Below are 72,089 nucleotides of genomic sequence, written 5' to 3'. Positions count from 1 at the left end.
GCTACGACAGTGTGAGTGGAGCAGAGCAAAGAAGACGATGGTACTCACAATGGAGCAGCATGTGTTCATTGCGGGAAAAGTTACGTGACAATAAGGTGATGGAAATTGTGGTCAGTTGTTTCTTGAAAATTTAATGATGTCGAAATGTCGGAAAAGAGTGCCATGCAACGCTTCGTCCATAAATGACGTCAGACACGATCTACTTTGAACAAGTCAGAAAACATTCCGAATCTTCCCCGTACGCCAGAATATGTGGCATCAGTTCATTAAAAAATGCTTCAGAGTCTTACCAAATCAACCCGACGCCTGTCGTAAGAGATCGGCTTGTCACCTTCAATATCACTCATACACAAGATGAATACAAACCGGAATCATCATCATATGGGAAACACTACGACACACGTAAATGTGAACAGTATATCAAATGAGTCAAATTTGTATCGAAAGGCACTCTTCACCCCGAGCAAGAGGAACAGGGAATAGACAGATACGTATAGCCTGAACCAATACACACCGAAACAATCGGGCCACAAACGAATACAAAACTCACAACTACCGGACCCAGACTTATATAAGTAGACAAACTAGATGAGGAAAAATCTGAGGGAGACACATCTGACATTTGCAACGGTGTCAATATGCGTCTAGAAACAACCACCACTCCAAACATCAACAAAGACAATATGACACCTACAGTCAATCCCCCACAAATCACCACCATAGACAACACCACACCAGCAAGCACCACCAACATCAATGAAAAACGTGTGAAGGCAAAAAGCATTGAAGAAGGCTGTGACAAAAAAATGAAGTGTAACCGTGTTACATCCTAAACAGATCGTAAAATTTCTCCCAATCAGCGGCCAACCCCAAGCTACAATCCATCTAATACCACCGCAGAAACCACAACAGAAACCAGCGCCAACAGCAAGCCAGCTACACCCAATTATGATAATTTAGAATTTAACTGACTTTTAAGTAGACTAGAGAAAAAAGAGATACTGTAGACAGCGCAGCGGAAGATAGATTGTGCCATCCAAGGGGAAATTATCTCTGTTTTCCAGTAACTGAGCAGACAGGCAGAATAATCCTAAGGACAGAAAATGTTCCTCCATCAGTAGAGCCGCTGCTGGACCTCATGTTCCAGGTCTGCCTGCGCAGGTCAGAATCATTCGACAAAATATACACAGATCATGTAAGAGCACATGGACGAACATATTTCGATTACTCACAGACTGGTAGTAAATGTCAAATTTTTCCTCAGCACAACAGTTCACGAGAAAATACATGAATCAGAAATCATTGAGTTTGCAGTTACTTATTCTGAAAAAAATTGGAAAGTAACGTTAAATGAAATTACTGGTTAAACAAACGAGTAGCTTAACTTTAAACCTTGTTATGTAAAAAAAATAACTTTCGGTAATCTCAGGGTAGGGTTATGCAAAATTTAGAAAAAGGCAAGCAATTGATTATTGAAAGATCGAAGTAAATTTACTTTAAGCAAATGAGCAATTGATTTTACTTTTAAAACAACAACAATAAAATACATACAGCCTGCAGAAGTCACCCATTGAGCTAAACACAGAATAAATGAAATTGCGCACTCTTAATTTGTGCCGTATCTTTAGTTATTAGTTTCCCAGTTAAATTTTACTTTACCTTAAGCAGCATCTATCACGCAATACAAGAATGAACAGTTACTGAGGCAGAAAATTTAGACTGAAACTGGTCATTGGCAAATGCACAAAACTGGCAGTAAATAATTAATCAGTTTTCATATTTTTACGACACCCGGCGATAGCATCGAAAGGAAAAGGGGCCCTGCGCGGTAATAATGTCTCAAGACAAAAAAATGGCTCTGAGCACTATGGGACTTAACATCTATGGTCATCAGTCCCCTAGAACTTAGAACTACTTAAACCTAACTAACCTAAGGACATCACACACATCCATGCCCGAGGCAGGATTCGAACCTGCGACCGTAGCAGTCTGTTTCAAGACAATTACAACCCAGGTGCCCTACAAGTTTTAACTATTGCAGGCTATTATTCAGCTTAGCCATACTCTGTGAAGGAAATGTTCCTAGGGAGTGCCTACGTAAGTTTATAATCTTTCACAGAACAGTCTTACGACTGTCTTGCGGACGACAAAGAATGTAGCCGACGACGATGCTGAGCTACCGTTCTTGTTGCGGCTGCTGTTCAGTGAAAAGAACCCCGAGTCGTCTCCATAGCCACGGATAAGTGTGGGACAGGGAATAGTTGGAATTGCAGCTTCCTCCGCCTGTCCACTCCTGTCGTGTGCTTAGTATTCGCGGGTTAACGAATCAGGCGCTTTTACATTGGCGCGAACATAGCTTCTCACCGCGTCTGCAGGAGCGACCAACAAACACTTCCGCACCCTTGACCCCTGCATGACTCAAACTGCTCTCCCTCCTCTCCGCTCGCAACGCGACGGAGACTCTCCATACGCAAAGATAAACAACGACACAGCTACTGTTCACTGTACATTAATCTGCTTAATAAGCAGAACAGCTGAAAATTCTCACAAGAATTCAAAGTGAGATCTTCCTGAAATAATTGTAGTTTACCTCATACTAAGCATGTAGTTTTGTGTCTGGTGTGCTGACGTTCTCGAAAGCAAATGGAAATCGGCAAATGTAACTAAAGAGAAAATAAACAGCTCACTACAAAATTTGTTGTTTGGTTGTCAGATACAATCTGTGGCTTCGTGTGCCGTTAGGTGCAATGCACACACGATAAAATTTTCAAAACTTTACTAAGAATTATGGAAAAAGGTTTTATTTTAAAGAAAGTCATTACTAAAAAATTACATTCTGAATGTGATTGAAAAAAAGTCTTACAACATAAGAAGACACTAAAAATTGCTAAATTCTCTCAATAAAAAAATTACAGACATTCCAACCAATTGCGTTGTTTGTGACATAATGAATACCTTGGTGCGTATTTTGTATTATGTGTGGTTTTATGACTGATGGACCACATATCCATCTACTTTTACACAACCTGATGATGCCACAAAAGGGTGAAACGTGTCGTTGACATTAAATAAGCTCGCAACCAACTGTTTTTGTTCTGAAAACAAAGAGATCAAATTAACACCGATCATGAATGTTGTTAGTTATCTGAGAAACAAAGATTACATTCAATTAAAAGTTGTGGCAAACGAACATTTCATTCTTGCGCATGCATTGGTTACCTTGAAAATTTTCTCCAAAAAGTCTTCTCTATCAGTGGAATCAATAACATATGTTCACAAATAAGATTTCATCTCCATAATAAGGTATTCCAGATAATTTCTCTCAGATTCACAAATAACAAACCTCCTTATCTAAAAACACAACTGCTCGCTTCTTTGCCACAAATAACGAGTGCCGCAGCGCTGCACAACTGACGGGCGATCAAGGGCGTCGCAGATAAACAACGAGTCAAAGATCTTATTCAGTACTATTTTGATGAGTAAATTACGGTGTTACTGTAAATTCTATACAGATAGACGTAAACTGAGATGACAAAAGTCGTGGGATACCTTCTCATATGGTATAGGAGCTCTCCTTGCCCGGCGTACTGCAGCAACACACGTTGCATGTATTTTAACTAAAGTTCAGTCTTGATCACAACACTTATGTGTCAATAACATAGATGACCGGTTTCGGTTACATTTATATAACCATCTTCAGACCCATGGCTCCCTTGGAGGATGTTAGGCGGAGCACTCTTCAGCCGCTACTTCGTAGCTCCGCCTACCATCCTCCAAGGGAGCCATGGGTCTGAAGATGGTTATATAAATGTAACCGAAACCGGTCACCTATGTTATTGACACATAAGTGTTGTGATCAACACTGAACTTTAGTTAAAATACACTCCTGGAAATTGAAATAAGAACACCGTGAATTCATTGTCCCAGGAAGGGGAAACTTTATTGACACATTCCTGGGGTCAGATACATCACATGATCACACTGACAGGACCACAGGCACATAGACACAGGCAACAGAGCATGCACAATGTCGGCACTAGTACAGTGTATATCCACCTTTCGCAGCAATGCAGGCTGCTATTCTCCCATGGAGACGATCGTAGAGATGCTGGATGTAGTCCTGTGGAACGGCTTGCCATGCCATTTCCACCTGGCGCCTCAGTTGGACCAGCGTTCGTGCTGGACGTGCAGACCGCGTGAGACGACGCTTCATCCAGTCCCAAACATGCTCAATGGGGGACAGATCCGGAGATCTTGCTGGCCAGGGTAGTTGACTTGCACCTTCTAGAGCACGTTGGGTGGCACGGGATACATGCGGACGTGCATTGTCCTGTTGGAACAGCAAGTTCCCTTGCCGGTCTAGGAATGGTAGAACGATGGGTTCGATGACGGTTTGGATGTACCGTGCACTATTCAGTGTCCCCTCGACGATCACCAGTGGCGTACGGCCAGTGTAGGAGATCGCTCCCCACACCATGATGCCGGGTGTTGGCCCTATGTGCCTCGGTCGTATGCAGTCCTGATTGTGGCGCTCACCTGCACGGCGCCAAACACGCATACGACCATCATTGGCACCAAGGCAGAAGCGACTCTCATCGCTGAAGACGACACGTCTCCATTCGTCCCTCCATTCACGCCTGTCGCGACACCACTGGAGGCGGGCTGCACGATGTTGGGGCGTGAGCGGAAGACGGCCTAACGGTGTGCGGGACCGTAGCCCAGCTTCATGGAGACGGTTGCGAATGGTCCTCGCCGATACCCCAGGAGCAACAGTGTCCCTAATTTGCTGGGAAGTGGCGGTGCGGTCCCCTACGGCACTGCGTAGGATCCTACGGTCTTGGCGTGCATCCGTGCGTCGCTGCGGTCCGGTCCCAGGTCGACGGGCACGTGCACCTTCCGCCGACCACTGGCGACAACATCGATGTACTGTGGAGACCTCACGCCCCACGTGTTGCGCAATTCGGCGGTACGTCCACCCGGCCTCCCGCATGCCCACTACACGCCCTCGCTCAAAGTCCGTCAACTGCACATACGGTTCACGTCCACGCTGTCGCGGCATGCTACCAGTGTTAAAGACTGCGATGGAGCTCCGTATGCCACGGCAAACTGGCTGACACTGACGGCGGCGGTGCACAAATGCTGCGCAGATAGCGCCATTCGTCGGCCAACACCGCGGTTCTTGGTGTGTCCGCTGTGCCGTGCGTGTGATCATTGCTTGTACAGCCCTCTCGCAGTGTCCGGAGCAAGTATGGTGGGTCTGACACACCGGTGTCAATGTGTTCTTTTTCCCATTTCCAGGAGTGTATAATAATCTATTGATCACTGTATTCCAAAAATGTTTACCAAAATTGTATACCTTGCACGGACTCAGCAAGTCGTTGGAAGTTCCCTGCACAAATATTGAGCCATGCGGCCTTTATAGCTATCCATAATTGCGAAAATGCTGCTGGTGCAGGATCTTGGGCCCGAACTGACTTCTCGATTATTTCCCATGACTGTTAGGTGGTATTCGAGTCGGGCGATCTTGATGGCCAATTATTCGCTAGAGTTATCCAGAATGTTGTTCAAACCAATCGCGAACACTTTTGTCCCGGTGACATGGCGTATTGTTATCCACAACAATTTCACCGTTTTTGGGAACATTAAGTCCATTAACGGGTGCAAATGATCAGTCCATTTCTTGTAAACACAGCCCACAGCATTATGGCTCCACCACCAGATTGCACATTGCCTTGTAGCCAACTTCGATTCATGTCTTCGTGTGGTCTGCGTCACACTCGAACCCTACCATCAGCTCTTACCAAATGAAATCGGGACTCCTCTGACCAGGCCACAGTTTTTTGTCCCCTCAGTGTACGTGTATCAGTAGAGAATTATGAAGGCAGCATGAATATCCTAGATTTGTCACGTAATATTCTGAAGTACGAGCAAACACAATCTGTGTATTCAGGTGTATTTGTAATGCTTCAGAAGTTTTAACATGTTACCTTGCCAGATGTAGTGTTCATTCGTGAACTTTATTAATAACTTGATTAATAATGAGTCGATATTTCAATGAGAAGTCGCAAAGTGGCCGTAATAATTCTCTGTGTCTTCTGCAATCCAATGTATTTAAGTAAACTTGAATGATAGTATGATTTAAATAACTAACTTACATACAGTAATTGTGACGTCACGAAGAGTACAAAATGGGGAAAAGTACGGAGTGCAGGATCTACCGTCAGTAATCTTTTCTACTGCTAGTGTTACGAGGGTGTAATTGCTGAGATGCTGTGAGGTCCAGGAGCAAGGCACAACTGAAAAACTTTAAAAATTATATTGAGTCTGAATAATTTCTTGAGTACGGGTTACGGACTTAAGTTGTCATGTAACCTATAACAGGTGGCTTTGCTCTCGGTGACTGTATTTGCGGGACTACCCGATCTTTGTTTACGGGATACGACAGTGTGATTATTTGCTGCAGTTGATATTTATGTTGGTGTGTAATAAACGTATCCCATGTTTTTTATTAATTATCCAGTATAACGAACTAAAAGTGGGAAATGCCCGTTCGAATTTAGAACTTTTCTAGTAATTTTTCGTGACTTACAATGCAGATAAATGAAATTCACTCACACGCCTTTCTGTTTCCAACCACCTACTCGCACGACATAACTGCATGCCTTACAGTTTGTAAATTAATCAATATTTAATTGCTTTTATTTGATTTTGTAGACCTACGTGAGGCCACAATTCTCATATGGTCAAACTTTAAGTTAAGCGTAGTATGTACTTACTGATATTTTTGTTATGGGAATAAGGCCGTGGTCCAATGTATAATACCCTGTCTGTGGCTTCGTCTTCCAGTGCTGAAGACATTATCAGAGACTTTAACGACTCAGAGAGCAGGTAACAAGCTAATCAACGTGAATTGTTTCCCAGTATCTTGATTAATCTTCACCCCTACACTTGCTGCAACTAGGACTCTTTACATATTCATTCATCAGTCTTAATATTTCTGCTTCTGAATGTAAACTAACTTCCTCTTCGGCTAATAGTCCGCATTTATAACGCTACGTATCGAAGGTTCTCTGTACAAGAAAACACTAGAACATTCGCAGCTTTTCTCGAACTTAAGCCAGATAGATCGCGGTTCGAGATAACTAGAATGGCCGCGATTTTTCTCCTAGGTATGTGTTAGCTATCCATGTGCCAGACGTATAAAATACGATGACGCGGACGGGCGTGCTACATAGGAAAGTACAACAACTCGATGACTCGATTCAGTCGAGTCCACTGACAAAAGAAACGAACTAATAGCGTGCGGGCTGCTTGGTGGGGGCGGTGCGGGTGGCAATGCGTGCGGCCCGAAAGGGGGGGGGGGCTTACGGGAGGGGTAAGGGCGTGCCCTCCGAGCCCCCCCGTATGTATCCGCCACTGACTCGGTGAGACATGAGAAATCATCAAATCGTCGAAGCACATCCGACGATGTCGTTGAGTGAATGACAACGTTTCGTGAACACGCCTGCGAAACTTTCCAGAATGAGATTTTCACTCTGCAGTGGAGTGTGCGCTGATATGAAACTTTCCTGGCAGATTAAAACTGTGTGCCGGACCGAGACTCTAACTCGGGACCTTTGCCTTTCGTGGGCTAATCAAGCACGACTCACGCCCAGTCCTCACAGCTTTACTTCTGCCAGTACCTCGTCTCCTACCTTCCAAACTTTACAGAAGCTCTCCTGCCAACCCTGCAGAACTAGCACTCCTGAAAGAAAGGATAATGCGGAGACATGGCTTGGCCACGGCCTGGGGGATGTTTCCAGACGTCGATTCGTCGTGCGTCTCGCGAACCTCAAATCCTACATACAACTGTTTGGCAAAGAGCAAGAACTTACGCCGCAACTGATCAAGTTACACCTGCAATGCTACAGCGGGTTTGGGAAGAAATTGGCTTCCGATGGAATGTGTGCAGGATAACCAACGGAAGCCACGTGCAACATCTTTTGTTTAAGGTGAAATAACTTGATGAGTTTCCTAACAAAATAACACTACACCCATCTCTATATCTTTTTCGAATAAATTTGTATGAATTTTTAAAGTTGTGAAGTCCTTTTTGAAACACACTATATATAATGAGTGCGTTATGTTTGTGTTGTTGTGTGTGCGTGTGTGTGTGTGTGTGTGTTCTGTCGGACACTTCCAACGGAACAGACATCACACTTATTTACCAAGTTTACTGGATATAAGTCTAGATATTTCTGTCTGTAACAGAGAGCGTTGTACTGAACAACACTGCATCATTATTTACGTCATTCGCAGAAATAATTGTGCCATGACAAGTCTTACGTTTTTAGATCGGTTAGTATCTCTATTACACGTGGACACAAAACGGTTAGCCTATACTGGCAGGCGTAGCCCACTTACATTTTAGTGGTGCAGTTACGACCGTGCAGAAAACGTCAGGTCGTAAAATTTGTGACGTGCTTCTGAGGAGACAGTTCAACGCAGAGAAGAAACAACCAGCATGGTGAAGTGTGTACATGTCAAGGGACAACATACAAAAATATCTGCGCTTATACGTATTATACCATGTATCACAGCCGTTTTCGACTTGTTACCAAGTCATCATCAGATTACCCGTTTGAAAAGTAAAGCCCGCATCTCGTGGTCGTGCGGTAGCGTTCTCGCTTCCCACGCCCGGGTTCCCGGGTTCGATTCCCGGCGGGGTCAGGGATTTTCCCTGCCTCGTGATGGCTGGGTGTTGTGTGCTGTTCTTAGGTTAGTTAGGTTTAAGTAGTTCTAAGTTCTAGGGGACTGATGACCATAGATGTTAAGTCCCATAGTGCTCAGAGCCATTTTTGAAAAGTAAGGAAAAGAAGCTTTTGCCGTTAGAGAAGCACTAGGAAACTTAATTACTAATTGAACTAATTTCTGTACACAACTATAAGCACTTGGAATGTTTTACATAGTATGTATAAAGGTGCAGATGGCAAAACATATCTGCGCTCTGGTTGTTGGAACTGGCAGTTAACTGTGTAATAGCCTACAGCTGCTAAATTATGTTAATGATATTAAATAATGTAATTAAATAAGACAACAATGTTCTGTACACTTACATCACTTGCTATTGACAATAGTGATAACTGATTTATCTTCACCCTCTTCAAGTTTTCGTTCAGTACTGTTATGTTTAGTCTCAGCTATGTTTTTCGGACAGTTTTGGTTGAAATAACCGTGATACTCAGCAGCATTGTGAATGGGATTTGGCCGATATGCACCCTGTACATGGGTTCACTCATTGCAGTGGAGGAGAGACTGAACGACATTGTGCTCAGCTATTAACAAAGAAATTCGCCAAACAACCGTGCAATTGAGAAGCTATTCTATTTTATTTTCGCTACAAGTTTCGGCAATTCATAATGCCGTCTTCAGGCCCCTGCATAGTAAGAAGAGTATACATGCAGTGTATATCAGGTTGTACCACAGCAAGCTTTACAGAAAGTGATATAAAAATACTTAAAACTACAAAATGCAAGTAGCGGCGTTATGACAAAACCCTGTGCACATACAGCACAACAGAATAAAGTATGTTTACATACTTGTTAGTCATGAAACTCTTTTAACATCACAGGTTTATAAGAGACCATGGCAAAACTTAAAAAGACAAAAACTGACAATATACAGTCAGAAGCTTCGCCGAACAAAGCTTGTTAATATGTAGTTCTTACACATGAGAAAAACACAAAAACCCTAGTACATATGAGGACCGTCATTCAAAGATAGCGTACTATAATCTATGAAGTCACAGTAATTTGCATATCTACAGTATTATCACTACTAGTTATCACAGAATCAAAAATACAACCTGTCGCAAAACCCAACGGCAGAACGGAACCGAAGAATACGCGAAGAATACGCGAAGAATACTCACAAAAATATCTTGACAGAAATTGTTATATACCAGATGGAAGTAAAAGGTTATGACTTGGTGTCCCTTACATCACTCAAACGCCCTTACAACAGTGGAACAAAGAACGACCTCAAATCCAAATTAACTAAAGGGAGCCCTCCAAAATCTGCCGACAACGTCATACTATTTCTCTCGGAGTATAAGCTATTCCACTAACGACCTATCTATAAATTGACGAACCCACCCAAATAGGAACAAAGATAGCAAGTTGTATCGCGGTAGGTAATGCAGGTATAGATAAAGCTGAAAGATACGTAAGTGTGCGGAGTCCAACCAAATACCAAAGTATAAGCCTACTACTGAAGTAACGCACTTGGACTCCAAAGGGGGCAACGATTGTGAGTGAAAAAGAAGTTGTTAACTGGCATCATATTACAAAGTAATCATGGAGGTAACAATACTGCTCAGAATAGCATGTAACGGAGAAACCGAAGGCGATGAAAGAATTTTTAGCTACAAGTCTAAATGTGTAGAGAGTCTCAAGCCGCTATAGCCGATAATAGTAAACCATAAACTCAAAACTCATAAGAAACGTCAGGTCGGCGCCAATCAGAAATCCATAAACACCATAAAACGCGTCTCTGGTAAAAACATCATAGCATTCCCCACAAGTTGTGTGGAGAAATAAAGGACAAAGTTGAAACACCTACAAACTATCTGAATCCTGTAATTCGTCATGCTTTCCCGGCGATCTGTTGAAATCTTGGGTATTCGGGAATCCAGCCGGATGTTCGAGTAGTTCTCGCACGACATTTCAACGGCGTGCCTCGTTGTCTTCTTCAGGTGCTACCTGAGACTGTTCCTTGGGCCGATCGAGTCTAGTATTTATGCCTGGAAGGAGCTGAGCGTTCCCTAATCGGTCCGCGCCGAGTCGACTGTTCCGTCTGTGGTCCGCGCCCGCCAGACTCGGCTTCAATGGACCACCAGTCGCGGATGTTCCGACTGCCGTCCGCGCCCGTTTTGGCCGTCCTCAACGGTTGTGGTCGTCATCTGAGGTGTGTCAGACCCGAACTCAGATGTTGGGTACTCTGTCTCATGACTGTTACTACGTTTTCCACTTCTGTTTCGAGCTGGGCGCTCCATAATCGGTCCGCGCTGTGTCGTGTGTTCCGTCTGCGGTCCGCGCCCGCCAGACACGGCTACATTGGCCCTCTCTGGTCGCCGGTATTCCGACCGCCGTCCGCGCCCGACCGGGCAGTCTTCTGAAGTCGAGTTCATGATCTAGGGTCTGTCAAATCTGGTCTCTAATGCCCGACACCTTGTCTCACGGCTGTTCTCTCGGTCTCCATTTCTATTTCCTGTAGAATCTCGGAGTCTCCTGCGTAGAGTTTTCACAAGCTCAAGCGCTGGATTCCAGGCAGTGCTGACTTGGTATCCCGAGTCACGGTTGATTAGATTGTCTGTGACCTTAATCTCAATGGCTTCTTTAATGACACTGTCCCAAAATCTTGAAGTCTGTGTCACAATCTTGGTGTCATTGTAATCCATTGAATGACCAAGTTCCAGACAATGCCCTGCTATGGCTGATTTAGTTGCCTGTCTGAGTCTGGTGTGTCTCTGGTGTTCTTTACACCTGATGTCCACAGCTCTGATGGTCTGGCCTATGTATGACATCCCACACTGGCATGGCATGTTGTAAATACCTGGCTTGCGTAGCCCCAGGTCATCTTTTATATTCCCCAGCATAGTCCCAATTTTGGTGGGTGGGCAAAATAAGCCCTTGATGTCATATTTCTGGAGAATCCTGCTAATTTTGGCAGAGATAGGTCCGGCGTATGGCAGGTATACCATCTTCTATGCCTCTTCTGGTTCTTGGCTGATTGGCAGGTTGAAGTGCCTTCGGGATATCTCTAGAGGAGTACCCATTCCTGCTGAACACTGATCGTAAGTGTTCTATTTCTGTGGCCAAACTGTCAGGATCTGACAGAGTTTGTGCTCTGTGCTCCAGTGTTTTGAGCACTCCATTCTTCTGTGCCGTATGGTGGTAACTGCTGGCTTGTAGGTAAAAGTCAGTGTGTGTAGGTTCGCGGTACACACTGTGTCCACATGTGCCATCTGCCTTTCTCTCCACTAGAACATCCAAGAACGGAAGTAGTCCATCCTTCTCCATTTCCATTGTGAAATGAATGTTCGGATGGCACACTGACTTATACCTACAAGCCAGCAGTTACCACCATCCGGCTCAGTAGAATGGAGTGCTCAAAACACTGGTCCACTGAGCACAAACTCTGTCAGATCCTGATAGTTTGGCCACAGAAATAGAACACGTACGATCAGTGTTAAGCAGGAATGGGTACTCGTCTAGAGATATCCAGAAGGCACTTCAGCCTGCCAATCAGCCATGGCAGTCATCGGACCAACTCCTTCTTTCAAGTCCTTCAGTGTCCTGAACTTCTGCAGAGCGATGTGTGCAGAGTCATCATTCTTGTAATACAGCTCTACAAGTAGAGCGCGATCATGCATTGAGGCAGTTATGGCGAACGTCGCAGAGGTGAAAGGAGGAAAAGCCGTGTACCCGGCGTGTTTATACCAACTTCAATCGGTCGTGCGCATGGCAGGTGTTTTCATTTACGTATCTTGACACATACAGCGCCATCTATTGATACATTTTCACACTATTTTTTTTCTTCTGCCATACGTTCCCCCCCCCCCCCCCCCCCCCTTCCTCATATAATATTCCGTTGCAATTTGACGTCATTCTGACAAATGGTGTTATTCCTACTGAGCCGTGTGTGGCTCGTGTTCCCGTCATCATGTATTTTACACCCTGTTTTTAACGTACTTCCACCTCACTACCTTAATTTAAATTAATACTCTCACTGAGTTTTGATGCTTTGCCTGATCGTGACCGGCGCCAGCAGCGCTTATCGATACATCCCCTCTCGTAATATCTTTGCTCGGCTGCTATTACTTCTGTCGTTAAGAGTTTGGAGTCGTCAGTTCAGCGGCCAGTCGTTTAAAATGCGCTTGAAGTGCAGTCCGGGCCTGCCAGTCGGGGAGTTGCAATGCGGCACTAGTGCAGTCGGGTTGGAGCAGTGAGGTCTGCGTCGATATGGATCGCCCAACCATTGCCGCCAAACATCACTTGAGCCGGGCCACGGTCTTGGTGGATCGTCGGTCGGTCGTCCTACCGGACGACGCCTTTTGGCTTACCGGTCGTTTATGAGTCGGCTGCGAGTGTGTGCATCGACTCCCGATTTGTCTTCGTGTGTGCTTAGTTACTGTTGGTATCGTTCAGGTCTTCGTCCAAGTGTTTGTCAGGATGTGTGTGTAGTCGGCGTTATTTCCACTGACGACTATTTTAGATGTTGTCGGTATTCTGGGAGGAGTCGGTCGGTTGCTGCGAACCAGGGAAGTTACAGGGTGTTTCAAAAATGACCGGTATATTTGAAACGGCAATAAAAACTAAACGAGCAGCGATAGAAATACACCGTTTGTTGCAATATGCTTGGGACAACAGTACATTTTCAGGCAGACAAACTTTCGAAATTACAGTAGTTACAATTTTCAACAACAGATGGCGCTGCGGTCTGGGAAACTCTATAGTACGATATTTTCCACATATCCACCATGTGTAGCAATAATATGGCGTAGTCTCTGAATGAAATTACCCGAAAGCTTTGACAACGTGTCTGGCGGAATGGCTTCACATGCAGATGAGATGTACTGCTTCAGCTGTTCAATTGTTTCTGGATTCTGGCGGTACACCTGGTCTTTCAAGTGTCCCCACAGAAAGAAGTCACAGGGGTTCATGTCTGGCGAATAGGGAGGCCAATCCACGCCGCCTCCTGTATGTTTCGGATAGCCCAAAGCAATCACACGATCATCGAAATATTCATTCAGGAAATTAAAGACGTCGGCCGTGTGATGTGGCCGGGCACCATCTTGCATAAACCACGAGGTGTTCGCAGTGTCGTCTAAGGCAGTTTGTACCGCCACAAATTCACGAAGAATGTCCAGATAGCGTGATGCAGTAATCGTTTCGGATCTGAAAAATGGGCCAATGATTCCTTTGGAAGAAATGGCGGACCAGACCAGTACTTTTTGAGGATGCAAGGACGATGGGACTGCAACATGGGGCTTTTCGGTTCCCCATATGCGCCAGTTCTGTTTATTGACGAAGCCGTCCAGGTAAAAATAAGCTTCGTCAGTAAACCAAATGCTGCCCACATGCATATCGCCGTCATCAATCCTGTGCACTATATCGTTAGCGAATGTCTCTCGTGCAGCAATGGTAGCGGCGCTGAGGGGTTGCCGTGTTTGAATTTTGTATGGATAGAGGTGTAAACTCTGGCGCATGAGACGATACGTGGACGTTGGCGTCATTTGGACCGCAGCTGCAACACGGCGAACGGAAACCCGAGGCCGCTGTTGGATCACCTGCTGCACTAGCTGCGCGTTGCCCTCTGTGGTTGCTGTACGCGGTCGCCCTACCTTTCCAGCACGTTCATCCGTCACTTTCCCAGTCCGTTGAAATTTTTCAAACAGATCCTTTATTGTATCGCTTTTCGGTCCTTTGGTTACATTAAACCTCCGTTGAAAACTTCGTCTTGTTGCAACAACACTGTGTTCTAGGCGGTACACCTGGTCTTTCAAGTGTCCCCACAGAAAGAAGTCACAGGGGTTCATGTCTGGCGAATAGGGAGGCCAATCCACGCCGCCTCCTGTATGTTTCGGATAGCCCAAAGCAATCACACGATCATCGAAATATTCATTCAGGAAATTAAAGACGTCGGCGCACCCACAGACTGCGTTGTCTTCTATATCTTTCACATCACTTGCAGCGCCATCTGTTGTTGAAAATGTAACTACTGTAATTTCGAAAGTTTGTCTGCCTGAAAATGTACTGTTGCCCCAAGCATATTGCAACAAACGGTGTATTTCTATCGCTGCTCGTTTAGATTTTATTGCCGTTTCAAATATACCGGTCATTTTTGAAACACCCTGTATCTTCGCGCGGTGCAGTCGGCTGGGGCCGCTGGCAGACCCTGCGCAGTGACGGAGCGTGTGTAGAGCTGTCCGATAGCAATGAGCTTCGTGGTTCACCGACCCAGGACATCAAAGTTGAGTAGTGGTTTTAAGTACCCAAGCCACGTCCATTCATGTTGTGTGGTTCGTTTCGGTGGCTCGCTGTTGGGGAGGTTTTCCTGTGAGAAACACCGCGTGTTTGTAGTGGTGAAATCGAGCCGCTGTGTGGTGGAATTAACTATTGGTTCACTACAATTCAAGTGCATCCGCGGAATTTTCTGCCTTGTGGCCGTTAGTGTTCTGGTTGCCTGCCCTGGCCACTGACGTAAATTCAGGCAGTGTTCCTTTTTGGTGAAGTTAGCTATATTACCGTATTTCAAATTCAAGTGTACTAGCGGAATTTTCTGCCTTGTGGCCGTTAGTGTTCCGGTTACCTACCCTGGCAAATAACGTAATTTCAGGCAGCGTCCTTTCCTCACCTATTGTCGCTGTCCAACATGGTGTGTAGTTTTGATAGCTTAATACATATTTCATTGTTGATAATCACGTCCGAAACATTTTGTGTTTGAGTTATCATGTACCGATTGGTGGCAAGCAAGTCGTTTTGTCGGACGGTCCGTGGCTGTCCCTTGGTTGGGTTACCGAGGGATCAAGTGTAATTGGTCTCACCACCTGTCTCACCTAAGTGAACGAGGACAGACTGATCCCCTGGAGGCTTCTGAGTGCCGTTGTCTTTACTGTGTTCCTCACGGGTGTTTAATTGTCTGTTTATAATCTATGATAGCCAATGCTTTAAAAGTAAAAAAAAAAATATTGTGTAAATCAGTTTTGGAAATTTTACTGTGGGCCTTCAGGCGTTTGTATTGCATCTTGTTTATGTCTGTCTATCCACTTTTGCCTTGAGGCTTTCTGCCTAGCTGACCATGTACATATTTTAATTATTTTATTTGCTATTTTAAGTGCATTTTTATCCTGTTGATTTTTAAGATTTCTTGTTTGGAGGCCTTCAGCCGTGAAAGAATTGCATTTTGAAATTCGTTGTTGTAAAGGTTCGGCTATGTGCCGCTTTGGTTGTAAATGTGTTATTAAATTACAATAAATTACAAATTTAATGTGAAACTGACCCCAACCTTATTTGGCCCTTTCCACAATCCTAATCACCTGTTCTGCCCAGTGGGTTTAACGGGCGTCTCATCTACAGAGTTTTGAAAGTTTAACTTTAGTTATAATCACCATACAAAATGTGGAACACGGTTCTTAATAAGGTGTGTGGTCACCACTGCAACGAGCTTCCAGTCTGTCCACATGGTTCGTAAGGGGTTCTTTTGTCCAGTATCCCATTCCTACACCAGTGCAGTTGACGAGTACTGGATAGTCGTTAGCGCATTTGTACGTGCTGCTATGCATCTCCGCAACGCATACCACGCGTGCTCCATCAGATTTCAGTCAGGAGAACGGGCATGCTGGTCCATTCCCCGAATATCCTCTCTTTTCTAAAGCTCCTCCACCTAAATGTTTGACGCGGTGAGGCACTGTCATCCATAACAATGAAGTCAGGGCCGAATGCACCCCTGAGAAGACGCACATGGGGTGGGAGTTCAGTGTCATAGTAACGTTTACTGGTTAGTGTGCCGTTTTCAAAGATTTGGAGGTCAATACACCCATGCACAGTAACACATAGACCATCAAAACGATCTTGATCGTCAGTGCTCCTGGTTGCATTACGTGTTCCCATTACTTATGTTATAAGGGTACGTAATCCATCCAGGAACACAACCGAACATGATCGTTTTGGAGGTCCCGACATTAAGTTGTTGGGAGGTACTATCTTTTAACGTGGTAGACTGAACGGTCAGTATCGTTATGTCACTGTACTCCTTGTCAAAGAGCGTCTTTCCAGAGGCGGGTTCGGTCCTGACTTAATTTTTATGGATAACAATGAGCAACCGTACCGCATTGTGCAAAAGCAGGAGCTCTTTGAACAAGAGGATATTCGGCGAATGGACTGGCCCACCCATTCGTCCGGCTTAAATCACATCGAGCACGCATGGGATCCTTTGGGGTAACTTACTGCAGCACGTCCATATATACCAAAGACCATCCTGCAGTTGCCAATTGCTTTGGTACAGGAACACAATTCCCTACCACAAGAACTGCATATCAAACTACATTCATGTTCATAAATTAAGGATAATTGTAGAATGTGGTGCCATATAACGTGGCACTAAACAAAACTGGCGCTAATAGCGTTGGCACATAAGGAACACACACGACACAGGTCTGTAAGTCCACGGTATTGGTGATAAGTTGAGAAAACCGTCCCGAAACACATGTGCTACAAAACACCACTGTCTCCTGCGCTTGTACCCCGACATCAATATGGGATATGATCACCATCCACACGTACACAGGCCGCACAATGAGTTGGCATGCTTTGGATCAGGTGGTCGAGCAGCTGCTGAGATATAGCCTCCCATTCTTGCACCAGCGCCTGTCGGAGCTCCTGGGGTTTGAAGACGTACAGCGATATGTCGACCGAGAGCATCCCAGATGTGCTCTATGGGGTTTAGGTCTGGAGAACAGGCAGGCCACTCCATTCGCCTGATATCTTCTGTTTCAAGGTACTCCTCCACGATGGCAGCTAGGTTGGGCCGTGCGTTATCATCCATCAGGAGGAAGGTGGGACCCACTGTACTCCTGAAAAAGAGGACAGACTGGTGCAAAATTACGTCCCGGTACACCTGACCTGTTACAGTTCCTCTGTCAAACACATGCAGGTGCGTACGTTCACCATTCATAATCCCACCCCACACCATCACACTGTGGGGCGGCGGGTGGAATAATTGGTTAAATGTTTTGTATTATTTATGCTGTTTGCCGTTCTCAACACTGTCTCTCTAACTACAATATTGGCAACCAGAAAGTGATTAGCAAAACGTGAAGCCTGTAATTAGAATTCCTAGTGCCCACTTCATCTGAGAAATATACTAATAGCTACAGCTTATAGCTCTGAGGAATTAGGAGATTGTCTGGGATTCATAATCAAAAACCATTCTCTCTAAAATGTTTACTATATTCTGAAAGTCACAGACCAAAAAGAATCCACACAATCCAACTACCAGAGCAGTTCAGAGTCTAATGTGCTGATGCAACTGTAATCGTTCAAATTAAATGTTTAATTGAATGCTCGCCATAATTTAATGATAATGTTCATCAAACGCCACGCTAATAATGTAGAATGTCTGTCCTGCGGCGGCACGTGAAAATACGACATACGCAAACTAAAGATAGATCATTAATGTCATCCCAAAATTAACACCTCACTCGAAAACGATTTCATGGTTACGCGTATCCCGAGTAACTTATTACTGCATCCGAGGCTGTTTATTATATCAACGATACTGACGCGACGCGACTCCCAGCACAGGTGGTGCGCTAATCAGTGTCTGGAGACAACTGGGGCCTTCTTCTCTCGCGCAGCGTTCTTACATATAAAGCCGCGGTGCGGACGGCTAAGGGAACGCCAGATCAAATCTGGTCTCCCAACTAGCTGCTGGGCTAGTAATGCACCACTTTAAGTTATCGAATATATCATTGCTTCCTTTGCTGATGGCTGATGAAGCTCTCAATTTAAATGTGCAATCAGCACACAGGTAAGTAATCATAATAAAAGTCTGACGTGGCTAAGTCAAATATTTTGGGCGAGAGAATTAATTTAATTACACTACACGCAGTAGATGAGCTCTGAACTTGCCCTTTGGAGATACACTATCGCTATAGTTTTATAGGTATTCACTTGAAACTTCTCACATCTTTGTGATTATAGAGGATCTCCCTTCTACTTAACTTTAAACATCCTAGCTTTATTTATTTGCCTACTTAATCCATCTTGCTTCCTTAATTTTTAAGATAAAAACCAGAAAATCATGAATTTCACCTAAAATTTTACTTTGTGAGATCCAGAATACTGTTTCTACTAAATTATTGTGCAAAAGGAATCTAAATATAAATTTTTAAATTTCTAGCTCTTTTCTGTTGTGCCAATGATTTTTACAGAAAAATGTCCAAATTTCGAAAATGGTTAAAGTTATTGAATTGATATTCAACACATATTGATTTAGTATTACTCCTGACATGCTAGAAACCTTTCAGGTTATTTACTTGATTTTTAAAGTATTGCGCAACATTTATGACGTCAGAGCTAGTTACAGCGGACTGGCTGGCACACAATGGAAAGACTGATGTGAATTTTATAAGGCATTACTAGGCTGCTTCCCTACAACACCACGACCTCCGTACAGGTCCCTTTCAAGGACATTAAAGGGTTGGTATCTGGTTCCGGATTCACAGCAGATGAAAACCTGGCGAAAATCACTGTTCAGACTATACCTGGACTCGTCCATGTACATAACCTGGGACTACTGTTCCAATGACCATGTACTCTATTCTTGACACCAGTCTCTACGGGCTCTCCTGTGACCAGGGGTCAGTGGAATGCACCTTGCAGGTCTCCGGGCGAATAAACCGTGTCTGTTCAGTCGTCTGTAGACTGTGTGTCTGCAAACAACTGTTCCAGTGGCTGTGGTAGGGTCCCGAGCAAGGCTACCTGCAGTACTCCGTGGCCGTCTGCGGGCACTGATGGTGAGATATAGATCTTCTTGTGGTGTTGTACACTGTGGACGTCGCATACTGTAGCACCTGGACACGTTTCCTGTCTGCTGGAATTGTTGCCATAACCTTGAGATCACACTTTCTGCCACACGGAGGGCCCGTGCTATTACCTGCTGTGTTTGAACAGACTCCAGTCGCCCTAATATTCTACCCCTCATAATGTCATCAATATGTGTTTCTTTGAGCCATTTTCAACACACAGTCACCACTAGCACGTCTGAGAACGTCTGCACACTTACTCGCTGCACTGTACTCTGACATGCACCAACACACCTCTGCGTATGTGGACTGCCGCCAGCACCACCGTGCGACGACCGCAGGTCAAATGCACCTCATGGTCATACCCCGAGATAATTTAAATCAGCAAACCGCCCACCAGAGCGTTGTTTCTCCATGTGTCATCATAATCCTTAATTTATGAGCATGAGTGTAGTTTCCAGCATGAAAACACATTCCACAGCATGCCTTGTGAGCAGTGGCGGTCACATACACTATTAAGCGGCATGTCCTGCCTTTTGTAATGTCGAGGGAAACATTAAAAATCGCGGTGAGTGCAGTGAATTTTCTGTGAGTACAAATGTCGTTTCTCTTCGTGTCGTCGCGTATTTCATTCAATTACCTTCCGAATTATACTGTATCGTCGAGCTGTGTTACTTGGCAGTAACATATTATGCGAAAACTGCTTTCCTGCTTATGTTTCTCACACGAATGTATAACATTATAACAAAAGAGTACTTCACGACGCTTATTTACGACTTCGAGTTTGTTAGTAGGTCACAAAGCTACATTCTGGTGACAGGAATGTGCAGACAGCTCTTCAAACAACCATTGAGGCAAAAAAAAAAAAAAAAAAAAAGGAAAAAAAAAGAATACGTCAAATCCATACCGAGTCAAATCCCCCGTGAGTCTGAAATACACAACGAAATTCCGTTTCCAGTTTAGTAACTAGATTTAACGCCAATTCTAACGTCGTACGAGTCCAGCGTTGCAGCTCACTCTTTATTGGCTACCGTAACGTGCTTTTACAATGGGTATAAAACGATGCGATTCGTGCAGCGTACGGCATTGATTTGCTACTCGGAGCTAAAAGAGCTGTCAGGCATGCGTTTGCCGCTGCGGAAAATATGAGTCCGTCCCGCAAAGCCATTAGCAGCAGAGGGAAACCTGAAAGGGAGACGTTTACCTTGGAAAAAATGTGAGCCAGCTACGGAAATTGCCAATTCCCCAATGTTAGCGGCGGGCACGTGAAAAGAACCGCAGGCTATTCCCTTCCTGTGGCAACCCTCGGTTTACAGCTCGAAAAATTCCCCTTCCTGGTTGGGAACCTGCCGAATTGAGGCAGCGCCACGAAATCACCGCGAAATGATAGAGAATATTCTCTAATGTTGTTGAGATGGTAGAAATTTAACTGTACTCTTGTAGCAGGTGGGTAGTCTGTTAAACATTAAACTTAGCTGTGACAGTTGTAATTGTGGAAACGGTAGAATTGTTTGGTGGAAAACAGGAAAGACGCCTGTCCGAAACTGAGTGTCATGTGACTAATTTAAGGCCACTGTGAACCAGACAGAGGAGAGGCGAAATATCGTTTGAAATATTTTTTCAGTTTCTGGTCTCTGCTTATCGCCAGCACTAGATTCTCAAGGTGTGGAGAACAGGTCGTACATCATTCCCGTATGTAGACTTCTGGCTGGAAAACTTGTTTATGATCATTTCCATCGCTTCTTTCGATGGCACGCAATTAAAATCTGTTTTGTCGTCGAGTAATAATACACAATTTATACATCTCAAGAATGAACAAGTCTGTTCTAATTCTAAGCCATGAAATGTCAAGCTACTAAACAGTAGGTGAAAGAAATTTAACAAAATACATTTCCGAAATTCTCTGCTGTCAGTTTTCAATTAAAAACTAATGTCTACGTATACTTCTCCGGCCAAAAATACGGAAAATACTGCATGCACTGCCTGACCTGCTCGCTCTCCAGATTTGAATCCCATAAGGCATGTCTGGCTTGCATTAAGGAGTCAGATTGCATCACGTCAGCATCCACCAACCACTCTCCAAGACTTGTGAGCGGCTCTGCACGAAAAATAGTTGTTATTGCCTCAACACGAGACGTGACATCACTCACAGCATGCTTCGTAGTTATCAAGCATGTACTGCTGCCAGAGATGGTAACACCCCATGGCGAGCACATTCGCAACCTTGCTAGATTTCCGTCTGTTGCTTTAATTTTGGACACCAGTGTACATGTTTTGAAGTTAAATATCTGATTCTCAAGCTCTGAGACGTGTCTGCTTGGCGACCCCTAATTAACGGCATACAGCTGTTTATCAGCCTCTTTGTGACTGTACAGCACCACCCTACGTCAGTGGCCCTCAAGTAAAAGACTTTCTACTGGTCACGTGACGTCTGAAGGCTGCCACAAGCGTAATCTTGACACCCTCGACCTGTGCTGCGCTAGTTGTATGAAATGACAGACAAGCTGTGTGTTCCAGTCCTGCTGTGGTCCCAGGTCTTCAGTTGTAAAACTTTACACCAATCGTGAGATACAATATCAAGAATCACCTGTTCAAGTGTTCCCTGCAGAGAAGTCACTAGTGAACCAAACACGAACACCCGTGAATGTCCATCTTAACGGCTGTTCAGTACATAATGTTGAATAAAAACACATTTCAGCCGTCTAAATTTCCATTTGTTATTTTATTGAGCAACCAGTTTCGGCGATATGTTACGCCATCTTCCGGTCTCCTGTTCGACCTGAAGGAAGATCCCACCTCTGGGCCAGTCAAAATTGGGGCCAGCATTCAAGGACTGGTATTCATAGGTTCTTGACAAAGCGATCCTTTCGATCACCACTTGTAGGCCTGAAGATGGCGTAAAGTAAGACCGAAACCGATTGCTCAGTAAAATAACGATTGTAAATTTAGACGGCTGAAAGGTGTTTTGATTCGACATCCTAACATGAACGTGGTCATTCTCAAATTCTTAGGGTACATACTCCTCCACTCCGCTACCAAGCAAATGGTAGCAGCGGACTGATGTTACCCGCCGCACTCATGTCCTCACCGAAATCACTCCGGAATTACACACCTTTCTATATAGCTATATCTATTTTTACTACCACACTCTGCAAGCTGCCTTACTCCTGCTACGTTCACAAACGGTACCCGGTAACAACGACTCTTGATAAGCTTCCATATGAACTCTAATATTTCTGAATTTCTCTTCGTTATCATTCTGAAACGTGCACTTCCGGAATTTCGACAGTGAAACTCCTCGTGTGGCGCAACACATCTGCGATTTCTCGGGGTTACTAAATTCTAGCTCTCGTACGGATCTCGCTGCACTTCGTTTAGTCCTGTCCATCTCTTCTATTAATACAACGGGGCAAGAGTGCCAGAGTGATGTACAATACTTACGATCGGTCAAACATGTGTTCTGTAAGCCATTTCTTTCCTGGATTAATCACACTGCCTTAAGAATTTCGTCGCCGCGGTGGTCTCGCGGTTCTAGGCGCGCAGTCCGGAACCGTGCGACTGCTACGGTCGCAGGTTCGAATCCTGCCTCGGGCATGGATGTGTGTGATGTCCTTAGGTTAGTTAGGTTTAAGTAGTTCTAAGTTCTAGGGGACTGATGACCACAGCAGTTGAGTCCCATAGTGCTCAGAGCCATTAAGAATTTCCCAAAGAATCTCAGTATAGTAAGTACTTCGCCTACTAATTCTAGCAGCATGTCCATACTCAGACTGTAGACGTACCATGATTATGAGCTGGATGTTAATGCATGAAATGGTGTGGATTCTCTGTGTTCACCTTAATGTTTGTAAGTGTCTCCACGTGTAGACTGGTGGACCGATTTTCATGCTAAATGAGTGGCAACAAGTTACATAAATGTGATCTGAATTTTGCTTGATGATAACTAAAATGTCGAAATTCTACAGCGCTTAATGGACAACATTTTCATTTGAAAAATATGTCGAGGCAGTGGTACCACGAGGAACCATAATTCTACGTGGAATGAACAATTTCTTACAAAAATACCTGTTTGTAGACAACTGTTTACTGACGTGTTTTCACGGTTTTCACTAGTTCTATCTCCTGTAAAAGGGATAATTTTTAACACACCCTATGCGTGTAATCGGCCATTCGAAATGCGACGAATGAAACAGGTACATAGTCACTATACGGGGTGTTATAGATCACATCATGAAGAACAACTTTTATAAGAGACAAAATGCTTAAGAGCTACGCCAGGTATTGTGTCATTGTTTACGTTGGCCCTGTGGCAACGAGAGATCACCTAACCTGCCGGGTACACTAACTTGCAATCTGCTTACTATCTATCCCAGTGAATCGATAGAATGATTTTCATCACGAAAACCTGAAGCATCTGCGTCTCCAAGCGGAGAAAGATATTTTAGGAGTTCGGCGCACCACTTTTCTCGTGGAGTAGACTGGTTAATGGGAAACACACACTGCATTATGAAGCGGGAAAGTGATAAGCTTAAACGCCTCTCGGGTGCTAAATGACTGAAGATGAATAACGCCGCCAGGAAGCATCGGTGAACATTTGGTCTCTGAAAAGGGTTATTCCCCATGACGTGATCTATCACCCCTAGTAGTTTGTCGCCAAGACTTTAAAACACCCTGTATGTAAGTGAAAAGAGCAAATTATCGAAGAAGACCTGTTTTCGTACACAAGAAGTTTATATTGGTTCTAATATGGCTACTCAGAACTCATCCTATTTAAAAATTGTGTAATGTGCACTACACGATGCTTATCAGACGTTTTGTTGTATTTAAAATATAGTAAAAAAGTTTTCTGGTGAATTTATAATAAATAATTGGCAAAAATACATTTTAGTTTATAGCACTGCAATTGTACTTTCGGAATTGCTTGTGAATCAAACTGTTGCATGACTACAGCGCTATATACATTTTGTAGCATTTGAAACTGCAAATTGTTTTAGCTGTAAGGAATAACTTGGGTTGTGAGTAGTCATATCTTCATTCTATATTGACTCCCGACCTCGAACCGGATGTTCTATTTCACATTATTACATGTCTTTGGTAATCTATAACGCTGAACTGCATATTTACCTGAAGCAAAACTGACCTTTTCCAGTCTAGAGCGGGGCACAATAGTATTTTGAATCGGGTAGAGACTCAATGGTGCTTTTATTTGACATAGTTGCAAGTGAAAACTGATCTCTATCATTCAGGAAATAAGTTCTTAGTTTCATTTGCCTCTCACCCTATAGCCCACCACCCCAGCGACGCTCCCAGCTGTCGCTAATCGTGATTGGCTGTTTCGAAAAAGCTCGGCACAAAAGCTCTGCGGCGGCCTGACACGTCTCGATTGTCAGCCACTCCCCCCCCCCCCCCTTCCCATCCCCTGCGCCCACTTCTCTTCCCTTGCCCGCCCCTTCCACCTTCCTTGTTCCTCCACACAGACGGGGAAACCTCTTCCAGCCAGCCTTTAGTCAGTTTTGTGCCAGCAGTAAGACATTAAGGCGGGCCTCAATTCTCCCTTTCGACAATAGAAGGCGGCGAGACGGCAGACGGCACCGCCACCTGCGAGCGCCGCCATTGTGCTGCGAGCGCTCCTGGCGCCGGTGTGCGCAACTAACAGTCAGAGATCATTCCATTAACGAGTCGGCAAACAATGGCGGCTCCCGCTAACGACGCGCCATTTAATTCAGTTTGCTAACAACCGACAGTGTCGTCGACTTCCGCCGAAATGAGAGCTGATTTTGTTCAGTGTCGTACCAGCTCATGCCAGCTTCCTCGCCTGTACAAGTTCGTTTCTCTCGTCTCCCAATTCTCACTCAGTCCTTTCACTCGCAACTTCTCTCTCTCTCTGTGTTTATATCTTTCCCCTACTGTGACTTTTTTTTCATTCACAAGTTCTCTCTCTACACCCCCCCCCCCCCGCTTGCTCTCATTCTGCCCCTTCCCTCTCGGCATTTCCCAATTTTCCATGTTCTAGTTTTTTTTTCCTTTTTGAATGATTTAAAACATAAAACATAATACTGCCTGGTCGTTGGCAGTCCTGGCGCTGGCAAATTCGCTACCAAGGGTGTACAAAGGACGATGTACATAGCGAGTGATAGTAGGAGAAGGAGAAAAAGAATCTACAAAGGAAAGCCGACAGTTTGCGAAGATATGACAAGCCGTATAAGGAAGCCTCTGCTCTGATAACTGCAGATGAAATTCGATGTGCGATACCGTCCATCCAGAATTGCTTTATAGCATGAATCAATGTCCAGGGTCAACATTTGTAGCACTTTGTGTGACTCATAATAACGAGGTGACGAATATCATTGCTACTCTAACAATTTGGTGACATTTATTACAAGCGAAAAGTATTATATAGAGGCGCAGGTCAAATTTATGGAACTCAGAAAATGCACAGTATCACTGGCGTAATTCCGCTAGCGACTTGAACGGAATTATACTGTTCTGTCAAGAACAAATTGCGATATGGATGGACATGAACGGCTGGCAAAACGCAGGCCACATTAAAGGGATACAAGCAAATCAGAAATAGTCGCCAGAGGTTGTGATACATGAAATGCATTCGCAGTTGCGAATATAGACAACCATGACCTGTAATAATAATAATGAGCGTATGGCATTGGTGGCCAGGAGACCCCTCGCGGGGCGGTTCGACCGCCGCTCCACAAGTTCTTTAACGCCGCTGCGGCGACTTGCGAGTGAATGAGGATGAAATGATGATGAAAGACACACAACACCCAGTCATCTCGAGGCAGAAAAAATGTCTGACCCCGCCGGTTCAAATGGCTCTGAGCACTATGGGACTTAACATCTATGGTCATCAGTCCCCTAGAACATAGAATTACTTAAACCTAACTAACCTAAGGACATCACACAACACCCAGTCATCACGAGGCAGAGAAAATCCCTGACCCCGCCGAGAATCAAACCCAGGACCCCGTGCGCGGGAAGCGAGAACCCTACCACAAGACCACGAGCCGCGGACACTATGACCTCTATAATGGAATGACAAGGTTGAAAATTTGTGCCAGCACAGGACTCGAACCCGAATTTCCCACTAATCGCGAGCGGCTGCCTTATCATTTGGCTATCCGAACACGACTCACAGCCAAACCCCAACTTCCGCATGTAGTCAACCATGTGTCTCAAACCTATATTTCTACATCCATTATGAATGTTCCTTTACAGGACGAACATTTTAGTTCAAAGTCGCTTGCCCGATGTCAGCCTGTTTAGGAATATACTTAATGGATTTACGAGTACAGATTGTAGACACATGGTTGATGACGTGTGGAAGTTCAGGTCTGGTCGTGAGTCTCGGATAGCTAAATTATAAGGCTACCGCTCGCTATAAGCGGGAAATCCGTCTTCGAGTCTAGGGCTGGCATTAATTTTCGATGCCGTCATTCCATTATACAGCTGATGATTCTCTATATTTGCAACTGCGAATACATGTCAAGTGTTTCATAACGGCTGTAGTCACCGTAGTGCCCGTTCCTTCGGACACGTAGGCATGAAGGGATATCACATCGTAATTCGGAATAACACAGGCGCACTAATATTGTAGAGATCGCGACGGTGCAGGTATAGGCAGCGAGTTGTCGGTGATTGCCTATGTGCTCGAGGCATTTCTTTGCAATTCATAGAGGGTACAGCGCCACTCTGCTGAGCGGATAGCTGATGCTTTGTCGTAATCACCGGATCCACTGGTAACAGTATCGCGCCCCCCCCCCCCCCCACGCTACTTTAGCACACTGAGGGAGGAGGGAAGTAGCAGCTCAATTTGTGAATGCACTTGCGTGGAAGAGGTACACTGGACGATAGATCCAGCTGCATCCCCAACTGATTGCCAAAATTTTGAAGCTTTGGAGAGGCGGCGGTCGTCGATTTCCAAGTGTCATGTCGCAGCTGGTGAATCAGTTGGGGCTGCATGGACAGATTGGAGGCGGCGGACCAGATCTGACACCCAGACCCTTACATTTTTTTCTTCGGCGGGGTTACACGAACTGTGACCTCACATCAGAGCAGCAATAGCGCACTTTAATGAGGACATCATAGTCCGGACACAGAACTGGAATATCGCTTAGATAACCTTTGTGCTACAAATGACGCACGCATTTAAACTGACCATCTTCCCGTCTCCTCTTCTTTCGGGACAGTCACTTTTTTTCTAGCTCTGGCCCGAAATTTTCAAGAGTAATTCGGGAGACCTATTTGTCCCAGATTTAAGAATCATGAAACGCTTTACCACAAATTGTACGTTCATTTCACCTATTTAACAATCATGAAACGATTTACCACGAATCGTACGTTCATTTCACCTGTATCGGTATGCTGTTACTGAAAGGGTATTTTCCCAAATGAGTAACGTATGGAGCAGTCTCAAAATACAGTTTGTTGAAATGGCTCAAATGGCTCTAAGCAATATGATACTTAACGTCTGGGGTCATCAGTCCCCTAGACTTAGAACTACTTAAACCTAACTAACAGTTCCGGACTGAAGCTCCCAGAAGCGCTCGGCCACAGCGGCCGGTTTACTGTTTGTTGCAGACACTACAAAAGCAGTGTTAGTGCCTAGAGTGAGTCATTATGAAACTTAATTAGAATGTTTTAATAAGGTGGTCGAAGAATACAGGCATGCTGAAAAAAATCTATAGCACTGAAAAATACTGTATGCCTTGTGGCACTCCTTCATCTTAAAAGGTCCTAGTAAATTATAAGTTAATTTACTTTTGTAGCAAATTAAAGTGATAGTCAGCATTTATTACGCTCAATTCAGAATTTTGTAATGCGCCCCGAATCAGGCTCTAGAAAGTATGGTCACCTTAACACACTCAAGTCTGTTAAGCGGCTACTAGAATCTTAGGAGTATATGAACATTATGCCGCAAACCACGCTTTTCTACCCATCCCAATTTCTGAAATATGTGTGATCAAAGTTGTAGAGAGAATTTTGGAGCACGCTGTATTTTTCATACTACTTTATTGAGACTGTCAGAGACGCCAGCAATGGGCGATTACATACCCCCCCCCCCCCCCCGAAACACAACTGAATGTTGTCAATATCATTTGTCTTCTACTCAATGAGCTGTATAAAACTGATTTCATTTACGTTCACTTTACTTACTGGGAATTAGTACTGCTTCTGGATACGAACAGCTCTGTAATGCACTTTCACGGATTCTTGTTGCTCTCATGTGTAATTTATATCTACTGATCGGTAGGAGGTGCGCCCCTGCTGGCATTGTTATCACAGAAACGCAAGCGAGGAAACACTCCCCTTCTCATGTCCCCACTCGCCGCTGGACATCGTGGCCATCGGCCAACTTACAGACTGTCTGTGTCTGGGAAAATAATCCGATTTGACGCACATGTCTGAGGGTTTTCGAAGTTTTTGTGGAGTCAGCAATTTAAGTGATGGCAGTACTACACCAGTGATACGCAAGGATAATTAGTTACTTGTTAATGGCACCTGGAACAATTTAATTTACAACAGTATATGAATCAGTTTTAAATTATCAAAAGAAAAATTACTCCGCCCAGTTCACGGTTAAATGAACTTGTATGCTGTTTGTGTTAACTTTGGAATACCCCTGAGGTACGTCTTCACCTAGGACAACCCTCTGTCACTATAATGTAGCACAGCATTAGTTCAGCGAATTAAAGTATTACAGGCTGGTTTCAGTCAGAAGGACCAATGGATAGCTGTGCCAGCTAAAACACTGAAGACTGGTTTATGTTCACAGAATGAGTACATGGTTCAACCGATAAACTACAGATTGCTTTCACTGAAAAATAAAGAATGAACTATATGAACTATTCAGTTAATATCCAAAGCAACAACGGTGTCGAATCTTTTCATACGATTGCTCCCACTGACTGTTATTACACGAAAGAAATAAATGAATAACAATCCAGTCGACAGTTAAAACTACAACCAACTGACACGATTGTCTTTATTCGGTTTTTCACACAGACTAATTTCATTACAAGGTATGAATGAGTAGTTAGGGTAGCAGTCAGGGTAGTAGTCAGGAGTGCCCCAGGTAAGTGTTATAGGACCGCTTTTGCTCTCTGTATACATAAATGATTTGGCTGACAGGGTGGCCAGCAATCTGCAGTTGCTTGACTGTCGGAAGACAAGACGACTAGCAGCTATCCCGAAATGTGAAGAAATGTAAGTCAATGCGAATGAGTAGGAAGATCAAACCTGTAATGTTCAGATACAGTATTAATAGTACTCTGCTTTTACACAAGTCGTTTAGATATCTAGGCGTAACGTACCAAAGCGATATGAGGTGCATCACGGTATAGCCATATATGGGGATACTTATCACGGGATAGTTACATATTTTTATATTTATAATTATATTTTATGATTTTGGTTGTGGTGTCTAAATATTGTGGGCTATCATGAGACTTTTAACTAACTTATGCCTCGATAACACACGTACGGACATCGGCTGCCCCGAAGTACGTACGATATAATATTGTTTATACACAACGCTCGACTCACCGCCTTCCAAACGCTACTATTTAGAAGAGGAAATATATTCTCCCAGCACTACAATGGAGGCCTACCTCTAGACGAAAACAAAAACAGGAGAGGGAGTCCAATCAAAGCATTGTCTCTGTTCTTCATGGCCTATGTTACACAGAGATTAAACAAACAGCGGTTCGTTGTTAGTTACATCGATATTTGATAATATTCTTCTCGGGTGTGCAGCCACCAGCGGACAAAGGCAACGCAACGGTTCTTCTGTCACGGGATGACTATCTAGGAAAGATGGATCACTTGAGGACTCAGCACATCGAAGATTGCAGGACGACCCAAGTGAACGGGTAAAACGGAAGACGCTTTCACTTTTGAAGAAGAGTACCTTACCTGACGATGTTCTCAAGAAACTTCATCCTTGTGCTGCCGTTCCGCCGAGATTACACGGTCCACCCAAGATTCATAAGCAAGGGGTCCCGCTTCGCTCGATCGTGAGCAATTTGGGTGCTCCTACCTACAATCTAGCCAAGTATTTAGCGTCTGTTCTTGGCCCTCACGTCGCCAAATGTGAACATCATATTCCCAATTCCATGGCGTTTATTCAGAGATTTAAGTCCTTGTCTCTTAGTCCCTGTGATTTGCTTGTGAGTTTTGATGTCGTGTCGATTTTTACCCGGGTTCCTCTGGAAGAATCCTTGCAATTAATTGGCGAGAAACTGGATGAGGAAACAACCAAGCTTTGTCGCCATGTGCTGACGTCGACGTACTTTTTATTCAATGACAAATATTTTGAACAGACTGACGAAGTGGCTATGGGGAGCCCATTGTCCCCAATAGTCGCCAATATTTTTATGGAGGATTTTGACGACATGGCGCTGAAGACGGCGTCTTTGAAACCAACCTGTTTCTGGAGGTACGTCGACCATACGTTTATGGTGTGGCCTCATGGGAGAGAAGCCCTTGACCGCCTCCTAGATCATTTTAATTTCCTGCATCCTAGCATCAAGTTTACCATGGAGGTGGAAAGTAATGGAAAGCTTCCGTTTCCGGATGTTCTGGTGTACAGGAAGGAATATGGGACACTGGGACACCGTTTTAATAGAAAGACTACGCACAAGGACCGTTACCTGCATGCTTCTAGCTGTCATACATCGTTCCAACGTACGGCGGTCCAGCGGACGTTGGTGAGAAGAGCTTATGCCATTTAGGACGCAGAAAGGTTGACACAAGAAGTGTACGATCTCAAGTTTGCATTCAAGTAGAATGGCTCTACAGATAAACAGATCCGTCGTGCTTTCCAGTTTGGACCTTCGCCTGAACCACCAGAAGATACCTGCTAATCGGTGGTTTTTCTACCTTTTGCTGTGAGCATTTCCTCGAAAATAGGAAGAATTCTAAAAAGATATCATATCAAACGTATTTTTCGTCCGCCAGCCAAGATTAGAGCGCTTCTTGGCTCAGTTAAGGATGACTTGGGTCTGAGGAAGCCCGGTGTGTACAAGATCCCTTGCCACTATGGGAAGGCTTACATTGGTCAGACAGTCCGGACCTTTCAGGACCGATGTGTTGAGCACCGGCGGCACAGATGGCTGAATCAGCCTGAGAAATCTGCAGTGGCGGATCACTGTCTCACCCAGGGACATAGAATGCTGCATGACGAGACACAAATGGTTGCCCCTGCATTTCGCTAGTGAGACTGTGTTTTAAAAGAATCCATAGAGATTCGACTATCTGATAATCTAATTAATAATGGTTCAAATGGCTCTGAGCACTATGGGACTTAACATCTATGGTCATCAGTCCCCTAGGACTTAGTAGTTGTTCTCTGGCTTCTCGAAAACCTTTATTAAATAAATTTTCTTCAGAACTCTCGGTCATGGATTGAATTACTTAAACCAACTAACCTAAGGACATCACACAGCACCCAGTCATCACGAATCTTATTAATAGACACAAGGGTTACCTTTTGAGTAAGACTTGGAACCCGGTGTTATCAGACACTAACAAACAACGGTCTGTGTTTCAATCGTCGGAATAATGTTTTATTTTTGATAGCGATATCTCCATTTCGCCTGTTTCCACCACTGGGGCGCTGTATGTTTACTTGCGCTAAAGGACAGGTACGGCACTTTACCGCGCACGCGTTGTGGGCCTTCTGTGGCCTAGATAGGGTCCACCGCTTGCGCTGAGAAGTCAGTTCCGGCGAAATCGTGTACCAGCACTCTCACCTGAAGATGCCGGCCAGTTGGACCGCTGAAATATTGTGTCAAGATGACGTTATTATCCGGCTGTACACCCGAGAAGAATATTATCAATTATTACCCCCGGAAACCCTCCGGAGTTACTGTGGTGTCACCGCCAGACACCACACTTGCTAGGTGGTAACCTTTAAATCAGCCGCTGTCCATTAGTATACGTCGGACCCGCGTGTCGCCACTGTCAGTGATAGCAGACCGAGCGCCACCACACGGCAGGTCTAGAGAGACGTACTAGCACTCACCCCAGTTGTACAGCCGACGTTCACAGCAATGGTTCACTGACAAATACGCTCTCATTTGCCGAGACGATAGTTAGCATAGCCGTCAGCTACATTTGCTACGACCTAGCAAGGCGCCGTATTCAATTGATAATTAATATTACGAAGCATGTACAGTAACGAGAGATGTTCTACAATTGTGGATTAAAGTTAAGTATTACAGAAGCTACGTACTTTTCTTTATAGCATTCATTACGTATCCTGTTGCAGCCCTCACGCCAGCCTGCGTGAGTTTAAGCGCGTACCTTTCGGCTTCCTCTCATTGTGTCTAGGCTGTCTTGTCTAGACACAACAGTTACAATGATATTTGATAATAATAATATACATTCTTTACTATTTGTTATACATGGCACAGACATACTTAGTCTTTAGATAATTTATGGTTCACACGTCGCATAGCAAAAACTTCTTTTCCCTTTCTCCAAATGTCCATTTATGTGAAGTACCCGACCTTGTGAGAACTGTACTAGGGAAGGCGAATGGTCGACTTCGGTTTCTTGCGTGAGTTTTAGGAAAGAGTGGTTCACCTCTAAAGGAGACGATGGTGCGACCCATTCTGGAGTGCTGCTCGAGTGTTTGGGACCAGTAGCAGGTAGTGTTTAAGGAAGACATCGAAGCAATTCAGAGGCGGGCAGCTATATTTGTTACCGGTAGGTCTGAACAACACGTAAGTGTTACGCAGTCGCTTCGGGAACTCAAATGGGAATCACTTGAGTGAAGGCGACGGTTTTTCGAGAAACGTTTGCAGAACAGGCATTTGAATCTGACTGCTGAACAATTCTAGTGCCGCCAAAATACAATACGCATAACGACCACGAAGATAAGATACGAGAAACTAGAGCTCATAATGACATACCGACAGTCGTTTTCTCCTCGCCCTGTTTGCGAGTGAAACAGGAAAGGAAATTATAAGTTGTGGTACAGGGTACCTTCCACCATGCACGGTACGGTGCCCAGCGGAGTATCTATGTACATTCAGACTGAACGATTGTTTTTATTCAGTTGCTCCCACAGACTAGTTTCACTCAAAAGGAGGAATGAATATTTCAGCTGATATGTATAACTACAACGGAATGAGCCGATTGTTTTGCAACAATCGAATGAATCGACCGTTTTAATTCGGTTGTGCCCATCACTAGGTGTCTGTGGCGAGCTGAAGTCGGTAACGGACGGTGTCGGCGGTTATGCTCCTGCTGCACAGCACCGAGTAGTGAGCGTAGAGGGTGTAAGTAGGCTGTTTAGGTTTTTTTATTGGTAACGCCACCTTTGTATAAAAATCACTGGCTGTGCTGTGTGCAGTCTGTGGCTAGTTTGCATTGTTGTCTGCCATTGTAGTGTTGGGCAGCTGGACGTGAACAGCGCATAGCGTTGCGCAGTTGGAGGTGAGCCGCCAGCAGTGGTGGATGTGGGGAGAGAGATGGCGGAGTTTTGAAATTTGTCATGAACTGCTATATATATACGACTGTTATTCCAAAAGTAAGGTCCGGTTATAAAAAAAAATCAAAACTAAAATGTTTTTTCAAAACAATTGTTTTATTTACATTCCTTACATCTTTATCTATTTTTCTACATAACTTCCATACTTATTTAAACATTTGTCACATCGTTCAACAAGCTTTTGAATGCCCATGTTATAGAAATCGGCCGCCTGTGACGATAACCAGTCCTTAACTGCTTCTTTCACTTCATCATCTGTGTCGAAGCGCTTGCCGCCGAGAAACTCCTTTAAGTAACGGAACAGGTGGAAATCACTTGGCGCCAGGTCCGGACTGTAAGGAGGATGGTCCATCTGTTCCCATCCAAATTTCTTGATCAGAGCTTGCGTTTCATTTGCAGTGTGGGGTCTGGCATTGTCATGCAACAACAAGATTCCAGACGACAAAAGACCACGTCGCTTATTCTGGATTGCACGTCGAAGTTTAGTCAGGGTAGCGCAGTAGGCGGCTTTATTAATCGTTGTTCCTCTCTCCATAAAGACGACTAACAATACTCCACGTCTATCCCAGAACACAGTCGCCATAACCTTACGTGTTGAGATTGTCTGCTTTGCCTTGACCTTGACTGGCGATGACGTGTGACGCCATTGCATTGACTGACGTTTAGACTCTGGAGTGATGTGAGAAACCCATGTCTCATCCCCTGTGACAACATTGTCTAAAAGACTGTCACCTTCCTTATGATATCGCTCCAAAAAATCAAGAGCAAAAGCCATTCTTTTCATTCGTTGGGGCTCAGTAAGCAGCCTGGGAACCCAACGGGCACACAATTTGTGAAACTTCAAATGTTCAGACACAATTCTGTACAAAGTTGTTCTACTCACATTCGGAAAATGCATGTCTACGTCTGTAATAGTGAATCGGCGATCTTCACGAATTTTTTTGTCAACCGCATTGACCAAATCGTCTGAAATCACTGATGGTCGGCCACACCGTGGTTCATCGTGCACATTATCCCGTCCTTCATTAAAAGCTCGCACCCACTTGCGCACTTTACTGTCGCTCATTATGTTAGGACCGTACACTTCAGTAATCTGCCGATGGATTTCCGCCGCTGAATTGTTTCTTGCAGACAAAAACCGTATCACTGCCCTTACTTCACAATCGGCGGGCTGATCAATTGTCTTAAACATTGTAAAGTGACACTGTGAACTACACTCAGCAACAGTAACAAAGCGAATGGCGGCGTTTGACGCGCAAGGCTTGCCGGGAGTCGGCGCGCATGCGTGTTTTGTCATTGGCGCCAAATTTCAATAGTTACGGCGAATCGGACCTTACTTTTGGAATAACCCTCGTATATATATATATATATATATATATATATATATATATATATATATATATATATATATATATATGATATTAAGGTAAATACATTGTTTGTTCTCTGTTAATATCTTTCATTTGCTAACTATCCCTATCAGTAGTTAGTGCCTTCCATAGTTTGAATCTTTTATTTAGCTGGCAGTAGTGGCGCTCGCTGTATTGCAGTAGTGGGAGTAACCAAGATTTTTGTGAGGTAAGCGATTTGTGAAACGCATAGGTTAATGTTAGACAGGGCCATTTTTTTTGTAGGGATTTTTGAAAGTCAGATTGCGTTGCGCTAAAAAGAATATTGTGTATCAGTTTAAGCACAGTCATGTATAATTGGTTTAAGGGGACGTTTCAAGGGCTAACTGGGCGACATCAATTTTAGGGGGAGCAGACGTATAAAGCTCGTACAGAAGCGGTCCTTAAACGGAGCCCTGTGGCACGCCTGCTCGGGTGCGACGAACTGTAGACAGTCCAGACTCAGCCCTCATATGGAAGGTCCTCCCGTCCAGGTATGAGCCTATGAGGCGAACGTGGGGCCCCCGGCAGCCCCGCTAGAGGTGAGTTTCTGGCCTCCACATTCAATGAGGAGCGATCCAATCACTGCAGAATATCGATCCAGTGTGACTCTTAGGCAACGACGCGGTATCCGTTTGTCTACATCTACATCCACATAGACACTCCGCAAGTCATGGTACAGTGCGTGGTGGGTACCCCGTACCACTACTTACCATTCCCTTTCCTGTTTCACTCGCAAACAGAGCGAGGGAAAAACGATTGTTTGTATACCTCCTTCTGAGCCCAAATTTCTCGCATCTTACCTTCGTGGCTTACGAGCAAGGTATGTTTCCCGCAGTACGGTAGTCAGCTTCGATTGCCGGTTCTCTAAATTTTCTCAGCAGTGGTTTTCGAAAAGAACGTCGCCTTCCCTACAGGAATTCTCATTTGACTCCCTGAGGCATCTCCGTAACTCTTCAAACCTACCGATGACAAATCTAGCAGCCCGCTTTGAACTGCTTCGATGTTTTCCTTCAGCTTGAACTGGTACGGATCCCAAACACTCGAGCAGTACTCAAGAATAGATGGCACTAGACTAGCACTCTACATGCGGTCTCTTTTACAGGTGAACCACACTTTCCTAAAATTCTCCGAATAAACCGAAGTCGACATTTCGCCTTCCCTACCACAGTACTCTCACTCTCGTTCCATTTCATATCGCTTTGCAACGTTACGCCCAGATATGTAAATGACTCGACTGTGCCAAGGAAACTAGTAATGCTATATCCGAACACTACAGGTTTATTCTTCCTTGTTTCTCCATTAACTTACATTTTTCCACCATTAGGAGTAGCTGCCTGTGGACACAATTTCTTTGCGATTCTGAAGACCTCCTAGACTCTTACGGCCCTACACGACCCAATTCTTGTGTTGTTTACAGCATACTATGACCCATGCTAAAAATGGTTCAAATAGCTCTGAGCACTATGAGACTTAAATTCAGAGGTTATCAGTCCCCTAGAACTTAAAACTACATTAACCTAACTAACCCAAGGACATCATACATATCCATGCTCGAGGCAGGATTCGAACCTGCCACCGTAGCGGTCAAGCGGTTCCAGACTGGAGCGCCTAGAATCACTCGGCCACACCTGCCGGCTATGACCCATGCTATTTGCAACGATTATCTGCTCACGTTGAAATTCATACCCTCGTGGCATGCTGTCGTATTCACCAGAAAAATTTAGCTAACAGTCTTGACAGATGCCATGTAGCATCACGTGACGCACCTAATCGCCCCATTTGGGTGTCACACACTGTCTGATCACACTTGTCCACACACCCCTATGTAACGAGCAATTGACCATTAGATGTCACGTGTGGTGGGCCGGCCAGTATGGAAGGAGGCAAGGAGTTTTGTATTGTCAGCAGAGAAGCAGAAACAGATGAATGAGTCGGTCGAGAGAGATCATTGAGTTCAAACGAGGACTAGTCATTGGACGTTTCAACCCTTCAAAGTCGCCCAAGTCAATTGTTGGAGAGTTGGTCGTGATGTGGAAACTTAAAATAATACGCAACCAAGACCTGCCACAGCTCTTACACTGACACGTTGATCATTGAGTACCGCGAAGGGTGGCTGCAAAGATTCGATTGGAACCAGCGCAGAAAATCATATGTGAGTTCCAAAATGCTTCTAGCAGTCCAGCTAGCACAATGACCGTGCGGAGGCAGGTGTAATGGTGCTTAATGGTAGAGCAGTTCCTCATAAACCACAGATTCCTGAAGTCACTGCTAAGCAACGCACGAGGTAGTCTTATTAGCGACTCCTGTGGACGGTGGCTGACTAGAAATGAGCGATTTTGTGTGATGACTCGCGCTGTACACAGTGAAAATCCGGAGGAAGAGTTGGCGAGTTGCCAGCAGTACGTTAAGTGCCATCATGTGTAATGCCAACAGTGAAGTGTGGAGGAGGCGCTGTCATGGTATTACGGTATTTTTCGTGGTTAGGGTGTGTTTCCCTTATTGCGCTTAAGAATACCGACGGATATGAATACATTTTACAGCTTGTAAGTAGGCTGTTCATGTTTTCTCTATGTAAGTAGGCTGTTTATGTTTTCTCTATGTAAGTAGGCTGTTTAGGTTTTTTTTATTGGTAACACCACCTCTGTATGAAAATCACTGGCTGTGCTGTGTGCAGTCTGTGGCTGCTTTGCATTGTTGTAATACTCGCCATTGTAGTGTTAGGCAGCTGGCTGTGAACAGCGCGTAGCGTTGCGCAGTTGGAGGTGAGCCGCCAGCAGTGGTGGATGTGGGGAGAGAGACGGCGGAGTTTTGAAATTTGTCATGAACTGCTATATTTATATATGATGATATCAAGGTAAATACATTGTTTGTTCTCTATTAATATCTTTCATTTGCTAACTATCCCTATCAGTAGTTAGTGCCTTCCATAGTTTGAATCTTTTATGTAGCTGGCAGTAGTGGCGCTCGCTGTATTGCAGTAGCTTGAGCAGCGAAGATTTTTGTGAGGTAAGTGATTTGTGAAAGGTATAGTTTAATGTTAGTCAGGGCCATTCTTTTGTAGGGATTTTTGAAAGTCAGATTGCGTTGCGCTAACAAAATATTATGTGTCAGGTTAAGCACAGTCTCGTGCAGAATTGTTCAAAGGGGACGTTTCATATGGCGACCCTGCCAGGATACCTCACTGGAATCTTCTGATTTTTTTCTTGTAGTTTGTGTAATTAGTGTAGATTTTGTTTATTGCTAGCGCATAATTATAGAAAGAATTTCCTTTGTAGTTGCAGTCTTTCATTGTTGTACAGTAAAACAGTTGTGGCATGCATGTAGATTTGCACCAAGTATTTCGCAGCTGCGCTTGCAATTAACTAGATATTATTTTCAGTGCTATGTTAATGTGTTCTCTTATTTTTGATCTTAAAATTGTGTTTTTCTGTGTTGTCGTGTGAAATACTGTGACAATAATGGCGTGTGAAAAACGTAATACTAGGCTCCAAAGTAAACTGAGAAATGACAGTGAAAATGAAAGCAGTGTGTTAGCGCCACCGAGTAATGAATTAACTGATGTTCAAAGTAGTAATTTGGTAATTGTGCATAGGGAAATGGAGCGGGCGGCAAACAATGGCATGGACAGTGAAACAATTAGTGAAGAGGGAAGCATTATCGATCGATCGGTCGGCAATAGCTCACCTCAGGAATCCGAAATGACAGGACACAATTTTGCAAATACTGTAGATTCAGGTTTTGCGTCCTCACCATTTTCTCAAATGAGTCAAGACACATTTTCCGCTTGTCAAAATGTGAATGTTGCCGGTGCAAATTCACTGCCGAAAAGCACTGAAGAACATGTTTCAGACACCAGTGCATTGTTATTACAGTTAATGCAACAAATGGGACAAAAGCTACAAAAGTTAGACACAACGCTTGAACAAAATCAGAAACAAATGGGACAAAATCTTCTAAAGTTAGACACAATGGAACAAAATCAGAGACAAACACAGCAAAAGTTAGACACAGTGGAACAAAATCTTAAAAAGTTAGACTCATTGGAACAAACTCTTGAACAAACACGTGAAGATTTAACTACTGAGTTACATAACATTGAATCGAAATGTCAAAAAGTCTGTAATGACGTAAAAACACAAATTTGTGAACATTTTCAACCTATTTTTTCGCGGCATGAAAATGCATTACGGAATCACGAAGCAGCCATAAAAGAACTGCAAACTATTGTTCATGAAAATCATGAGACCTTGCAAGCTAAATTTGACTCAGTTGCATCTACCGAATCGGTTACGCAACTTGCAAAAACTCAGGAAAACTTAAAGGACACTGTAGATACTCTGAAACTTGGTTCAGAAAAACACACTGAGGAAATAAGTACACTATCGGATAAAGTAGCCGAACTTTCAGATCAGTTCACTAACTTATCTACAAAGGTAGATGATGATCTGAATGACACAACACCTGTAGCCTTCACTGACACAGAAGAGTATGAACAAATTAGAAAATTCAAACAGAATCAAAATCAAATCAATACACAGTACAAAAGAGAAATCCGGGAAGTACAAGATCAGCTGACACAGGTAATACAAGAGTTACGTATTTCAGAGGACACTCGCGCTCCAACACGGGAAGAGGGACTTAGAAATATGGAAAAGCCGCAAAATAATAACACAGGGCATTTCGGAAGTTATGAAAGAAATTGGCAATGTGCACCGAATTTTGAGATGGAACGGCCGACACGACCTAACAATGACCGATATGCGACTCGCCGACATGATGATTTTGACTATAAGCTGTTCATTACTACACGTAAATTCAAAACATTTAAGAATTCTGGCAACGACATTCATCCACAAGCATGGCTCCATCAATTCTCTCATTGTTTTCCTCCCAACTGGTCATTGGAGCACAGATTAGAATTTATGTGTGGCTACTTAGAGAATGAACCAGCTGTAAGAATGCGATCAGTCATTCACGATTGCCACAGTGAAGGAGAATTTTACCATGCCTTCCTCTCAGCATATTGGTCTCAAGCGACACAAGACCGAGTAAAACATGGTATCATAATGATGAAACATTTCAAACAATCTGAATTCTCCAGTCTTGTGAAATATTTTGAAGACATGTTGCACAAGAATCAGTACCTGTCAAACCCATACAGCCCCTCAGAACTCATCCGCATTTGCTTAATCAAACTGCCTGAACATTTACGACATATTATTTTGGCAGGACGTTGCAAAGACGACATTGAAGCATTTCAAGGACTCTTACAAGAACTGGAAATTGACACTGACAATCGCGGAACGCAGGAGCACAACAATTACAGATCACATCCGTCGCAATTCCGCGATGAAAGAAGTAATAACTGGACGCGACAAGGCTATTATCACAACGCAAATCGTGATCGAATCAGACACCACCCATATGACAACCACTGGCAGAGTAATAATAGTTACAGAGAAGGATCGCATTTCCGTAGTAATGAATATGACAGAGACAATCATAGAAATAGAAAATATGACAACTAGAACTATTATTATCAAGGGAGACAGAATAACTTCAGACGCAACAGTTCAGCGCACAGTTACGATTCAGGGAGAAATTCTCCACCACATGACCGACAAACAAGAAACTATGTAAACTACCGACAAAACGACAGACGTGAAATTCATCAGAACTGGCGGGATTCTAACAGAGCTGGGCCCTCTCGGCAAGGTGAATTCGTAGAAGTTAGGTCTCCTAATCCCATTAACAACGCGCGCCATCAAAGAGACAGACAATGACTCGCGCCGCAGGCACCCACGTGCGCCGGCTGGCTCAGAGAAAAATAACATAGACGCTAACCTTGTGAAAAATTCTAGTATTCTTCACTGACGTATACTGCATGATAATTGCGTTCAAGCTGAAATTCTGAGTACTTTGAAGAGTGAAAGATTGTACCACATTTCACTTGTAAAACCGTTTATTGAAAGATAATCTGCCTTTTAACTTTGTCTTTCCCACAAAATTTTTCACTTCACATTTCTAGTATGCTTTGCCAGACTTAGAATCTGTTAACATGCAACAATGTTTGAAGTTAAATATCCCGTCTAGAACCAAGAGAACTTATTTAAACAGAAATTACGAATGCATTGTTATAGTGAACAGACTACACAGTGTTGCATTTGTACATTCTTGCTTGTTAGTTGCACGACTACGTAATGACTATCAGGCTTACATACTTAGGACACATACTGGTACTGCTAATAAGATTTTAATGCAACATTTTGGTTTACTTGAAAATACATTCTGGGTTTAAAGTACTTTCTGTGAGATACCAAAGGACACAGTGGTTAGTTTATGTGACAGCTACATGATGTTATCACGACGCTACTAATGAGTGACAATTTACAATGTTGCTTTTGCAGGGTATCTGTTTTATATCTGCACAGTTTTCTGAATTCTTCTAGGAAGAGAAACATGTTTTAGTAGTAACTTTTGTGGTATAGCTACAATGAGACAGCCTTTTCGTAGCACAACAATACGTTACAGCACAGTACTTTCCTCATCACGGCAATAAGCGTAATAACTAAGACATTTATACGCAAAGCATTTCACTTTTGTTTATCATGAGGTAAGTACATTGACTTCTGCAGAACTTAGCTTTCGGAGGACGATAAGTACGACACTTCCACAGAGATTATGTTGCAACAAGACGCACATTTAGCGCTACAGTACACGTATTTGAGCGATTAATTTTGTACTTAAAACATTTATTTTTAAAGATTTTAGAATTACAAAGAAAGTTTTCCGTGGTACATTTCATTCCATTGCTGTAATCTGTAACACCTGAGGGTATAATTACATTAATCCTCAGGGGGGTACACGCTTACTTTGTGTACAATGTGTGTGGCAACCACAAGGAACCCTAGCTAATATGGTATTTGCTTATACAACTTTACACATCGGTACCATATTTCTCTAACACACAAATTACACAGCTATCTAAACTTTTTTTTTATTACATCAGTGACAGATGTTTACGCAATTACACAGTTGGATAGCTTCACACTTATGAAATTGTATTTTGTCTGTACTTTGTGAAATGCTCATATTTTTTCGGAACCATTGTGATACTATGAGAGCTTTGAATGATATATTTGGTAAGGGAGCATGATTTTAAAGTACGTTTGAGGTAGATGACATTATTGAAATGAGCAGAGAATATTTTTTTAGGGTTTGAAATTATTGCAGAAAGCTACGACGATTTTGAGATTTGATTGAGGTGTTATGATATTTTTACGACGTCGATGTGTATTATGCTGTTGAGGTATGTTTATGATCAATAAGCTGATGCAATTATGATGAAATATTGAAGTGTCGTCGCAAGATTGACGTGTCGACGAATATATATATGTGTAATAAGGTAAGGAGTAATGAGTAGTGGGACTTTGACTTGTGAAAAAGGATGTTGGAAACCAAGAATCGTACTTTAAGAGTTATGAAATGTGTGTATATGCGTGAATGTATCACAATGCTGGCGAAAATTTTTTGAACACTGTTATATTTACAGGATTTTTTTTCTACACATTTGTTACGCAAATTTTCGACCTGTGAAATGTTTATATGAGACTGTCACTGTAGCGGAAACTGCTGTCATAAATATGTCGGTTAGAAAGGTAAGTGACCGTGACGTAATGCGTTGCGAGCGGCCAGGTGTGCCAGTTGCCTGGAGGTAAAGCCATTATTGCGAGCCCTTTTCAGCGGCACAGGTAGAAAAAAATAAAAAATAAAAAAAGACGCCATTAACCTCGCTTCTGACATTCCTTTGTAGAAAGCATCGCAAAAACGACACGGTCGAACTTGAAAACATACGATTACACTGGATGCCTAATGAAATGACGAGAAATATTTTTATGTCTACACACCTGATTATGACTACTGTCTCTCTAGTTGAGAGATTTTTCTACTAACTTATGAAATGCCACATGGCTATTGAACGATGTTCTTATGCTTTGCTGTGTACATAGTTGCTTATTTCATTTGATATCTAGTTTCTAGCTGCACTGCTGCATTGGTTCAAATAAAATTTTATAGATGTACTAATATAAATATTTTCTGTCTACAGATCCAGTAAATAATAGTTTTGCGATATATTTCAAAAAAATGAGGGAGCACAAAAAGATATTTCCCTTCACAGGAACTGCATACATAATTTTCTTTACAATATTTGGTAATTTATTTCATAGAGTAAGTTATCGTGATGCATCACCTTAGTGTTAAGATGTGACATAGGTATTAGACATGGCCATTTTTACTGTAATATCTTTTCTGCTTGAGCTTTGTCATGTATAGATATAAGGTTTATATTTTTTATATTTTTTTATATTTGCTGCTGCTGTTTGCCAGGCATAGTGCTACTGAATTTTAAATTGTGTTACTCTGTTAAGCTAGTTTTACTACTGACTTATTTTTCTTGTTACTGCACATTGCCTCATATTAGTTGTAATGTGAATTGCTTGGTAATTTAGATTTACTGTAGCTTGCTTTGCAACTTTCCATTTTTTTTGTCATTGCTGTTTGTGTTAATTGTTTTGTGCTGCTGCATTGCCTCGTCCCTTAGTTTAATATCTGAGCTCAGTAGATTTAAGTTAGCTTAAGAGGGGGTAGCCTCTAAGAGAATGAGTTGCGATGATTTGGAAGAAATGCATTGAGAAAACAGGTTTAGGTAGGATTTTCTTGGAAATAAATGTTGAGGTAAGAAATGTGTGAACATATAAGTACAGAAAGCATGCTTAGATAGAATTTTTTTGGTGGAAACAAAGGATGAAATAAGAGGAGAGATATATGAAGTTTTGGGTTGGACTGCAGTACCAAATGTTACACTGAAAACGAACCCTGTCCTTTCCTATTGGTGTTATCCCACTTTGTGTTTGTGTACCCTTGTGTTTTTGTTTTCTTCCTGTCTCTGTGTAATTTCATAGAATTTTTTTCTTCTTTTAATATTAAGCTACATTCACTATGATGAGGAATACTGTTATCCTCGAATATAATTGGCATTAATAATATGTTATTTACTTTGTAAAGATGTTAGACATTATTAATTCCGTTCTGTTTAATGCTCATGTGTGAAGTTGACGTTTCAAAAGTTATTGTGATCTTTTATGTATCTACTTATCTCATAATTCCTGTAACACTGATGTATATGTTATTTCGATTCTTTTGTAAAGCCTGTACTACAAATGTTATCTGTATTATTATGTTCTTTAAAGGTGTATTTTGTACCTTTGTAATTGTATTTTCATGTTGTAAATTTATAAAATTGTAATTGACACCAGTTCATCTTATTATTAACTTGTAAGTTACATTTCACTGCACACGTTTCTGTTGGTCATAGTATATGGACAATATGTGAGAAGTAGGGACTGTTAGTGTTTGCACGTGTGTTAATAATTCAGCAAGGGACTGGATAACAGCATTGCTGGTTCTAAGGACAATTCCAAAAACTTTGTGAGTGCACAAGTGGTGGTTTATGGACTTGCTATATTCTCCGCAAGACTCTTCGATGGTGAATGTGCACCTGCACAATCGCAACAGATGGCTGCTGGTCATCTCTACAAGGACTACAGTGGGTCTGCACCTCTGGTGGCCCACCAATACCATTATCTCTACAAGGACTACAATGGGTCTGCACCTCTGGTGGCCCACCAATACCATTATCTCTACAAGGACTACAGTGGGTCTGCACCTCTGGTGGCCCACCAATACCATTATCTCTACAAGGACTACAGTGGGTCTACATCTTTGATGATCCATCAGTACCATTATTTCTACAAGGACTGCAGTGGGTCTGCGCCTCTGGTGGCCCACCAATATCGTAATCTCTACCAGGACTACAGTGGGTCTGCTCTGTGATGACCTACCAATATTCATCAAAACTTCGACTGACTCTGCAGTGGGTTTGCTCTGTTGTGACCCAATACTTGTCTGCATGTCTAGAGTCAGCACTGTCTTTCCATTGGAAGGACAACACTACTTCTTCAAGACTGCATGGAAATCCACTACTTCTATGTGCATTTTCTTTTACTGCTCAGACTTTGAGAAAAACTCTGCATTTTTACTGTGATGAACAATGTGGACTGTCTTTATGGACTGTGAGAAATTTTTAGCTTTTGACCAACATTGTATCAATAAGTGTGTGCATTTGATTTCTTTGTTATTGTAATTATGAAAAAAATTATTCAAATCTGTATTGGCCACTGCCCAATCCAATTTGTAAAATTTTTTGTGGGGAGCATGGGGGCTATGTAAGTAGGCTGTTCATGTTTTCTCTATGTAAGTAGGCTGTTTATGTTTTCTCTATGTAAGTAGGCTGTTTAGGTTTTTTTTATTGGTAACACCACCTCTGTATGAAAATCACTGGCTGTGCTGTGTGCAGTCTGTGGCTGCTTTGCATTGTTATAATACTCGCCATTGTAGTGTTAGGCAGCTGGCTGTGAACAGCGCGTAGCGTTGCGCAGTTGGAGGTGAGCCGCCAGCAGTGGTGGATGTGGGGAGAGAGACGGCGGAGTTTTGAAATTTGTCATGAACTGCTATATTTATATATGATGATATCAAGGTAAATACATTGTTTGTTCTCTATTAATATCTTTCATTTGCTAACTATCCCTATTAGTAGTTAGTGCCTTCCATAGTTTGAATCTTTTATTTAGCTGGCAGTAGTGGCGCTTGCTGTATTGCAGTAGCTTGAGCAGCGAAGATTTTTGTGAGGTAAGTGATTTGTGAAAGGTATAGTTTAATGTTAGTCAGGGCCATTCTTTTGTAGGGATTTTTGAAAGTCAGATTGCGTTGCGCTAACAAAATATTGTGTGTCAGGTTAAGCACAGTCTCGTGCAGAATTGTTCAAAGGGGATGTTTCAAGCTTTGTGAACTGCGTTCCGTATGGGAACATTTCAGTGACGATGATGGTTTGCGTCAGCGTAACCATGTAGCCTTTCATAAGGAAGCGTCTATGACCCAATGATTTTAGGACATTAACAGTCCTGCGATGGACTGGTCTGCCCAGAGTCCCGACTTATATCCAATCGAACACCTCTGTAAGGGGTTAGGACGTAGATGGTGCTCCTAGTCCCAGAGTCTAACTTACTATCTGCTCTGGTTTCCGCGCTTGAGGAATTAGCTGCCATTGCTCCATAGACGGTAAGACGCCTCATAGAATGTGTCCCCAGTAGAGTTCAAGCTCTAATAGAAGCGAAAGGTGGACATATCCCATATTAATGTTCACTAGTAGGTGTCTGGATACTACAGGTCGTGTACGCATTGAATTGTGTATTGAACTGGGGACCTAGAAATAAGGGTGACTCTTCGTCCCACCGTAGCCCTCAGTGGTTCACATCACAGAACAGGCCACAGCGGTCCACCCAGGGTTATTGTGCGGCGCCCAGTGAACCCCCTGGAATGTCTCTAACCAGACGAGGGTAACCCCAATGTTTGCGTGGTAGAGTAATTATGGTGTACGCTTACGTGGAGACAGTGTTTGCGCAGCAATCGACGACGTAGTATAACTGAGGCGGAATAGGGGGAACCAACCCGCATTCGCCAAGGCAGATGGAAAACCGTCTTAAAAACAAACCACAGGCTGGCCGGCACACCGGACCTCGTCACTAATCCGCTGAGCGCAGTTGTGCCGGGAACCGTGTAAAGAAACTGGTTCTCTACTTCTGAAAAAAAAACCTTTTTTAATAATAAAACATAACCTATACATGGAATCTGACTACCCCTGTTAGTCATGGACGAAAAAAAATATTGGCCAAGTCTTTGTCAGAACGTGCAGAATCTAGGTGGGGATAATAAGACCCAATTTTAATCTAAATATGGTATGCCAATGTTAATGTTATTGAAAAAATACATTAGGTAATTCAGTACAATTATTATATAGATGCGATAAATCATTTTAATGGGGGCCAAATGAACAATTAATGTCAATATAATTACAGTAAACCTGCAAAAGTAAAAAAAAAAATATTGTTGGGGCCTAATAGACATCGCGCATCTGCTAGATGCCCACGAAATACGTAATTTTGTTTTGAAGCTGACAGACAATGAGAAAATAGGTGCAAAAATACGAGGTGCATTCAAGTTCTAAGGCCTCCGATTTTTTTTCTAATTAACTACTCACCCGAAATCGATGAAACTGGCGTTACTTCTCGACGTAATCGCCCTGCAGACGTACACATTTTTCACAACGCTGACGCCATGATTCCATGGCAGCGGCGAAGGTTTCTTTAGGAGTCTGTTTTGACCACTGGAAAATCGCTGAGGCAATAGCAGCATGGCTGGTGAATGTGCGGCCACGGAGAGTGTCTTTCATTGTTGGAAAAAGCCAATAGTCACTAGGAGCCAGGTCAGGTGAGTAGGGAGCATGAGGAATCACTTCAAAGTTGTTATCACGAAGAAACTGTTGCATAACGTTAGCTCGATGTGCGGGTGCGTTGTCTTGGTGAAACAGCACACGCACAGCCCTTCCCGGACGTTTTTGTTGCAGTGCAGGAAGGAATTTGTTCTTCAAAACATTTTCGTAGGATGCAACTGTTACCGTAGTGCCCTTTGGAACGCAATGGGTAAGGATTACGCCCTCGCTGTCCCAGAACATGGACACCATCATTTTTTCAGCACTGGTGGTTACCCGAAATTTTTTTGGTGGCGGTGAATCTGTGTGCTTCCATTGAGCTGACTGGCGCTCTGTTTCTGGATTGAAAAATGGCAACCACGTCTCATCCATTGTCACAACCGACGAAAAGAAAGTCCCATTCATGCTCTCGTTGCGCGTCAACATTGCTTGGCAATATGCCACACGGGCAGCCATGTGGTCGTCCGTCAGCATTCGTGGCACCCACCTGGATGACACTTTTTGCATTTTCAGGTCGTCATGCGGGATTGTGTGCACAGAACCCACAGAAATGCCAACTCTGGAGGCGATCTGTTCAACAGTCATTCGGCGATCCCCCAAAACAATTCTCTCCGCTTTCTCGATCATGTCGTCAGACCGGCTTGTGCGAGCCCGAGGTTGTTTCGGTTTGTTGTCACACGATGTTCTGCCTTCATTAAACTGTCGCACCCATGAACGCACTTTCGACACATCCATAACTCCATCACCACATGTCTCCTTCAACTGTCGATGAATTTAAATTGGTTTCACACCACGCAAGTTCAGAAAACGAATGATTGCACGCTGTTCAAGTAAGGAAAAGTCACCATTTTATTCAAAACAGTTCTCATTCTCGCCGCTGGCGGTAAAATTCCATCTGCCGTATGGTGCTGCCATCTCTGGGACGTATTGACAATGAACGCGGCCTCATTTTAAAACAATGCGCATGTTTCTATCTCTTTCCAGTCCGGAGAAAAAAAATCGGAGGCCTTAGAACTTGAATACACCTCGTACTGTTGGTCAGTTTTCAAGTCGTAGTGGACAGCGTCAGCTGGTAATATACGTAATTTTATGGTAGCTAATTTATTGCACAAAAAATAAAAAAATTACTCCCTCCAAAATAAGTTACACACAAACATTAAAATAAAATTAATGTGAGCAGAAAAATGTGTGAGAAGAATTTCAAAAGAAAATTATTAGATGAGCTTTAATTTGGCGGGTTTTCAACAAGGCCAACAAGACGAAATAATGGAAAGAATATTTATTGGAACCAAACAAAATTAAGCCTTGATATTGTGACAGTACTTTTAAAATAGATAATTTAACTGCAATTGTCTTTAATTTTGAAATGAAAGACAGTGTAATAATTTTCTTTTAATGTCTTAACTGTTGCTGCAGCAGTGCGATGACGTCAGCGGTGGTCCGCGCGGACGATGTGTGAAGTGAATCCTGGTTCGTGGCGTGAAGATAATGATGGATCCTCCTGTTTCATTAATATTCCAGTTACAGCGGTAGTCCACGTCCTCGTTGTAGTCGAAATAGCTGGGAGCACTGGCCCGATAATAACAGTTCCAGTGTGTGCGTTGTCGTTACGCGCGCGACGTTTTATTATTAAAAGTTTGTTAATACGCAGTGCGGGTAGGTCGGAATTATGCAATGTCTTTAGTATTTACGATGCGGGTAGGTCAGAATTATGCTATTTCCTTAGTATTTACGATATATAGCTGGTTCATGCCAATACTTCGCACAGTTCTTTCACAGTGTTGCCCCAGGAAATAGTCACATGTGTTTATCACTATAACAGTCCGTTAAACATCAATTTACGTCGTCGTCCTTAAGACAGTTTGAATCATATAATAAATATTTCTTGATCAAATCACAGCACTGTTCTTTTGGTTTGTTCCACTTTCGCGCAATTATAACAGTTAGTGTCTCCACACGACAATGGTGTCTAGTTCACTGCTAATTGTCACAAGTTCACACAGTATGTAAAATCGTCACCGCAAACACTCGATATACTTTTCAGGTTTTACTGTTCACTTAATAATGCACGATCTTCTGTTGACACAGCGGATGCACTGTAATTAATTGTTCCGTCTTTCACGCCGAACTTTGCAACGTTTCTCCACCAGCGAACCGGCCACGATACCACAACAACTCGCACGCTCTCTATCGATAGCCTTTCGCTCGCTCTCTCTCTGACACAGTGTTTCGCCTAGCCTAACCAAAGATTTACAATGCATATAAAACCAGAATATTCATATTCGCACAATATAAAATATAAAACAGTAGCAAAATGAATGAAGAAACAATGTGACGTATTAACAAATAAAGAATAGCTGAAATAAATTATACAAACGTACAATGACACGGTAATGCACAAAAGAAAAAAAAAATATTATCGACTTTGGGGGAAAGCAATGTCCTTACAAACGGCACGCCCTCTTGCTCGGGAAGCAGAACGTTAGACAGCGTGGCTAGCCGGGCGGGCTTATTTGGTCAGGTAACGTATATGGGATATCTTCCAATGGGTCAATCCTTCCTTTTTTTTGGGCCAATGTGCTTATTTTCAGTGTAGCCCTTGTTGAACGAACTTTTACATCTCTGTATACACATCTGAAAGTGCCACTGCCATGGTTTTAATTTATCTGAGACGTCGTTGTGATTCAGTCGGAATGTACAGGATGGCTGGATGGTTATAATAAAACCATCGCTACTTGAGGGGCCCGCCATGAAAAACGAGTCAACGTAGGACAACGAAACTTTAACATTTGTAATGTTATGCAGAAAATAAGTAACGAATAAACCTTTGAAAGAAGCAAATTTTAATTTCCACATGAGACCGTAGCATTTGTTAACTGCTTACAATGTTTGCGTTCCACGCTAGAAACGTGGCTCATTGTCACAATCACATGCTGCTCACCTTACCCAGACCAATGTTGACTGTCGGGAGCTGTAACGATGCTTGTGTTTGAACTATTCGCCGAACCACTACTGGTGCCGAACGGCAAGTCATGATATAAACGCTATAAATAACGCAAATCCTTCATCCTACAGTGTGAATATCATTCCAATAAAACTAAGTACACAAGCGGCAAATAGTTATCCTTGTACATCGGCTCAAGTGGTAGGAGTTAAATTATTACTGCTCTGTATGGTAACGGCGTTTACTCGACATACGAATTCATTCTCCATCAAGATATAGTCCCACTACGCGGACATACCCAGAAACTTAAATGAATCCTTCCAAGGGAATCTACTGATAACAAAGCCGCAAGCAACGCCCCTTACATAAGTTCACACTGCTCGTAGTGCTGTTTATTCTCAGTTTCGTCGAGGACTCAGTTTAGATCGCTTCCGTTCTTACAATACTTGAATAGGTCGTCACGATAGCTACCGCAGACATCTTACAATACCTGTTTCATGAAAATGTAGTTACTGCCTGAACTTTCGTCATTACTCATCGTCATTACTCATGGTGATAAGAATAGACATTTAACGCATGACTACAACGAAGTATAGCTCTCCCGTGAGGCACCGCCTTATCGTAGCACTGTCCGTCTGGGCGGGAGAGTTTGTGTGCTCCAAGGAAGCTGAGAGCTATATCGGCGGTAGCGTAGCTACTGGCAGGTCCAACCTAGTCGGGCAGGTCTCAGTAGCGGATCCATACAAAGTGTGCCTCACAAGGACACGTCTTATATCCTATATCCTATATATCCTATTCCTTACCCTCTCCTCAGTTACCAGTCTTTTTCTTTCTCTAATTACCTTAAGACACCACTGCCTTGTGGTTGGTCTCAGGAGGGATGAAGGCTAAGGGAGAAAACCCTGAAAGAAAATCTGGAGTGGGGCCCCAAAGGCGATTGGAAGGCGTACTACATCCCCTTCCGGCAGCTCCTGCAACCGAAGTGATACCAGACGTATTGGCTTGCCTTTCCTCTGGATATTGTCATTTAGGTCGAGAGGGAGACCGTGATGACTGGGCAACTCACGTGTCTTTCTATTTATTGCTCAGGCTTGTAGCATCCTGGAGAGGACACTTCAGCGACGTCCAAGGACTTCGGCACAACACGGGAAGAGGCAGTTACCGGTTATAAGCTCTGTCTGGTTGGCGTAAGACTCGAGTGCCAGGGGCCACTTCCGACGGTGGGAGAGATCATTGCATCTCATTGGACAGCTACCGCCCGCCTCAAGCTGGCCAGCCCCCAGCCAATAAGGTGCTGTCCCGCCACTATCCGCCTGCTTCACGGGGTGTGTGGAGCTTAGAAGTAATCTTCGACAAACGGGTTGATATAGTACACCCACTAAAAACAAAAATGGAATAATAAAGAAATCACTATTTCGTATTGCCACCTGGAGTATTAGGACCGTGTGTCCAAGGTACATTGACGATGCCCAAGGGGTTGATTTCATCCGTAAGACTGCCGTAATTGACAGAGAGCTCCATCGTTTGAATGTTGACATCGCGGGACTGCAGGAGACGCGGCTTCCAGTCGCGGGCTCTATCAGGGAGGATAATTACACATTCTTCTGGCAGGGGGAGTCTCAAGACGAGCCAAGACTTCATGGCGTAGGTTTTGCTGTAAAAAACGCCCTCCTGGACTGTACTGTGCCACCATCCGGTGGAACGGAGTGAATTATTGCTTTAAAAATATGCTCCTCAAGCGGCACTGTCAACATCCTAAATGTGTACGCTCCCACCGTATCATCCAGCATAGAAGAGAAGGATCTGTTTTATGACTTACTCAGTGACAGAATAACCAAGGTACCTAGCACCGAGACACTATATATTCTAGGGGACTTTAATGCTAGAGTTGGATCAGATAATTGACATATTGCCGAATTGCCTGGGACATAATGGGGTGGGAAAAATGAATGAAAATGGCCAGAGACTGGTTGAAGTTTGCTGCTTTTATGGACTCTGCATTACAAACACATATTTCCAGCTTAAGGATCAGCACAAGGTGTCCTGGAGACACCCGCGCTCTCATCACTGGCATCAACTTGACTTAGTCATAGCTAGGCGTACTGGTCTCAAAAATGTGCTACTGACACGAAGTTATCATAGAGCTGACTGCAACACTGACCACGCCCTGGTGGCGTGCACATTGAGGCTCACTCCTAAGAAATGTCACCACGCTAAACCGAGAGGTCATCCCCGTATCAACACAGATCATGTTCATGACACACAAAGAAAGCAGGATTTTGCCAGTAATTTTGAAAGTGCTTTCCCAGGAAACGTGCAAGCAGAAGGGAATGTTGATAAGAAATGGGCAAAACTCTCGGGTGCAATCTACAACTCAGCAGTATTGGCCTATGGAATAAAAGGAAAAAGAAATAAGGACTGGCACGAGCAAAATTTGTGTTGTATCCATGGACCCAACCAACTAACCAATCAACTCGCGCACGCGCGCCCTGGCCGTGACATCGCTGGCCACAGTTCCTGTCGCGGCCGTCGGCGTCTCAGGGCGTTACCGCCGACGGAAGAGGTCGCGCCACGGCTGAGCTCGGGTCCGCAGCGCCCTCTGCCTTTTGCATATAAGGAGGAGCGCTGGCCCCGAGACGGACAGTCTACTGTCGATTGTCTGTTACTAGCTTTTCGTGGAGTTTGTAGCGGAGCCATTGCAGTGTGATATTTGCTGTTGTATTCGACTAGGCTCAGTACACGGATTACTCTTGGATATTACTCGGACTTGTACTGCTGGGGCACGTTTCGTCAGAAATAAAGATATCTCTTCATTCTAGCTGGCGCAATTCTTCTCATTAATTATTTTTCGGCCAACAGACATAGCTACATCCTGGTCACTACCCACACTTTAACACTTTATACAATTTGTGGTGGCTGCCCCGAAAGTACCGCTGAGGACCTGGGGTTTGGGAGCCGTCACAAAAATTTGGAAGAAATGGAACCAGTCACTGAGGCTAAACGGAAAGCCCTGCTTGCTTACAAAAGAAACCCAAATGAAAGAACTCGAGATGACCTACGAAAAGCAAAGAACCGGGCACAGCAAACATCCAGGAGATGCGCAAATAACTACTGGCTGAATCTATGTGCAGGTATACAGAAAGCGGCCGATTCTGGGGATGCTAAGGCAATGTAGGATGGTATTAAGAAAGCAATTGGACCAATTGTCAGAAAAACAGCTCCTCTGAAGTCCAAGACGAGTGAAATAAATGGAATGCTGGGTTGAACACTACCTCGAGTTGTATGCAGCCGAGAATGAAGTTAGCAAGGATGCATGTGACGTCATCAAACAAATGCCAGTTATGGAAGAACTAGATGCAATGCCTACTATGGAAGAACTCAGTAGAGAAATAGATTCTCTTGCTAACGTAAAGGCCCCAGGTGAAGATGGGATCCCTGTAGAGGTTATTAAGTACAACATGTCCGTTCTTCTCAAACATTTATACTCACTTTTCACAACCAGCTGGGAAGAAGGTTATGTCCGGATGAGTATGAGGAATTCGAGGATAGTTACTCTATATAAACAGAAAGGGAACAGAAGTGGCTGTAACAATTACCGAGGCATTTCATTACTAAGTGTAGCCGGGAAAGCATATGCAAGAGTCATCCTAATGCGATTACATCTACATCTACATCTACATTTATACTCCGCAAGCCACCCAACGGTGTGTGCGCGGAGGACACTTTACGTGCCACTGTCATTACCTCCCTTTCCTGTTCCAGTCGCGTATGGTTCGCGGGAGGAACGACTGCTTCCAGAATCTACCCAGAATCTCAGTGTGGCTTCAGGCCTGGCCGATCAAACGTAGATACGATCTTCTCCTTAGCTACAAGAGAAATGTCGTGAGCAGCAGAGGCCACTTTATATTGCTTTCATTGACCTTGTTAAAGCGTTTGATTTAGTGAGCAGAAATGGGCTTTTCAAACTGTTGCAGAAGATTGGATGCCCACCTAAACTACTACAAATAATTGTCTCTTTCCATGAGAAAACACAAGCAACAATCTGCTTCAACGGTAAAACATCAGAAGCATTTCCTGTTAATAGCGGTGTGAAACAGGGGTGTGTGTTAGCTCCTACATTATTTGGGATTTTCTTTTCCCTTCTGCTCAGATTTGCTTTTGAAGACTGTGAGGAGGGAGTGTATCTACATACGAGGTCTGATGTAAATATTTTCAACATTGCTCGCCTCATGGCCAAGACCAAAGTAAATACAGTTGTTATCCGTGAGTTGTTATATGCGGACGATGCAACTCTAGTAGCGAACACAGAAGATGAGCTGCAGTATATAATTAACAAATAATCACATGCCTGTGAAAAATTTGGTCTACTCATCAGCCTTCAAAAGACTAAGATCATGGCGCAGAGCACTACCAACCTTCCATTCATCAGCATTGATGGCAATCCTCTCCGGGTAGTTGATGACTTTACTACTTGGGATCCACAACATGTAGCAACTTGTCCATGGACATTGAAATTACTAACAAAATCGCAAAGGCATCATCTGTCATGGCTAGATTGAAAAACAGAGTATCGAACAAGGGACTGCTTACCACAAAAACTAAATTAAAAGTCTACAACGCTTGTGTTATAAGCACCCTTCTCTATAGCTGTGAGACATTGACAACTCTAAGCATGAATCTCGACTCAACAGCTTCCATCTCCGATGTCTCTGGAAGATCCTTCAGATCTCTTGGAGAGATAGAGTACCCAACACCGAAGTCTTTCATCGTGCAAGCACAACCAGCATCTTTGCACTCCTGAGTCATCGGCGTGTAAGATGGTTGGGACATGTCAGGCGCATGGATCCTGAACGGATACCGAAACAACTGCTGTACGGAGAACTTCAGGAGGGTGTGTGGCCAGTGGGACGACCGCATCTTCGTTTCAAGGATGTATGCAAGAGAGACCTGACCAAGACCAGAATCAATCCCAGTCGCTGGGAAAGCATTGCAGCTGACCGTGTCAAGTGGCGAGTAACTGTGCGCAACGGCGTCAAGCTCTCAGAGGGCGAACGCACACAGGAACAAATCAGGAACAGGACAAAGTGGAGAGACAAAGCGGCTTCTGTTCGAAGTCCCTCAAATTTCACATGCTCAAACTGCAGTAGGGACTGCCACTCTCGAGTGGGACTTTTTAGCCACAGCAGACACTGCAGACTCTGAACCAAGCATGTTACACCATCATCCCTCAAGGATGGACGGATGCCATTATAACAACAAAGTATGTGTCGCTGTGTAACAAAGTCTCCTAATGTTGCATGACTGGATCTATAGATTACAGCTGAAAACAGCAATAAGTGAACATTCCGATTGCTGCCCAGTTAAATAAAAGAGGAGCAAAAAGAACTTTTCGGTAGGTAAAATCAAGGTATTAAAAACTGGCGAATAATTTCTACTCGCAATATATATATTCCGTGAGCTTGCAGCACTCAAGTATGCAATAGACAAAAATATTTCTTTAATAATGAGCTTCATTGCACTTGTAGATGTCTTTAGCTACTTATGGTAAGGCTACTGTCCATTGTATTATTTACTTATTTCGATCATTTCCACCATTTAGCATCACAATCGACTTCTGTAGCACTTTTATCCGTTTCCAATATTTCCTCATTCTCTCACCTCCCTCTCTCGGCTTCTTCGATAATAATTATGATCCTCGTCTTATGAAATTATAAGCAAAAACTTTAGTCAGAGAAGGTCGCTGTTCTGCCGCATTTACTTCGATTACCGCTTTCAGAAAGCTGTTACTACCTTCGGATACTTTGCAAAGTGGTAATCAAAATTAAAGCTGTACTATTGTTAGCTTTTTAGAGTTTTTGCTTCCAATTTAGTATTAATCTAGATCGCCTCCATAGTTGAAGAGTGTCAGTCGTTCACAATCCTGGCATTAGCCTGTAGCTGGGTCTTCCGTGGACTTATTTCTACCGATTTTTTATGCTCACATTCCAATTTTTCCAATTGTCCCTTTCATCCAGTTGTTGCCTGTTAAGTTAAGCACAGTGTGTACTAAACCTTTCCGGTCAACATGAGTAGTCAATCATCACGATGTATCCTTGCAGATCTCATGTAAGCGACCTTTCGTTTTCAAAGGAAACATGCTCTTTATGGATGGCCATCCTACTGAATGGCCGAGGGACTTTAGATGATGATATATATGAGGAAAAGTACCACCTCAACTGTATCATGATAACGGCTTTACTGTCTCACGTGATTAGTTTCGGCGGCACGTTACCGCCATCCTCAGGCCGTGTTGAACACGGTGTCGTGGAAACACTCCCCAGGAGAGTTAGCCAACGTGTGCTAGTAACAAAGACTCCACAATAAATGCTCCAAGGAATTCTAATACTCTTTTGCCACTGCCGGCGCCTGAGGATGGTGGTAATGTGAGACAATGAAGACATTCTCATATGAACCATTCTTTCATTCGCCTTAGTCGTTCTAGGTAAGCCATGGAAAACTCAAATCGGGATGGTTTGAGAGGGATCTGAACTCTTTTCCTCCCGAATGCAAAATCAGCATGTGAGCCACTGCGCCAGGTCTCTTGTTTCGGACAGAAGAGGCTCCAGGACAATGACAGGAGGATACTGGGCTATCGAATGCAACCATTTCATGAGGTGACAGCCATTTAGTCCACTTTGTCATAGTGGACTTTACAACGTCATCCACATTCTTGATTTAATTCTGAACTATAACAGTTGTGAATGTGTACGAGTCGATGATTCAGCAAAGTTAACTTCGTAGCTGGATGCGGGACATGCCTAGTATCTGTGGAATGGCAGAGATAAATTTTTTTATCATTTCCTCACTCAGATGTTTATCACTTCGCGTCACTAATTGGCAGTCCGTTTTTGGGACAAGAACTGAAATCCGACTTAAATCTACCACCAGTCTTTCATCAGCCCAAGCAACAAGAGCCTGTAAAATGTTCAAAGATGAAAATAGTGCTAATACCTGCAGTATTCATTCCGGTTGCTCATATCTCACTTTCCACCAGCTGAAGAATTGTTATTGAATGATGCTATGTGGCAATTAGGCAATTTTTCAATGAAATTCATTTAACCCAGTCCCTAAAACCAGTCAATAAGTTATGAGCTCCTTTTATCGAACACGTAGACAGTGAAAACTTATAGAACTGTTAATACAGCCTCTGAAATTCCGTTAGTAACAATAACTGTTGCTCGCCAATAAAGTGGATGGTGTAATGCTCCACTCGCCACTCGAATCTGGGAAACTGCTGGGTCACAAAAACTCGAAAATACCGAAAAGTCTGAGGTAACAGTACTATCTAGTTTAACTATACCTTTATTTATTCCATGTGGAAACATAATTCCGTAGAACAGAAATGGCATATGAACGTAGTCTCATTCACCATACTGGAGATTTTCGATTACAATCGACTGAGGATCGCGCTAGCCAGCTACAGTAAAGGCCATGGTTACGCACTCACAGCTTCTGTAACGACCTGCTAATACCTGCTGAATCCTAGAGACTGATCCCTCTGGCTATAATGATGACACTTTTGTCCCTCAGTGCCTACGGCGTAGGGAACACTCGACTCTTCACCATTAGTGAATCTAACTGACAGCTCAAACAGCATCCTCACCCATCACCCAAATCTCAATAAACCCTCCCAGCCGGGATCTGTAACGTTACGTCTATGTAGGCCAGCGATTTGGCCGCCTGGAGTTGGTTTGAGAGGGTGAATTTGCTTGTGCAACCGACTACTAGCTGTGCTGCCCGATGGTCGATGGAGCGTCTTGTCCAGTACCAACAAGTCAGGTGCAGAGTGGAGTAATGTGGCCGGATGTGGATAAATCCCAAGTTGAGAATTTTGATCACCGCCTCGCTTAGCAGAATGCGGAATGATGAGCAATGGCCGTCTTTGAGACAGAATGAAAGTGGCTTCTTGCAGTTCTTTCAGAATCTATAGTAATTTACAGTCAAGTATTAAACCGTATCTGAGTACATAAATATCTTCAACATTTCGCGGCCTTGTCAGCAACTGTATAAATATTAATTTTAATAATAGACTATACCGGAACGAAGAGTGAATTCTTTATTTCCGCCGCAGCGAAGATAATCACATACAAATCACTGTTTCCGGCTGTGAACACAAGTTACGATTATACTGATCACAAAACACAACTTCATAGAAGTAGCAGATGCCCACCGTCAGTAGCAGCAAAGGACGAGAATCCATATAGCATACATAGGCATCCAGCATCAGGTAGTACAATGTACACACTTGCTAATGCATTTGAGGCCATCACCACCATTCCGCCGCTGACACACTCCTCAAATCATAAGACATCGCCGCGAGCAAGCAACATTCCTCGGTAACGGTCACTCCAACACTCGCCAACACAACATATGCCCAAGGAACGGGCAGGCACGACCACTAGCGCCCCGCAGCGGAAAAAACCAAGAGAGCATAGCAGGAAGCGCAGCGCATAAATACAGCCCCTACTGGATAAGAGAATCACTGGCGCCAGCGACTCCCCCACAGCTCAATGGCACAAGCTCGTTTCCCCAAAAGTAGTCCATACCCCCCCCCCCCCCAGTGAAAGAGTGACACTCACAAAACGGTCATTAATTACAATAACAATACAATTTCGCAAATACAACACACGAATAGAGTCCTATGCCACTGCTGCCACCTGGGGCAGCGACCAGACAATGTCTCTAGCCGTGCCCTGGGAAACAAACAACAATCCGGATCAGTTCCACCCCCTCCTCACCCCATACCCCTATTACGCAGCACAGCATGGTAACTGCAAAAAAGTTTTCTAGGAATAGTAACTCTGGTTCCCATCTGCGCGAGAATGCCATTAGCATGTGGTAATAGCAACAGCAAAACCTCCAACAGCAAAATCTGTACTTCATTTAACCAAAACACCTGCTTTAATTAACTGAAGGCTACTAACTAGGCTGGAAATAAAACCTATACAAAATTGACGATCGGTCATCATTCCTAATTGAGGATGCAGTAAAGTAGTGAACTGCTTACCCTACTGTCTGGTCTCAGCACCTAGAGTCACTATTTGCCACACTTAATATTTCCACATCCTATTTAAATATGTGAAATGTAGTCGAATTAAGTTGGGTGACGCTGAGGCAATTAGATTAGGAAATGAGACACTTGAAGTAGTAAAGGAGTTTTACTATTTGGGGAGCGAAATAACTGATGATGGTCGAAGTAGAGAGGATATCAAATCTAGACTGGCAATGGCCAGGAAAGCGTTTCTGAAGAAGAGAAATTTGTTAACATCGAGTATAGATTTAAGTGTCAGGAAGTCGTTTCTAAAAGTGTTCGTATGGAGCGTAGCCATGTATGGAAGTGAAACATGGAGATAACTAGTTTGGACAAGAAGAGAATAGAAGCTTTGTGCTACAGAAGAATGCTGAAGATTAGATGGGTAGATCACATAACTATTGAGGAGGTATTGAATAGGATTGGGGAGAAGAGAAATTTGTGGCACAACTTGATTAGAAGAAGGAATCGGTTGGTAGGACATGTTCTGAGTCATTAAGGGATCACCAATTTAGTATTGGAGGGCAGCGTGGAGGGTAAAAATCGTAGAGGGAGACCAAGAGATGAATACACTAAACAGATTCAGAAGGATGTAGGTTGCAGTAGGTACTGGGAGATGAAGAAGGTTGCACAGGATAGAGTAGCATGGAGAGCTGCATCAAACAAGTCTCAGGACTGAAGACCACGGCAGCATTTAAATACATCCAACTGCCCTGTAATGATGTAGCCAACGACATATCACTAATCATTACATCTAACTGAGCACTCCTAACGTCCAGTTCTTCTAACCCACCGTCATTGACTACCTCCATAGTTCAAAACAAACAAAAAATGGTTCAAATGGCTCTGAGCACTATGGGACTTAACATCTGTGGTCATCAGTGCCCTAGAATGTGTGTGATGTCCTTAGGTTAGTTAGGTTTAAGTAGTTCTAAGTTCTAGGGGACTGATGACCTCAGATATTAAGTCCCATAGTGCTCAGAGCCATTTGAACCATTTGAACCCATTCTGAACTTTTATCAGTTTGCCAGTCAGTAATGGTGGCTCACTTAGCGTATTCTGAGCCGCAAGTCCACGGGTGCAGTTTCATAGCTACAGCCGAGCCGGGCGAGCAAAAATAAGTTTTGTTATAATTAATAAACTATTATTTATCCAAAGTGGTCTAATTAACTGTATTATTACTAGCCATCTCCAAGTAGTCCGGTACGACGGGGATTCTACTTCAGAGCTGACTCTACTGCGGCAGTTTCCTTCGTCAGGTACACACGTAAACTGTAACTCCTTCCCCATCACTTGGCGCAACTGTCAGGTTAACTCGGCTATTGTACCTGCAAGGGCCCGCCTATGGCACCTCGTCTTGTCTCAGCCAACGGGAGCTCAAGATCTTCCCAACTGCCACGCCTTCCCAACCACTTGAACCATAACAACCTTAGTACTACCACTAGCACCATGCCAACTCAACACTGTACCAGTCTCCGCAACAAAACTGTTGTGTATGATGACACAGGCTGTGAAAAATGAAATGATCGTATGGCATTTATTGACCGGGATATCCCCTTCAGGGTTAGACCGCCGTGTTGCAAGTCTTTTTAGTTGAGGCCACTTCGGCGACTTGCGTATCAATGACGATAAAAGACAAAAAATAGTGCAAATGGCTCTGAGCACAATGGGACTTAACTTCTGAGGTCATCAGTCCCCTACAACTTATAACTATTTAAACCTAACTAACCTAAGGACATCACACACATCCATGCCCGAGGCGGGATTCGAACCTGCGACCGTAGCGATCGCGCGGTTCCAGACTGTAGCGCCTAGAACAGATCGGCTACCCCGGCCGGCGATAAAAGACATACAACACCCAGTTCCCTGCCGCGAATCGAACCCAACCCGCCCGCATCTCGTGGTCGTGCGGTAGCGTTCTCGCTTCCCACGCCCGGGTTCCCGGGTTCGATTCCCGGCGGGGTCAGGGATTTTCTCTGCCTCGTGATGGCTGGGTGTTGTGTGCTGTCCTTAGGTTACTTAGGTTTCAGTAGTTCTAAGTTCTAGGGGACTGATGACCATAGATGTTAAGTCCCATAGTACTCAGAGCCATTTGAACCATTTGAACCCAACCCCCCTTGCGTGGAAGGCAGTAACATCACCGTTGCGCTACAGAGGCGGACGACAGAGGCTGTAATCCTGTGTGATTGTAAAAACTATGAATAAGAACGCTTTTCAGAGATTTTATTACATTATTCACTGCGAAACAAAAGATCTGATACTTTTATTTATGAATGTATTGCTGCGCAATCTATAATTGCACGCACGGTCAGGCAGCAGGCGCGATTCGCCCAGCAGAGAAGAGCGGAGGGGGAATCCCATTCCCTCTGACGCTCTCTGCTATGTTGTACACGTATTAAGCTAACCGGTTCACTTGCTCCCCACATAAATTGTATTGCCTTTCAGGTTCTAGAAACCAGGGATACCTCAGATAACAATTGGCACACTGTACTGAGAGGTACAGTGTATGGTGAAAAGTATCTGGACACCCATGTGTAAATCGGAATTGAACACGGTTTGTCACTAGAAGTTGACCCTCGAATTAAGAGGAGGTAGAGTGTACTGTGTTGTCAGTAGAGGAGGAATAGCAGCAGAATGGCTTGCGGTGGCCGGCCGGCGTGGCCGAGCGGTTCTAGGCGCGTCAGTCTGGAGCCGCGCGACCGCTACGGTCACAGGTTCTAATCCTGCCTCGGGCGTGGATGTGTGTGATGTCCTTAGGTTAGTTAGGTTTAAGTAGGTCTAAGTTCTAGGGGACTGATGACCTCAGGAGTTGAGTCCCATAGTGCTCAGGGCCGTTTTGATAATGTCTGTGCCTCAGATGCTTTTACTTTGTAATTGACGTACTTTATAGTGATTATAGTACGTACAGGAAATGTATGCGCAAATGTGGGCTTTGCATGGGTAGGTGACAAGCAGTGATAGTAAAGTTGTGTTTTAGTAGTAATGAGTGGTAATACTGTGGGACTGTGTGTGCGCTGCTTGGACAGCGCTATCTGGTGGCCGGTTGTGAACCGCTGGAATCACAGCAGGTAAGCCTGCGCGGAATAGGGCAGTGATGATGTCGACCGGTGTTAGGCGAGCAGTGGTAGATTTATCTGGAGACTTCAGATTTATATTTTATGGAAAGAAGGACCATGAGAGTAGTTTTTTATTATTTTTATTGGTTGTGACAATGATTTTTATCAGATGGTCTACCTCATGTGCCGTGATGTCCATATGGTTTTATAAATGTTAATCCACGTTTCAGGTATGTGCTTCTGTAATAATTGTAATGTATATAGTTAAATAATGTAAGCCCTCCCTCAAACCTGTTATGTTATACCTTCACAGATCCGATGATGGCACCTTCAGAGTACTGAAATCGGTCATCTAGTAAACGATATTGAAGCGATCGTGGCTTTTCAATTATTTTAAAAAGATACATTTACACCCCTAATTGAAACTGTCCTCACCACAGTTGAAGTCCTTCGAGATGGAAACAACCGATATTAATGTCTACTAGTACGTGTGCGGATACTATCAGATAGCGTATACCAGACGAACGCCACGTGTGCTAGTTTGTGGCACTGTTGGCCAAAACGCGCCATTTTGACTTCTAAAAGAGGACTTGGTGGTTTCCTTCAGACAACCACATTAAACATATTTCAACATGAGAATGTCTTGCCACATGTGGCGAGGAATGGCAAGGCTACTGAGAAGAAATACTGGTACTTATCCTTTCCTGATCTGTGCGTTGGTGTGACAGTTGTCACTCGTTACTTCTGACAAGTAACCTATTATGTGTGAGGCCGGACGTTGAGTCTTTAGTAAAGCTCGTTTGGAAGTGTTGTATTAACAATTATCATAGAAAAATGTAGCTGCTAATGTCTCATCATGTGCATCAGGAAGGCGACAGAAAATGAGTGTCTGGGAGGTGCAGAGATCAACTTCTATGGGATGTATGTCTTACACTTCACAAAATGGCCACTGTCGACATTCAAGAAATTTAAAAGCAAACCACTAACTTACGCCATAAAAAGCGAACGAAAAATGGCGCACCACAGTGATCACAAAGGTTCACATCAACATGATCGAAAGCGAGTCACAAATTGTGCAGCACGTTCAGCTAGGTACCCACTGTTAATGGAACTCATATAGAATCACATTGGAATAACGGGTCGATGAGAAATGATGGAATGTGATTGCATGCAATCGAATGTAAAACAGTCTGTCATGGAGCTTATCGTGGAACTGGCTGTCCAAAAGGAGTAGCAGCAGATAGTGCGATAATGTTTTGTGGCACGGAGAAGGCAAACACCCAGAGGCTGAATTTCTTCAGTGGTTTTAGGTGATCCGAATTGCAATGTCGCACACTTTTCTGGAGGGATAGTTTGCTCTAGGGGAGTATGATTGTAGTACGCAGAGCAGGAATCAAGCAGGAGAATAACGGTTCAAATCCGCATCCAGCTATCCAGATTTCGGTTTTCCGTGATTTCCCTAAAGCTCTCCAGGCAAATGACTGGATGGTTTCTTTGAAAGGGCACGGCCGATTTCCTTCCGCATCCTAGAGAAAATTCGAGCCTGTTCTCCGTCTGTAATGACCTCTATGTCAACGTGGCGTTAAACCAAATATTCCTTCGTTCCTTTCAGGAGTCAAGCAAAAGCAAGTTATTTGACCAGCTATTGGCCAAAAGCAGTGCTCGTAACATATCTGTAGTTCTCTTCTGAGCATTTCACCACTGTTACTTGTTGAAACGTAGATATTCCCTACTGTCCCTGTTAAGATCACACACACGAGAAAGAATTGTAGGGTGCAGAGAACTCCAACTTCTCGCAGCACAATAAATAACTTTCCAGCTAGTTTACCATCTAGATTAACAGTTGTCATAATTGCATACGAATGCATTAGGACGTTGTCGGTAGTTGATCTTGATACAACTCTCTCGGTACTTCTGATTTCCAGGGTTCTTTCCATATGTATTTCTTCTTCAAATTCCTTTTGGTCCGAGTTGGAAACAAATTCCTTACTAAACAATGGGATAAGTTTGCTTATCTCATATATACATTTTCGGGCTGATCTCGCAGTTTCCTGTGCATCGTCAAGTTGACGCTTTGATTGAAATTTCGTTATTTTACGTCTTCCAATCATATAGCACAGTCTGAGGTTATGTAACCGATTACTGTTTCCTTTGAAATCACTGTAATCTATTTAGAGCGCAGTTTGATGTGAATAACATTGTAGGTCTCTATCACGCACACCCTGTGAGTAGTATCCAGCGCACCTGAAACGCGCGGACGCCAGTTTTTTTTGCAAAAAGTGCGCTTTGTGATCCCTTGAATAACCTTAGTTCTTCTTACGAACTACACGATAATATTGCTGCGGACTTATTCGAAATTTGTTCATATTTGTCTTTTTTTTCTATGATGCGGATGACGTTCCATGTACGTAATTATGTTTAGCACCTGCTTCTTGGACAACGAATGTCTTACTACGTTTCACTGGAGACGGGATTTCTGGCTCCCTGTCCGACAAGGATGACGAGCTGCATGGAACGACACCTGTTTCGGTATAATTGTCACTTGTTTATAACTTAATTTCATCATTGTACTCCTCAAGTACATTGTCTGCTCAGCCGAGAGTATACGAGACGACACGTTCCACTGACTCATACTGCAGAAACGTCAATATTTCATCTGTCACTTCTTCCTCACTCTGCGATTTTCTTGAGTTCCTTTCTGAGGAAATGTCAACTTCGGCAACCGCTGTTCTAGATATAATGCAATGTTTGCCTTATTTATCGTTGCCATTGCTTTGCTTTGTATCAACATCACTTGTATTGTGCCACTGCTGTGAGTTACTCGTCGACGAAGCAGTTCATCTACGCTCCATACTCTCCTGCTGTGCTCACCTTCAGACCCGCCCTCTGTTGCCTTCTCTCTCTCTCTCTCTCTCTCTCTCTCTCTATCTCTCTCTCTCTCTTTTGCGTAATCAGTCTTCTGACTGGTTTGATGCGGCCCGCCACGAATTCCTCTCTTGTGTCAACCTCTTCATCATAGAGCAGCACTTGCAACCTACGTCCTCAATTATTTTCTGGATGTATTCTAATCTCTGTCTTCCTCTACAGTTTTTGCCCTCTATAGCTCCCTCTAGTACGATGGAAGTCATTCCTTGATGTGTTAACAGATATCCTATCATCATGTCCCTTTTCCTTGTCGACGTTTTCCAAATATTCCTCTCTCATTCTGCGCATAACCTCCTGATCCCTTAACTTATCAGTCCACCTAATTTTCAACATTTGTCTGTAGCACCACATCTCAAAGGCTTCGGCTCTCTTCTGTTCCGTTTTCCCCACAGTAGATGTTTCACTACCATACAATGCTGTGCTCCAAAGATAACGTTGTCAGAAACTTCTATCTCAAGTTAATGCCTATGTTTGATACCAGTAGGCTTCTCTTGGCCAGGAATGCCCTTTCTACCGGTGCCAATCAGCTTTTGTGTCCTCCTTGTTCTGTCCGTCATTGGTTATTTTGCGGCCTAGGTAGTAGAATTCCTTAACTTCATCTGCTTCGTGACCGTAAATTCTTTTCTCATTTATGTTACCTCTCAATATTTCCGTCTTTGGTTGATGTACTTTCAGACCATCATTAGACTGGGATGAGATTTCAACTCTGCAGCGGAGTGTGCGCTGATACGAAACTTCCTGGTAGATTAAAACTGTGTGCGGGACCGAGACTCGAACTCAGGACCTTTTCCTTTCGCACGCAAGTGCTCTACCATCTGAGATACCCAAGCACGACTCAAGCCCCGTCCTCACAGCTTTACTTGTGCCAGTACCTCGTCTCCTACCTTCCAAGCACTTTCCCGAGAAAGACAAAGGCACTGAGTTCGAATCTCGGTCCGGCACACAGATTTAATCTGCCAGGAAGATCATATTAGCGTACACTCCGCTGCAGAGTGGAAATCTCATTCTGGAAACATCCCCCAGGCTGTGGCTACGCCATGTCTCCGCAGTATCCTTTCTTTCAGGAGTGCTAGTTCTGCAAGGTTCGCAGGAGAGCTTCTGTAAAGTTTGTAAGGTAGGAGACGAGCTACTGGCAGAAGTGAAGCTGTGAGGACGGGGCGTGAGTCGTGCTTGGGTAGCTCAGATGGTGGAGCACTTGCCCGCGAAATCAAAGGTCCTGAGCTCGAGTCGCGGTCCGGCACACAGTTTTAATCTGCCAGGAAGTTTCACATAATTATACTGTTCGTTCCAGTCGGGGTATCAAGTAATTCTTCTTCACTTTCACTCAGGATAGCACTGTCATCGGCGAATCGTATGGCTGATATCGTTTCACCTTATTGAGGATACCAAGTAATTGTTCTTCACTTTGACACAGGATAGCAATCTCATCAGCGAATCGTATCACTGATATCATTTCACACTGAATTTTAATCCCAGTCTTGGATCTTCCTTTTATTTCCGTTATTGCCTCTTCGACGCACAGATTGTACAGTAGGGGCTAAAGACTACATCCTCGTCTTACACCCTTTTCTATTCGAGGACTTCGTTCTTGATCGTCCACTTTTATAATTGTATGTTACTCGTTTCTGCCTAAGCGTACCTATTTTTCTCAGAATATCGAACGTCTTGCACCATTTTATACTTTCGAACACTTTTTTCCGCGTCAACAAATCCTACGAACACGTCTTGATTTTTCTTTAATCTTGTTTTTATCATCAACCGCATCGTCAGAATTGCCTCATTGGTGCCTTTACCTTTCCTAAGCCCAAACTGATCGTCGTCCAACATATCCTGCCATGAGCAGCCAGTATTATAGTCGCACAGTAGACAGTATGTGGGGCGTCGAATGGCGTAAACGTCGCCGGCGCCTTGCGACCTCAAACTCAAGGGGTTTCTTGCTAGTTTTACAAGGTCGACAATTTTTTCCTCATGGTCCTCTGATAACCAGTTTTGTTGCTTCTTAATGGAATTGTGGCTCCCCAGAAACGAATAAAATGCTGTGGTTTTATCTGGCTATCGACGTTAACAACAAAATACTATCATATGGGAATCAGATTACGCACAGGAGGTTACCACCAACTGTCTCTCTCAACGAATACGTTTCGCTCGCCACTATGAAAAAATAAAGTTTAAAACATTGCAGCGATTAAGGCCATGTCTTGGTTAGTATAACGTTTAATGATTAACGTAAGGCCTCACGGTTATAACACGCATTGTGAAAGTACAGTACGTAAGCGATAGTACCAGTAGACACTAATAAACACAAAATACGAAAAAAGAAGGAAAAAATGAAAAGCCTACTCATAACCAAGTACAAGCAATAAAGTATACATCTTCGGCATATTAATGAATAAAAAACTGCTTGGACACGCATTTTTGGGGGGGGGGGGGGGGGAGGTGGGGTGATAATAAATAGAGAATGATGTAGGTGTCCGTAAGTTGTTAGAAAAAACATGGGATTTGATAACCAAAAACTCAATATATTCAACCGACGGGATATAAGCGGCAAGCCTAGGGACGGCGTACATGCTACCAATTTGGGGGAGCCACCGTGGCCCATCTCCAGTAGACCAAAGCCCAAAAGTAGGAAAAGAGCGGGCAGGAGATCTGCGTCCTCTCAGTTTGGAGCTGGAAGCAGAGAGAGCGTAGCTTCTTCAAGTCACACTCTGCTCGCGACTCTCGACGCTACAGGTGAAATTTCTCCCAAGCCCCCTACTGGTTACCGCAGATGTTTTGTTCATCTTTAAGATTTGGCTGGAGTCCAATAATAAATTGTATCTACAAGCAAGAATTAGTCCTTGAAGTCACCTGACGCCCGTGCAATAAAACAATCCTGAACAGATTCATGCCCTGAAGAACATCTAATGAATCAGTTATTAAATTAGAATCCCATGTGGGTATTTATGGCGTAAGAGTGTGCTGCAAATGGTTTTATACAGCTATCTCCTCCTGTTGCCTGATCCGTCACATCTGAGTTATCCGTTATGCTATGTTGTTTAATTCGAGATTAAGGTAACTAATTAACCGAGTAAACAATCGGGCCGTCCTCTTTTTGGCACTGAATGAAAGAAGGCCACGAAATCATGAGCGATTATTGAGGCTGTAATGCACAGCATCAGGCAACGAACGATAAGAATAAGGGTATTCAACCAACTGTAGTCTTTCAACTGTTGAGTACAGCACAGTGTAATATAAACAAAAGTGAGGTAATTTTAAGGGTAGGGGCATCGTGAATTTTACAGCCAAAGATAGCAGATTCGCGATTTTCACCGTTTGCTTTCTGAAAGCTTCTGCGTATTTGTTATTAATTTGTTAGAAGTATTATCTGTAATAGTTAATGTTACTTATTACAAATAGTGAATTTTCTCCAATACATGTTGCTTCGGTTAAGGACTGAAATGTTTCCCCAGTGGCCAGAAACCTCAAAGTTACAGAAGTTACACACTGGAAGTTCTTGCTATAATGAAAATTTCTTATAAAATATATGTACCTGTTTCTTGGCACTATGGGATGCAATATGTTTGTATCTTGCTGGTAAATATCCTTTTCAATGATGGCGAGCAGCGTCAAAAAAGTCTCCTCTTCCATACATCTGAAATTGCGAAACGAATTCCAATGTTGAAGCCTGAACGACGTAAGTTACTTCATACTGATGGTAGTGAATACAACATCGAGAATATGGATATTATGCATGCGCAAAGTGAAATTAAACAATATACTACAACCATAGTCAATTTAAAGCCGAAAAAGAGTTCGGCGTTTAACTGAGGGAATAACTTCCGCTAGCATTTATCTCAGACCGCTGTAAAGCATTATGTAACTTTACCCTACAGCGATTCGCTTTTCAAGCCCTTCTTAAGCCGAAACCTTCTCGATTTTCTCTGCCATAATTTGACAATCGTTAACAGAGTTAATGCAGCTATTTTACGAATGCCCGTATTGCTAAAGATACGGCTTGGTTTTCGCATCAGACGCAGCCAAGGATTACCCCAGGAGAGCACGTTCCATGAGATGTGGCTGGTCTAGAGTTGCAATCTACCAAAATTACCGTTCGGTAGTTTTGGTATACTAAGTAAATGACGTAATAAATGGTAGTATTACCAGTAGTATTGGTAGAATTCGTAGGGAAAGAAACATGAATGAATATGTAGGAGAGAAACTAGGAGCCTACGACTTCTCTGCTTTTTTCTTGGGGGGGGGGGGGGGGGGGGAGGGAGTTTCTTTTGCACATAATTAGAACCGCGTCATTCTGTGTTTCTCATCGTGTATTTTATATCCTTACAGAACATAAACTGCATTTTTAAGTAAGAAAAGTTAGTTGATGGCGTAACTTATGCACTTTTACGTATCGTATGACGTAACACCCCTTTTATTTCGTGAACGGTTACACAAATCGAAACGCAATTTTCGTGATAGAGCATCGAGGGCCACATACTTTTGCTTGGTTAATGTTCTTAGTGCCAGTATCAAAAGAGATACTGAAGAGCTACTTTTTTTAAGGAACTGTATATTTTTATAGCTCCATTCTATAGCTCTTGAGACGACGATTACAGTGACACAGCGTGTCTTAGCATTGACACTGAAACCTGTCGTAAAAAAATTCGAGAAATTTCCTAGAATTTGAGAGCACGGTGGTTTGAATCGCCACTAGCGGTGCAAACACTGCCCAGCAGAGCTATCGCGCTACGCTGTATCAGAATGTCAACACATTAACCTGTTTACTTCTCTGTACTACAGGATGCAGAAAGGCTGGTTGAAGGTCAAAAGAGGACAAGAAGGAAGACTGACAGAGAACGCGAAGAAGCACTTCTGGCTACGACGCTGTAAGTAGGCTGTTTAAGTTTTTTATTGGTAACGCCACGTGGCGCTCTGTATGAAAATCGCTGGCTGTGCTGTGTGCAGGCGGTGGCTGGTTTGCATTGTTGTTTGCTATTGTAGTGTTGGCAGCTGGATGTTAACAGAGCGTAGCGTTGCGCAGTTGGAGGTGAGCCGCCAACGGTGGTGGATGTGGGGAGTGAGATGGCGGAGTTTTGAGAGCGGATGATCTGGACAGAGTAAATTTGTAAGACTGGATGTCATGAACTGATATATATATATATATATATATATATATATATATATATATATATATATATATATATAAATATATAAATAATGACTTTTGAACACTATTAAGGTAAATACATTGTTTGTTCTCTACCAAAATTTTTCATTTGCTAACTATGCCTATCAGTAGTTAGTGCCTTCAGTAGTTAGACTCTTTTATTTAGCTGGCAGTGTTGGAACTCGCTGTATTGCAGTAGTTCGAGTAACGAAGATTTTTGTGAGGTACGAATTCATGAAAGGTACAGGTTATTGTTAGTCAGGGCCATTCTTTTTTAGGGATTACTGAAAGTCAGATTGCGTTGCGCTAAAAATCTTGTGTGTCACTTTAGTGAATGTCTGAGTACGTTCAGTTTTACTCAGCTGTTTGAAAATCAAATTGTCATTCGTACGCACAGTTCCTAACGAACATTCTGCCGGTTCTTCTAGACAAGCTACCATTGGATATTCGACAGAGTATGTGGGCGCAACACGATCGTTGTCCGTCTCAATCGTCCCGGCTTCAATGCAGATACTGAACGAGAACCTTCCTGGAAGTTGCATAGGAAGAAATTCTGTTGCCAAGCCACCTGAGAGGTTCCCCGATTTGACTGCTCTTGATTTCTTTCTTTGGAGAGCACTGAAAGATGCAATGACAAAGCCCCATACGGTATGTGTCGTCAAATCGCCAGTGCATGCTCTGACATATCATCCAATGTAACCTCATCTGTTCATCGTTCTTTCGAACGGCGACTACAAATGTGCCGTTCAGTCTATGATCAACAATTTGAACACATGCTTGAATAAAGGATAGAGTTACTTTTTTGGAAACCAAAATTTATGTCATGTGAATCAGGTGAGTACCAAATTATTGTTAGTAAATTGTTTATTTCATTTACATCTATTCGAAACTGCATTTCAATGTCAAATAAGTCGATAGTGTGTATTGCACATAACTGGTGACAATGTTATTACGCGCTAACTTTCAAGATGGAACGACGTTTTGTTAAGAAAAATATTTATTTTCCAATGTAAATGTGACCCTCAAAGGATTTTTATTAAAATGTTTAGTTCAACGAATGTATCCCTTAGGATGTAATTTAGAACGATGTAGGTAGAGA

This window comes from Schistocerca americana, chromosome 8, assembly GCF_021461395.2.
Source record: "Schistocerca americana isolate TAMUIC-IGC-003095 chromosome 8, iqSchAmer2.1, whole genome shotgun sequence".
Classification (NCBI taxonomy): domain Eukaryota; kingdom Metazoa; phylum Arthropoda; class Insecta; order Orthoptera; family Acrididae; genus Schistocerca; species Schistocerca americana.
Note: the sequence above shows the minus strand (reverse complement) of the source record.